Here is a 72089-nt window from a genome sequence, read left to right as displayed (position 1 = left end):
GTTCTCCAAAGGCCCCCAAAATAATTTCCAAGGTAAGGGAACAGGATTCACCCCTAGGGCTAACCCACCCAGAAACCCTAATCCTGGCCAGAGTCAGCAGCCAAGGGTTGTCCATTGCTTCGAGTGCGGTGGCGTTGGACACTATAAGGGAGATGCGAAGTGCCCGAAAAGACCACCCCCTCCCATTGGAGGAAAGGCCCCCGGAGTAGCTAGTGTAGTGCTCGGGGAGGAGATGCCTTTAATTAAGGGAAGGGAGTGGGCGGGTGTCACTTTAGTGTCCCTGGGAGAACGGGAGATGGTTCCTAAGATCCAGGTGCCCGCAAATACCGTAAAGTATGGGCAGTGGGTCACCATCAACGGCCAAAGGGGGGAGGCTCTGAGAGACACAGGAGCCAGTATGACTATGGTGCGTAGCCAACTGGTGTCTCCAGAGCAGGTAATTCCCGATGTACTCCACCCTGCCGCGATGGCTGACGGCAGAATGGGCCACTATCCGGTGGCCGAGGTTCCCTTTGAATGGGAAGGGGTTGCAGGTTCACTTCGAGATGCCGTAAGCCCTGCCGTGCCAGTCGATTGTCTGCTAGGGAATGACATGGAGCACAATGCTTGGAAAGAGGTGGAATACCGGACTCACACTGAGATGCTGGGTACACCTGACTGGGCCTGTGTGAGCACAGGGTCCGCGACTACCCGGAGAGGGAGTTCGTTTCGGCTGGAGCCTGGAACAAAGGCCCAGCCAGCTGCCAGTCAAGGGAAGAACCGAGGACAGGAGGAGCCTGCCTCGGCGTCCGCACCCCGTAGGACGGATAGGCCACCGGAGGTGGTGGACCAGGAGTCTGCAGTGGGGGATGTCACCGAACTGGAGGACCTACCCATCCCGGCCGAGTGGCACGTGGAGGGAGGCCCGTCCAGGGAGGAATTCTGCCAGGGCCAGAAGGAGTGCCCTACCCTTGAGGGACTGAGGCGACAGGCCGAAGCCCAGGCAGCAGGGAACGTTGAAGGGAACTACAGTGTTTACTGGGAGGATGGCCTCCTCTACAGTGAACCCAAGGCACCCCTACATGGATCGTCACGAGCCTTGGTAGTCCCTCAACGTTATCAAGCCTTCCTTCTGGAGTTGGCTCACGAGATCCCATTGGCAGGACACCTGGGGCAAGACAAGACCTTCGCCCGTCTTGTCCCACACTTTTATTGGCCTCAGATGAAAGTGTCGTCCGACACCTACTGCCGGACATGTGTGTCTTGCCAAGCCAGTGGGAAAACAGGGGTGAAGCTGAAAGCTCCCCTGGAACCACTTCCTGTCGTTAGCACCCCCTTTGAAAGGGTGGGCATCGACATTGTGGGTCCATTAGATCCGCCTACTACAGCTGGTCACAGGTTTATCCTGGTTTTGGTGGATCATGCCACACGGTACCCAGAGGCTATACCTCTGAGGACCATAACAGCACCTGTTGTGGCTAGGGCCCTGATGGGAATCTTTACCCGAGTGGGTTTTCCCAAGGAAGTTGTGTCCGACAGGGGGACCAACTTCATGTCAGCGTACATGCGGGCCATGTGGAAGGAGTGTGGAGTGACCTACCGGTTCACCACTCCTTACCACCCCCAGACCAATGGTCTGGTGGAGAGGTTTAACAAAACCTTGAAAGGCATGATCAGAAGTCTGCCTGAAAGCCTGCGGAGGAAATGGGACGTCCTCCTACCATGTCTACTCTTTTCTTACAGGGAAGTGCCACAGAAGGGAGTGGGCTTCAGCCCCTTCGAGCTTTTGTATGGGCACCCTGTACGTGGACCTCTCAACCTGGTGAGAGACGGATGGGAAAGAACTCCCAGGAAGCTTCCCCAGGACGTGGTGAGCTACATGCTGGCCTTCCGAAGCCAAATGTTGTGGAAGCAAGCTTCTGACAACTTGGAGGCCAGCCAAGAAGTAATGAAGGCGTGGTATGACTACAACGCTCACCCGGTGGAATTGGAGCCTGGCCAGAAGGTGTGGGTGATCGAACCGGGAGAGCTTAGCGCCCTCCAGGATCGCTGGTCAGGACCCTTTGAGGTGTTGGAGAAGAAGGGTAAGGCTACCTACTTGGTGGATCTTAAAACCCCTCGTCAGCCCCTACGGGTGCTGCACGCCAACCGCCTCAAACCCCACCACGAGAGGCCCGAAGTCATCTTGATGATGGTGACTGACGGAGGAGAGGACGTGGAAAGCGAGCCTCTCCCCGATTTATTTGCATCTCAAGAGAAGGATGGGTCGGTGGAGGGAGTGATTCTCTCCCCCTCCCTAACTCCTGAACAGCAAGAGGACTGCAGCCAGGTCCTGGGACAGTACTCTTCGTTGTTCTCCCTTGTTCCGGGTAGGACTCACCTGTGCGTCCATGATGTGGACACAGGAGACAGCCCACCTGTGAAGTCCAAGATCTACCGGATGTCAGACAAGGTGAAGGCCAGCATTACCAGTGAAGTCACTAAGATGCTGGAGCTAGGAGTGATCGAACCTTCCAGCAGCCCCTGGTCCAGTCCGGTGGTGTTAGTACCAAAAGCCGCACCACCGGGTGGCCAACCGGAACTGAGGTTCTGTGTGGACTTCCGGGGACTGAATTCAGTAACCAAAACTGATGCTCATCCGATCCCTAGGGCGGATGACTTGATTGACCGGCTGGGAGCTGCCCAATATCTAAGTACCTTTGACCTTACTTCTGGGTACTGGCAGATCTCTTTGACTGATGGAGCAAAGGAAAGGTCAGCCTTCTCCACGCCCAATGGCCACTACCAGTTCTGTGTGATGCCCTTTGGGCTCAAGAACGCACCTGCCACGTTTCAGCGTCTGGTGAACCAAATCCTCACTGGAATGGAGAGTTTCTCTGCTGCTTATCTGGATGACATAGCCGTCTTCAGTAACAGCTGGGAGGATCACTTGTGTCACCTGCAAGCTGTTCTCCAGGCCCTGAGACAAGCTGGATTGACGATCAAGGCCAGCAAGTGCCAGATCGGGCAGGGGTCGGTAGTGTACCTTGGACACTTGGTGGGTAGGGGAGCGGTGCAACCCCTCCAGGCGAAGATCGAGGCCATCATGGCCTGGGAACCCCCCAAGACTCAGACTGAGGTCCGAGCTTTTCTGGGCCTCACGGGATACTACCGCCGCTTCGTGAAGGGGTACGGAACCATTGTAGCCCCCCTCACGGAGCTCACGTCCAAGAAACAACCTCGACGGGTAGTCTGGACGGAGGCTTGTCAGCAGGCCTTCGTGAAGCTGAAGCAAGCCATGTGCGAGGCCCCGGTCTTAAGGGCCCCAGACTTTTCGAAGAAGTTCATTGTCCAGACAGATGCATCGGAACATGGCATTGGGGCAGTGTTATCGCAACTCAATGAAGAGGGTCTGGATCAGGGGTCTCCAACCTTTTCTGCAGTGAGAGCTACTTCTGATCCGTGAAAATGATTGTGAGCTACTAAAGGCCAAGCAACTTGTGAATCATTCCCAAAGTCCCTTCACGCGCAGCTTCATTGACAAGGGATAAACAGATACCCATTAAGTGTCTGCAATGCACAATATGTAACCAGAGAGCCAGGTATAAGTTCTGGCTTTCCTCTTCAACAAACTGCATACTCCTGACCTCTGCCATAACCAGCTAAGAAGACTACAACCATAAGAAACCATATGGACGTGCAGTGCTGTTCAAAACTGCAATCATACAAAAAACCATAACCTGCACATCTGTCTCTCACACCTTTTCATTCACCAAACTACTATGTTCCATAACTCGGTAATCGAACCTCGGTGGTCATCATGCACAACATGGAACACTTCCCACATAGGCTCACAAAATAAAGACAACACCTTTGCCACCACAAACCCTACACATGGATTGGCTTGCAGGGTAGTAAGCAGTATAAAGTAACACATGCTGCAATACAATTATTTTATTACATCATACCTACTTTTTATACTTTATCACAGGACTAGACCTTGAAATGCCTGAGTTCAGGGTTTGCACTGTACAAATTCTCCCCTAACAGACCATAAATGTGTCCATGTAATAATAACCTATTCCACATCTATGGTTCACATGACTTGCCACTTAGTTCATTATCATAGAATTGTCATCCAGGATGGTGGGAGTCCATGATTATTTCATGATTAAAAGCTATTGCTTCAAAAAATGCGTCTTAATCTTCAAATCCTGGTCACTGGATCACATGACACTCACCAGAGTCCTGAACATACAGCTGTATAAAAATATGCTTCCTATTCGAAACGAGGTGCATTTTTCTTGAACTCTCATAGCTCCACTTCCTGCCCATCAAATAATAAATGGACAGAAACAGTGTACATTGCTGCAAATAAGTATATTATTTTGCTTAAGGATTTCTGGTCCTGGGCGCAGAATCAAATTTTGTACTTTAAATCATATTTAAATTTCATTTGGTAAAATGTTTTCAACCCATTCACCAGCTTGATTATAAAAGTTGGTTCTTGAGCAATAAAATGGTCACTACAATATAACTGTGAACCTGGGATGCAGGAAATCCTTAATCCACTCCACATCATCTGATAATAAACTGCTCCATAACCATTCAGGAACAGAGTGTAATAATATACCAAAGACTAATTGTGATACTTATCAGTTAATAGAAAAAAAAAACCATAGGGACTGGGTGGACCAATAGTGCAGGACAGAGATACAAAGTTTGAATGATAAAAAAAGTCTACGTTTATTTATTCTCTTCTCTAAATGTTTGGAAAGCCTGTGTGAAATTAATTGGTATCTAGGGTTTCCAGTAACCAATAGGCAAGTGTTTGCCTCTGTAAATGAAAAAGCTACCTTAGCAGAAAGGCCAAAGACAGAATGGGCATGGCACCAAAATACGTTTATAACTACCATAGCAGGTTTGATGCAGGATTCGAAGAAATACACACTGCTTCAGGTGACTTTAAGTGCCAGATTCACATAAAATTTATATTCCAGGCATATGTTAAGACAAAAGCAATTTACACCTGGGAGCCTACGTAAACCATGCATGGGTGAGTGATGCAAAAACTAGATGTAAATGTACTTTATGTGAATTTGATAAGCTGGAGGCGAGGTGGAAGAATCGGTTTTGTGTTTTACGAAATAACGGTGCAAAACACACAACAGAACAGAAAGGTGGGGTCTGAGGGGTCCGGTCCAGACTGGATTACAGGAACAAAGATATGCTTAGGAAGGTTGGGTAGGAACATGCACACGAGAGATGATGATAGCAATTTGTAAGGTGCATAGTTACTCTAAGAATGTACAGGCACGAGGCAGCATAGATCGGAAAGTGATCTGAATGCTACGCAGCACACTGTACACATATTTTATCTGTATCAATGGGCGCCTTGCGCACGGTGCACAGTGTGGGTAGAAATGTTTCTGAATGGCACAACAAATCATCAGTTTCCATGTTTGGATTCTGAAAATGAATTATTTCTAGCACGCCGTGCCAGCTGCAGGAACCTAAAGTTGTGGAGGGAATCTTTGAGCCATGTGTTAATGCTGTAAAATTGACAAGCCCTGGTTCCCCTCATATGCTTCTGCCGCCTTTCTATGTCTGGTTCACAGCAGCAGGTGGTGGTGTGATCTCTCACTGGAGGTGACATCTCCTGCCCCAGCCCCTTTCTCCCTGCGCTCTCCTATGTGGCCGAGGAAGGAGGTGGGAGGGAGGAGTGAGCCCAGCCAGACCCAGAGGCTGCTGCATCCCAGCAGAGAGGCACTGCCTGCTCAATGAGAGCCAGGGGAGGCAGAACTGTCAAAGACTGGGGCTCTCTTCTCCACTCACAGACCCCGCACACTGCAGGACCGCCGTGAAGACAGCCGCGGACTCATTGCTCCTCAACTGCTGTTCAGGAATCACAACAGCTCGCCTTTCCCTCGTGCTCCGATTGGTATCATAAGAAAAGTGATTTAAGTTTGCTTTATCTTGTAGCAAAGAGCCACGAAGCAGCAAATCTGAGCTTGGGAAATTAATAAACGAGAACAAAGGGTATAATAAATAAAATATAGCGAGGGCACCCCACGCTCGGCAAAATGAAAGATGTTGACAAAAGACACTGTCAGGTAAGACCCGTCACGTCAGGAGTAGGACGGATTGCGAAAAGGCACCCCGCGATCTCGAGCCAGAGAGGAATCTGGATTTTCTATTTCTCCTTGCGGAAAGTCACGTGGGGAGATAGTATGCTCAGTCTTATTATCCGAAGAATAAGGCGGCAAAGCAGAGTTAAAAATGAACAATTTAGCTCAACAAGAGCTACATCACAGCCAAAGCCATTCGGAAGGAATTCGGTCCAAATGTACAAGCTTGAAGTACTGCTCATGTTTTATTTATTTTAGATGCCTCGAATAACGGCATGCACAGGCATCTATTGAAAAAAAATAAAGCTCCTCTTGCCCACATACCTGCTGTCTGTCTGGTTCTGCTTAAGGTGGCGGACACTGCATCTCCTGTATTTGAGCATGGAGATCCAATTATGCTTTCAAGGCTGCCGCTCCGGCCGCAAAAGTGCACAGGATCATAGAAGCATGCAGCAAAAGGCGCGCATCGTGGTTCTCCGAGGGCAGCAAACACTGCCCATGCGCTGGCGGACGTCACCACTTCACCCCGCCCCAGATAGGCTCAAATAGCAGCTGCTTCCTACGGCGGGAGAGAAGCAACTTCAAAAGACCTTAAAAACAAACAAAACGCCAATGATAGGCTACAAAAGTGGAAGTCAGATCGCGAGCTACTGACAGGGCACCTGCGAGCTACCGGTAGCTCGCGATCGACTGGTTGGAGACCCCTGGTCTGGATCAACCCGTGGTCTTCCTATCCCGGAGACTACTTCCCAGGGAACAGAAGTGGAGTGCAATAGAGCGAGAAGCCTTTGCAGTGGTATGGGCTCTGAAGAAGCTGCGGCCATACCTGTTTGGCTCGCACTTCCTAGTTCAGACCGACCACAGACCCCTTCGTAGGCTGATGCAGATGAAGGGGGAGAATCCCAAGTTGTTGAGGTGGTCTATCTCCCTACAGGGAATGGACTTTCAGGTGGAACATCGGCCTGGAGTGGACCACGCCAATGCAGACGGTCTCTCAAGGTATTTACGCCTTAGTGATGAGAACTCCCAAGGGGTTGGGTAGCTCTCCCCACTTTCAGCTGGGGGGGACGCGTGTTAGACCTGTCAGCCCTTTGGGTGGTCCCTCCTCATCATTATTTATTTTGTCCCACTTTTGCCTCAAACCCTGTTAGTATTTTTTCCTTTTTGGGAACGACCAGACTTTTTAGTATTGATGCAGATTCAGGGAGCCATTTTATCTACCCCTGGAACTTCTGTCTGAGGGCCTGAAACACAAAATGGTGGCCACCCATTGTCACCTGTGACATCACTGGAACCTACTAGAACCTTCTGCAACATTCTGGAACCCTGTGACAGTTGGAGGCGGTTTAGAATGTTGGGAAGCTAAGTCAGAGTTGACAGTTGGAGTTGGCAGTTGGCACCTGACTGGTGAAGAGAGAGGAGCAGAAACCTGAAGGAGGAAGGAGTGAGGCAGCAGGGGTGGAAACTTGTGCCTGGAGTGGGGTCCATAAACCCACCCTTGATACTAGTCCCTACTGACTGAGCCCAGCCTGGAGCCCTGTGTGGGAGAAAGCAAGAGAAACCATCTTAAGGACCTGGACAGCAGGAACAGGCCTTAAAAATAAAGAACAGCAAGTTCCTGACCTGGTTACTGGTAACTTCTTGAAGTCCGACGTCGAGAAGCCTGGAGACCTGGAGCCCGAGGTGGAGAAGCGGCGCTGACTGGAAAGCAGACGTCGTACCCGGAGCCGCCAGAGGTCGAGAGAGGGCGCCGACGGAGGTCGTGGAGAGTACCAGAGGTCGAGGAGGAAGTCACCCGAGGTCGAGTGTGCGGCGTCGACGGGGCAGTGAAGTCCGCCCTCCGGAGTCGCCGGAGACCGAGGTGAAGCGTGCCGGAGGTCGGGAGTGGAGATCGCACTCCGGAGTCGCTGGAACCTGAGGAGAATCGTGCCGGAGGTCGGGAGTGGAGGTCGCACTCCGAAGTCGCCGGAACCTGAGGAAAGGAGCACCGGAGGTCGGGAGTGGAGATCGCACTCCGGAGCCGCCGGAAGTCGACATCGAGCCGAGGCCGCCCGACGTCATCGAACCGGAGCCGCCCGGAGTCGACATCGAGCCAAGACTGCCCGACGTCATCAAACCGGAGGTCGACATCGAGCCGAGGCCGCCGACATCGAACCGGAACCGCCTCCCGGCGTCGACAAGAACTGTCATTGAGCCGAGGCCGCCGACATCGAACCGGAACCGCCTCACGGCATCGACACGACTCCAGCGGCGTCGGAACTTCATAAAAAGGGCAGTAAGTGGAATAGAGGGCGCCTAAGGCCCTGTGAAGCCCTAAGAGACCATTCTAGAGGCTAGAGAGGTGCTGGAACCAGCTTGATAGTGCCAGGGGTGAGCTGAGACTAATACAGAGGGGTTGTGTAGTGTGGGAGAGCCAGATCTCTAGATCCCCCCTTGATCTACCTCAGTTTAGGCCTCAGCCTTGTCCAAGCCAAGTAGTACACCCCTCAGGTCATCCAAAACTCTACAAGCTGGGATTGGGTCAAATCATCCCATAGTACCTCAGGAATGTGAACTGATTTTCAAGTGTCACTGTTGGCTTTTATTATTTATTGAGAGCACTGTATTTATTGTATTCATCCTATTTATTGCCTCACAGTATTTATTGCCTCACAGTATTTATTGTTTCACAGTATTTATTGTCGCACAGTATTTATTGTCTCGCAGTATTTATTGCCTCATAATATTTAATTGCCTGTTATGTAATGCACTTATATTTATGCCTTGATTATTTATGATCTACCTTATTTATTGAATCGTTGAAGTATTATTTATTTGACGTACCCTTCCACATGAAAAGCCTTGTGTACTGTGATTGTATTATTATTTATTTAATCAGCAACTAAGAGAAAAGAAGATAAAGAGATATATTTTCAGTATAATTTTTAAGTTGTAGTGTCGTTTTTGGAACGGATGCACGCATGGTTATTGTGTGGGTATGACGTATGCTTAGCACGGTGCCTGACCCCTGACCACTCGAGCCAAGCTACCACAGTGTATGTCTGGGAGAACACCACCACCCTTCCGGTGTGGGAGTGTTTTTCTAACAACCATATATAAAACACTCTCCATCTGTGTGTATTAAAGTATTTTGGCAGTTAATTGGGTGTCTCCCTCTGTCTTTCAGCAGTGGTTTCACTGCTCAACAGGAGTTCTTTTCAAAGCCAGCATTCACTCTACGGCGTGCCTTCTATATGCTGATGGGCACAGCTTTTGTAGCATTTTAAATAAAAAGTGTGAACTTTGGATTTGGTGTGTCCCAAGTTAACTGGATCTGTTCTTTGCCTGTCTTATCGCTGATAGGCACAGCTTACTGAAACGTTTTCTTTGGACCTTGTGTTTTACACACTTTGATAAAGGAATGCTACCAGTAATGCTTCTTCTATTCTTTTCTATCTCCTCTCTTTCAAGTTCGGATACTATTTTTACATATTCCTCTTGACATTCTTTATATTTGCATTCCATCATTTTGATATTTATTACAGTATTGCAGTGTCCTTCTTTTACACATTTTTAGGCTGTCTGGTTTTAGGTTTAAACCTACAATAACTGATAAAACGCCACTGAAAAAGAAATAGCCCTCACCAGTGAAAACATATAAACACTGAAAAAACACCTGCACAACCACAAACTAAATGCCATTCAAAGAAAGAAAAAAGAGAGTGAAAGAGTCACTTTTTTCTTCCTGAAGGGGCCGATACAATGTAACTTTGTTATACAAGCTAGTAGCAAGAAAGACTGCGCTAACATTATTCTGCTTGAGTTTTTTTGTTTTGGGATGCCACTGAAATATTGTTTCTATTTCCTTTTATTTTGTTCATTTTTGTGGTCTTTGGTCTAAATATGCAGGGTTTAGAAGCATGTTTTAGGTCTTGTTTAATTATTTTATAAATTGTAGAGAATCAGGAAATTTCAAAATCAATTTTAATATTTTGGCTGCGTTTGATTTTTTCACTGATAGGTAAAATGGCTGAGAATCTTTCCCAATATGTGCCATCACATTTACCTACAGAGAATGGGTAAAAATCCTTGATAAATCTGCCCCCAGTTTCTAGTGAGTTTGTATTGATAGTAGGTGAATTGCCAAGACCTCAGGCTTTAAACATTCAGTGCAAGGTATAGTGGCAAGTATATGTGAAAAGAGTGCTATCACCAAGCATCTGGGATAGTGGTGAAAACATGGCACCAAACTTTTGGAAAACATGGAACGCAGTGTCACTTGGAATGCTCTGCAAAAAGGTTCTTTCCTCGTTCAACAAAGACTGTAGTGATATTGTTTGTATTTGCAGTGATTCAGCTACGTATATGAAAAAGATTTTTGATGACCTGTCAAAATCGATACCTGAGCTGAAGCTCTTCCCTGTAAGAGATCCTTGCCACTTGTTAGATGGTATGTTTACAATCTTCAGAGTTAATGAAGAATGTTATTGACTTTTTAGTCCATTCTGGCGCACTGTTTTACTATGTACAAGAAATAAAACACAAATATTTCTCATTTTGTGCTTTGTGTGGCATCAAAGAAAGAGTCATCCTAACTGTGTCACTTAGGTGATGGTTCTCAGTCCAAGGGGCTATGAATGCTATATTATCCATGTGGCAACCGTTTGCAGAATTTTCGCTGAGTGATGATGCCAAAGTCAAGAAATGTGAGGATCTTTGGTCACATATTGATAGTGATGTGAAAAAAGTACACTCAACTGCATTTTTAGATTTTTACAGGAAAACATAACTGCCGTAGTGGACATAATAAAAAACTAGAGTCTGAAAACACCCTTGTCTACCAAGTGTTCAGCATAATTGGTGTAGATGTGTAACATCTCTTTGAGAGTAGGCCGGGTGGCACCTTTAGTGACTTTGGCACTACAACATGTTCCATGTTAGAGTGCTTACCACTTGGTAAGCAAAGCAATGTTGAAGAGCAATTCAGGAACTTTTATTTTATAATGCATGACAAATGACTTGCAACGATGAATAAAAATGTCCCTTCACCAACCATGACATTTGAAGTCAATGAAACCTCACTGTGGTACACTGTACAAGTTCTAGGTCCCTTCCGTAAAGGGGAATTTCCTCTGTAGTTTCAAAAGTGCTACTTCATTTTTGACCACTTCAATAACTATGAGGACATAAGCGCCAAGTTCAACACAAATGTTGCAGAACCTGCCTTGAGAATTGCAATCTTCAAGTGCACCAGTATTGGCATGGAAAGGTATGTCAATAGCCAGAGTTAATAAATTGTGTACTGGCTGTTTTGGCGTTGCCCATCTCAAGTGCCAATGTTGAGAGGGCCTTTTCACCGAAAAAAGTTTACATGGGAAAGAAAGAGTGACCGCACATGACCACAGACTCACTGAAGAAGTGTGTATGGTGTACTATAATAATTAATTTGCAAAAATTTATTTGGGCCTCATATATACTATACGTAAACTCTCTATATACCATGCGCTATCAGCGCAGAAAGCAAGGAATAATAAAAGCAAAACGTTCCATAAGCACCGGAAAAACACTGTTTATATTGTTTTTAATGGCACGAAAATGTGTAACCACTGATAACCACTGTTTTTTTAAGGTAGTGAAATCACTTGAAAACACTGAAAAAAACACCATAATTTACCAAAAATAGAAACTGAAAACAGGAAAGCCTACACATTTTCCTCTGTTTTTTACTCTCTCTTCTAGATCCTTTCTCTTTCTTCCTTACTTTTCTTCTCAGTCTTCACTCTTTTCCGACTCTTCTTTGCCATGGCTTCTTTTGCAATGTCTCAACCTCAATCTTTCCTTAATGAGGATGGTGAGCCACTCATTCCTTGGAAGAAATGGGTTAACCTTTTTGAATCATATTTAATAGCTATAGGAGGAGACAGATTCTCTAATGTATGAAAACAACATATTCTTTTACATAATTTAGGCAAACATGTGAGAGAAATTTATGATGATTTACCTGATCTTGCTGAGGAAATTCAGAGTACAAATGAAGATGCTATGGGTGATACTGAACAAGATGTTTATCACAATACCCTTAAGAAATTAGAAATGCAATTTGGGGAAAAATTAAATGTAGTTCTTGAACGACACAAGTTCTTTTCCAGAACACAAGGGAAAAATGAAAAAGTTCTTAATTACATAGCAGTTTTAAGAGGTTTAGCTGCTACATGTGATTTTGGTACTTTAACTGAATCTTTAATTAGAGATCAGTTAGTGCGATGCACCAGTGATAAAAAGATACAGGAGAAACTATTGGCCGATGCGCCTGATCTCAAACAAGCCATAGACATTGCAAAAAGTATAGAACATACTGCATTCTGTATGAGGGAAATGAGAGAGGCGGTTGATGTCAAACAAGTTGTGGATAAAAATGTGTATAGGGTATCAGGAAAAGAAGACAAAAACAAACCTGTTATCACTGAGAGTTTTAAGCAAAAGGTAGAACCTGCTAAATTCAAATGTTTCAGGTGTGGTAGTGCGAACCATTTAGCCAATAACATCAAGTGTCCTGCTAAAAGAGTGGTTTGAGGGAAATGGAATAACAGAGGGCATTTTTCTAAAGTTTGCAGAGATATAAAAAGCAATGTTACTCATTTATTCAATTGTGAGGAAAATCTTAATGAAGATATAATTTTTCACATTGCAGATAATTTAGGTGTCTACAACAACAATTATCCTACAAGCGATATACAGTTAGATGAGATTTCTTTTACAGTTTTGGCTGATTCATGTTCTCCGTTTACTTTGATTAATGAATTGTATTTTCAGGAGAAATATAAAGACAATAACTACACTTTTCTACTGCCTGATGTAAACCCTGACGGTTACAACAATGACCATATACCATTGGTTGGAATGCTGGTCATGCAGATAGGTTTCAAGAATAGATCCACCATTGGGAATGTGTATATAACAAAAAATGGTTCAAACTTGTTAGGGTGGAAACACCAAAAAGACTCAGGGATCAAATTGGATCCCAATACTCCAGAACCAGTTTATCTTGTTGATGAATCCATGACAGGTAATGACATATGTGAGACGTTTCCTGAACATTTAACCAACAATTTAGGCTTACTCAAAGGCTACCTCTATAAAATTAAATTGAATAATCAATACAAACCAGTTGTTCATAAAGCTAGATCTGTCCCATTGCTAGTACGTGATCCTTTAAAAGAAGAATTGAATAAATTGGAGACTAATGGAATTATTGAAAAAATCGAGAGTTCAGAGTGGCTTGGTCCCATTGTCATAGCATCAAAGGAAGTAGGAAAGAGCATCAGGTTGTTTGTCGACTTGAGAGATCTAATGCAAACATTTGGGTAGACAGACATCCCCTCCCTAATATCAATGAGATGGTTAGCGTAATTCAGGGTGCAAAGTACTTTAGCGTTTTGGATCTTTCGTCGGCATACCACCAGGTAGCTCTTCATCCCGACTCTAAGGCTTTCACGTCTTTCATAACTCCATTCGGTGCATACCAGTATTGCAGAGTTCCTTTTGGATTAGCATCTGCTGCAGCTGTATTCCAGCATATCGTGCAACACATATTGCAGGGCATCTATAAAGTTCTATGTTTCCAGGACGACATCCTTATGTATGGTGAATCTAAGGAAGAGCATAATGAAGTCCTTGAGGAGGTTCTTAGGAAACTAAGCAGAGCAGTATTTACCACACAGATAAATAAATGTAAAATTGGTGTGCAGTCTGTGGTTTACCTTGGCCAACCATTACCAATGAAATAAGTCCCAAGTCTAGTCTTGTTGATGCAGTTAAATTGGCTCCAGCACCATCTAACAAAGAGGAACTTAAGTCGTTATTAGGTTTAATTGAGTATATGTCCAAATCTGTGAGAAACTTCGCTGAGTGTGTACATTCTCTTAGATCTTTGTTAAAGAAGGGTACCCCATTTGAATGGAATGTTGATTGTCAAAGAGAATCACACATATCAAACAAGCCATTGCAGAAGCACCCCCTTAAGCATGTTCAATCCCCATGCCAAAACCTCATTAAATACTGATGCCAGCATGAAAGGTTTAGAGGTGTCTCTCACTCAAAATGGTAAACAGAAAGTTATAGCCTTTGCATCCAGAACTCTTAGTGTCTCTGACTCCACCATAGAAAAGGAGGCCCTTACCTGTTTTTGGGCAGTTAATCATTTTACATGTTTCCTGTGGGGTATCCCATTCACTATAAGAATTGATCACAAACCTCTCCTACCTTTATTCTCCACAAAATCTATAGACAAGGCCACTCCCCGCATCTCTAAATGAGTGTTGGGGTTACAAGGATTTAATTACAATATGATATTTGTACCAGGCGAAAAGAACCTGGTTGCTGATTGTCTTTCCAGACTTCCTATTGATGTTGAAGATGCTCACACAGAACCCTTGGATTGTGCTATGCTTGCTATTGACATTCTTGCCATCAGTAAAGATAATTGGGACAAATGTGCACAAGACGATGACACTCTTGCTCCCCTCAAAGAATTCATTAGTAAAGGGTGGCCCAAGAACCTCTAAGATGTTCCTGAGAACCTAAAGCCTTTTTGGATTGTAAAAGACGAATTATCCATTATTGGTAAAAACATACATAGGTGCAACAGAATCTTACCACCCAAGGGCATGTATGAATGTATTATTCAAATTGCTCATGAGGGTCACCCTGGCAGAAGTTTAACTAAAAACAAGATTAGGAATGATTACTGGTTCCCCAACATGGTCTCTCTGACAGAAAAGGTGGTAAAGGACTACTTAGCCTGCGGGTCCAGTGACAAGAGCAAAATCACTCGCAAAGCTCCCCTCCTTCCCATTCCAGTTCCTTCCAAACCGTGGGACAAGTTAGGACTTGACATTATTGGTCCTCTCAATCTACTTAATGCATATCAGAGATTCATGTTTGTACTGATTGACTATCATTCTCACTTGATTTGCATGAAATTTGTCACTTCTATCACCACTTCGGCACTTATTGAATTCCTTAAGGACACATTTTTTAGTGGAGGTATTCCCAACACCATTGTCACTGACAATGGAGTTCAATTTACTTCTGAAGATATGAAACTATTTATGAACACTTTGCCTTTCACTCACATAAAATCTCCCCTCTATTGTCCCAAGACCAATGGATTGGTGGTCAAAAGGGCCAATAGGATGATAAAGGATATCATCCAATTGGCTTGTATCCCCAAAGAGCCTGTCAATGAGCCCATAAGAAAGATGTTGTGGTCTTACCACACTACTCCCAATAGTGTTTCCGGAGTTTCTCCTTTCACTTCTCTCAAAGGGAGGAATCCAGGCTCTCAGTTGACTCCTAACTGGCTTAATGGAGGATGTCTCATTTGGGTTGATAGATCAGCCATTTCAGACAAAGTTGCTGATCACCAATCTGTGTACAAATCCAACTATGGTCAAAAATGGGGAACAAGCAACAGAGAATGGCACATAGGTCAGTGGGTGGTAATCAAAAGACCTCATGTGGGTCTTTCTAAGGTTTCTTCTTTTTCCAAACCTTTGAGAATTAAACATCTTAACAACAACTCTGTACTACTGGAAGATGGGAGCACTTGGAGCATGAACAATGTGGCGAATTGCTCCAAAGTATGCACTCCTGATAGCAACAAGCTTGAAGGATCTGAAGATATTCTTTCAAGAGCCAGACCAACCAAAGATTTTAGGAGTCTTCGTCCACCCTGTTGGCAAACTGACTATGAAATGTATTTCTTTTTTGGGGGGGAATACTTTCCCATTCCTGTATTGTGATTTAACATTGGATATTACCTTGTTCTCTCTGTTTTCTCTTGCAAGGGAGATGTGTTGTAACATACTTTCTATTTAGCCCTGTGCCTTTTACCCTTCCTTTCCCTCTCCCGCCTTTCCCCCCTGCTCTCTGCCCTTTCTCTAGAACCCTTTAGTGAAGCTTGCCTTAGAATGTTATGAACTCTGCCTGTCAGTTGGTGCCAGAGGATCAGAAGAATAAACGTCTCTTCTCACCTTTACTGTGTCTTCATTACTTAACAATTTGTTGATTTGTTTTACTTATTCCTGATATCAGTTTAATACTATGCTTTACGATCATTGTAGTAATTGTATATTGTGTTTAAATGATATGCTTTTTTTATTTTTCACCTGCACCCCTTGCCTCCCAGTGGGCTTATCATAGGCCCTAGTATCCCCTACTATACCAGCGATTAAATATTGTTGTTATTTTTCTCTCTTTTCATTTTTTAACTTTAATTGTAATTTTTATTTTAAATTTTCCCACCATATATCCACCACCTGCTTGCCATAGATGCACAGCCACACAGCAGCATTCATTTTTTAAAGCATTATTCCGTTTGCCCCTGGACCTGCTGGCTGCATAGGTGCAGGACACACCCCAGCATTCATTGTTTAAGGATTATTCAAATCAAATCAAATAAAAAAACAACTTTATTCGGTTTTACTTATAGAAAACCATAAAAGTTATACAGCGTTCAAATATCATTTAAAACATGAAATTTAAAAAGGTTACAATTCATAACAATAATAAAAGAGAAAATGGATCCTTTGTTAAAAAGACATATATACCACACGTTAAAACAGGAGGTGCCTTTTACCAGTAAAATAACTAAGTTTCCCGGAAAGCCCTAGTTCTCACCGTAGATGTCAAGTAGCCCACGATGAAAAAAATACAATCTGCTTTGCACAGTTGAAGGTACAAAAGCGCGGGGCGAACCAGATTAAAATTCAGTCTCTTTAAAAGGGGAAGAAAAAAATGTCTCCGGGGTACCTCATAAAATTTGCAGAGTAACATAAAGTGTAGCAAATCCTGTGGAGACACGCCGTCACAGCCACAGGGTGCTAACACCTGTCCTCTACTGCATCCTTTTGGAACAGAGATGAAAAATGTCCAAACGAAACCTGAACAATAAAAACCGTTCATATGTAGACAGTGACCCCAGGAGATAAGGCTCTGTCGATGAGTTGGTTTTTAGCACCATAAATTTACGGACGCTAGGTTTTCGCACTTCCAACTCATCTCTTTCTAGCTTCCTTTTGCAGCTAAAGGCTTTCTTTACAAACTCCACATCCTTTTAAACAATAGTATCAGGCTTGAAGAAAAGGTCAGGGCGCCCCATCTCTGCAAAACAACCTCTGATATATTTCAGCCATGGAATACGGGACATATAGTCAAGGCTCATACAATCGGTTATAATCTGCTGGCTGTGAGCTAAATCCCTATTCAGCCAGCACTTAAGCCAAAACACTAAAGGGCGCATAGCCAAGGTATCACATAAAAAGGTACCCCCAATTTCTCATGTACCACAAGATTTGATAGACCACTTGGCACACCAAGCAAGCGCTTTAAAAAATTGTTATCAACCACCTGCAATACATCTGTAGTGGTGTATCCCCAAATTGCACTGCCATAGCAGGCAGTTGCCACGCCTTTGGCCTGGTAGATTTTTAATATGGCTGCAATTGGCGCTTACCCATCTTTGCAGCAAAGTTAAAGATAGCGGCGGTTACCCTTGTGAACTCCCCCTTTTTCTTCTGAATAAGGGGCCCCCACTTCATACAGTCATCCAGTAAAACCCCCAGATACGAAAAAACAGTAGTCAGGGGGACCTTCTCAGGACCTACACTAAAAGGATACTTTTTCTTAGATCGCGTCCATACCTGCATTATGTAAGATTTGGCGTTGTTAATAGCCAAATCTCGGGACCCCATAAAATTTAAAAAGGTATCAAGCAAGGTTTGGAGTCCCCTAGCAGTTCTGGCTATGAGGACCGCATCATCCGCATATAGTAGGACGGGGAGACCCCGTCCCCCCATGTACGGAAAATCTGCCCTGTACCGACCAAGGCCCCATCTAGATCATTTATATAGAGGTCAAACAAAAAAGGGGCCATGATGCAACCCTGCCGTACCCCTCTCCCCACTTTAAAATCTCTGGAGACATGGAGATCCTGAGCATATCTGACATTCGCCTTGGTGTCCCTATGCAGATCCTCTAGGAAGTTGACAATATTGTCCTCCACCCCCATGACCCTCATGGACTGCCACAGTCTGTCCCGATTAACGCAGTAAAATGCCGAAGAAAGGTCCATGAAGGCCAGGTAGATCGTGCCAGGGCGAGCAATCGTATTCTTCCCGAGGATCAGATAAAAGTTAAGGCATTGGGCCACAGTTCACCGCCATGGGTGAAACCCATATTGGATGTCAGAAATAATCTTGTGTTCCTCTGCCCAGGAGGATAATCTCTCCAATAACACCCCTCCCACTACCTTTACTACTGAGTCAAGAAGGGAGATCGGCCTATAGCAAAAAGTGCTATTGCGGTCCCCCTTCTTGAACACAGGCACAATGGTAGAAGTGGCCCAAGAGTCCGGGCAACCATCCCTGGCTGCGGCATTGAGCACAGCCACAAGGATCAGTGCCCAAAAAGGTGGATCCGATTTATAGAGATCCGGTGGGATGCCGTCCGGGCCCGGTGCCTTGTTTACTGTCAGGCCAGCAATCCACACCTCTACCTCTTTTTGCTCAAAGACCACTGCCACGGTGTTAATGTCCCTGGCTGGCTGCTCGGGGTAAACCATAGGGCCCTGGAACATAGATTGAAAGTGGGACACCCATTCTCCTCCGTAATATGGGAGCCTAGGTCACCACCTGTATCTTTCTCAAATAGCGGTCTATTGACGATACCCCAAAGCCTTGAGCTGTTCCCTAGGGTGCTCGTCTCTAACAACTCCCTCCAGGCCTCCTCCTTCAAGGCACCCTTGCGTGTGGCCAGAGCCTTTTTGTATTCAATACGACGGCACGTATATACAATTGATTTCTAAGGATAGCATTCAAAGCTTCCTTCAACTTCCGTGCCGCCTGGGAGCAGGATGAGTCGAACCATCTTGGATTACAGATACCTGCCCTGCGTGCTGGTGCACTTAGACGTTCCCCTGCCCTGGTGGTGATAACATTGAAGGCACTGAGAACTTCTCTTGGTGAGGTACCTGACGAGGCACAGAGTGCAAGTTCAACAGCACAGGAATCTCTTACCTCACTATAAAAAGGTATCTGGGGAGATCTGAGACCATTTGAGATGGCGCCTACCATCCATAGGTCTTAGTGTGCCTGTGTCACCACCCTAGATTTTCTAAATAAAAGTGGGCCACTCAGATGAACACAGAGAGGATTATGATCACTATAGGGACTATCTCTAATGGTGAACCCCTGAAATAAAGGCTGAAGGGATGATGAGATTAGAATGTAATCAATAAAAGATCCACTGCCTCTCCCTTTAAAGGAAGGAACAAGTGCTTTACTATATGGAGCAGAGAGAGACATTAAAGACAGTAGATTAAATTTGTTGAGTATGTTGTTCAACTCTTCCCCCTGAATAGAGTGCTCAAAATGGAACCCCGGCAATCGATGGCATCCCAGATCAGCCAGGATTATAAGCTTTGGGTTTCCACAGGGATGGATATTAAAGTCACCCGTCACCATTAGAGTATGTGATATAGAGCAGCAAGACTGCCTTAAATAAAAGTCCAGCTGGGTGATATTGCATTCCCCCTGGGTGCTTGACGTGGCATTAAAGAAGTTAATCAGACTCATACTTGTGTTTACCCTCTTCAAGACGATTGCTTGAAGACCCAGACTTGGGGATGGAAGAATCTGAATCTGGCAATCCACTGCCAGAGATATATATATAACCAGACTGCCCTTGGCTCTACCGCAGGCCGACGGAACGGCTGGAACAAAAAAAGCTTTAAATCCTTCCATAAATAGGTCGCAGTTCACCAACCATGTCTCCTGGAAACAAATTACAGAAAATTGCCTGACGAACTGCTGCCATATGGGATCCTGGAACTTATCTGCCAGGCCTGCAATATTCCATGACAGAACATTATTGTCAAGAATGCGAGGGACCGCCTCACTCTGTGCTAGTGGAGGGAAGGCGTTCTGCTGGGTCTTTATCTCAGCTACGGGTTCTGGAGACATATGCAGTCAATCACACTCTTCCAATCTTGACAGAGTAGATAATATGTTAAACAACTCTAGGGGTGGGGCGGGGTATAGTTCAAAGGACTGATTTAGGCTGCGTAATACTTGTGGATACCATTTATCTTTTGCCACAGAAGGCGTTTGAATCCACCTATCTCGGGGAGAATTCATAACGCTAGACCCTGGAATGTACCTTTGTGTGACAGCTCTATAGAAAAAACCTAACGGTAGTACCTGTATTGAGGACCCATGATTTAATGGGCCAACACAAGAGGCTCTGGACAGAATACATTCTGCCAGCGATGACCTATCAAAATTCACAATAACACAGTTACCCCCTCCCGGTTTCCACGAGCTGTCTATCCAGCCAACTCAACGCACCATAATGATATTTTGTTCCGCCCTTAAACCCACAGTAGTGTTATTTGATAACCAATGAAGTACCTTGTTTTTAAGCTGGCTAAAATCCTCATTAGTACCCGGGGGAAGCGGTGGCACACTCCCCAGGATCACTACATAGGGCGTAGATTCCGGTGGGAGATGGATAACTGGAAGACACTGAGATTCTTTCACTAGCTGCCCCTGTGGGCGTGCTATCCGACCACCACAAAGTTGACGGTCCTGCTGTAGCTGGTGAACCGGCAGAACCCTACTGAATACCTGGCTTTCTCTAGGACCATCTACCTCCCCCCAGGCTGCGAGTGATGTTGGACACTGGGAGCGTAACTGTTCTCTATCAGTGATCTTTGGATGTGGACCTAAAGCAGTTCCAATACTAGGTCCCGGCTTATCATTAAGCACACTTGACTTCATAGGTTAATCTGACTGGTTACACCCTGCTAGACATTTCTCGATCATGGTTAGTCTCTCAAAGATCGGACCCAACTTCATGTCCAGTAAACTGGTCATTATAGCTTTGAAGACTTCCGCTACCGATGAGTCTATAATCGTGGCTACCGGCTCAAGTGCCGTGGGCTTAGTAGCTGGTTTGGGAACTGGGGTGAATTTAAGTTTCTTAGCTTTGTCCCCCGTGCATTGAAGTTTCCTTTTTGTGCCCCCTCCAGGCCTAAGGACCCCCTTAGCATGGAGTTGGAAGGACTCCCTACAGGTTTCTACATGTATGTCTGTCTGTTTATGTATATGGTTATCAGCTTTCCCATCTTTCCCTGTCAAAAAATGGGGAACACAACTCTCCCTGTTTTCTATTATAATAACGGGAGAAAGAGGCCTGTGCGGGGCCGGGGGCTTCTTGCACAGAGAATTAACCAACATTGGTACCAGAGCCGTTGCACGGCCCAGAACCGGTAGATGGACTCCGGCTCTCGATGATAGCCTCGGGCAAAGGTGATGTAAGGCCAACAATGGGGTCCACTAGAGCTGGATACAGACTGTTAGATGGCGACCTAGAGAGCCGTCTATTCACTAGTTCGATCTCCTTATCGATTTCAGCTGACGCCCTCAGCAGGAAGGAATCCATGGTCGAGACAGTGGCACTAGTACTAACCTTTGCCTTTACCCCTACCTTTACCCCTGCTGAGCCTCCTGCTGGGCCCATCTGTATCTTTCGCCTCCCTATGAACAAAGTTGGGGACAATACAATAGCACAAATGAATAAATAAATACAGATAAAATAACAATTATGTCCCAATGTGTAACACCATATATGGGGATGCTCGTGGTAATTATCCAGTGGCGGCCACGTAACTACCCTGGGTCCCGGCCAATGGGGCTGTATGAGTCAGTGCAGGTATTATAATGGCCAATAGGATATGTTACATGACAATGTAAACGGGCCTACCTCCTTCGGTAACCCCAGGTCCTACTTGTCTGTGTGGCAACAGATGATGTAAGCAATCAACCAGCAATCTGATGATACTGCCACGGGGGGTGGCCCAGCCCAGCCTCCACCGGTCAAGGACGGGTTCAGACGGGACCGCCCTTGGTCCGGGCTTAGCCCGGGCGCGCTAGCACGCTTCCCACGCCGCGGGAGGCGGCCTTTATGCGCCGGGTGGAGCGCGATTGTAGCGCGGCTCCTGCCGCGATGCCCCCTGGTCCCTGCAGTCCTTGTGGCGTGTGGCTGGAGCTGGAGACGGTCTGTCAAAGTGTCCTGTGCTGCGGGAGGTGGAATGCTGCCTTTATGCGCCAGGTGACGCGCGATTGTAGCTTGGCTCCTGCCGCAATGCCCCCTGGTCCCTGAAGTCCTTGTGGCATGTGGCTGGAGCTGGCGAGGGTTTGTCAAAGTGACCCGCGCTGCGGGAGGCAGTGGCGGCCTTTATGCACCGGGTGGCGCGCGATTGTAGCGCAGCTCCTGCCGCGATGCCCCCTGGTCCCTGCAGTCCTTGTGGCGTGTGGCTGGAGCTGGCGAGGGTCTGTCAAAGTGTCGCGTGCTGTGGAGGCGGTGGCGGCCTTTATGTGCCGGGTGGTGCGCGATTGTAGCTCGGCTCCTGCCGCAATGCCCCCTGATCCCTGCAGTCCTTGCGGCGTGTGACTAGAGCTGGCGAAGGTCTGTCAAAGTGTAAGGATTATTCAATTTAACCCTGAAGTCTCCCCTGAAGTCTCTGCCTGCTATAGGTGCTATGTGTCCCTTAGATGCACACATAGCAAACAGTTGCATCTGTATGTGGTTATCTTGATTGGAAATTACTATTCTGCTCTGGTGTGGTTTGACTTTGAAATGCACTGTTGTTCTTAATTATATAGGATAATAATGATAACTTAAGGAACCACACTAAATTAAATTGTCTGTACTAATTCAACTGCAACAATGACACGTTTCAATAAATGCTTTTCTGGCTTGTATGCTTTTTGACGCACAAGAGACATCATCCACAGTACTGTCAGTCATGTGTCTCCTCCAATCTCCTCCAATTGTTACAGCTAAGTGCCACTGCCAACTGCCAACTTCAATGTGGTGCTAAAGAAAGGGTCGGAGGAAGAAGCAGATTTCCACCACTGGCGTGCCAGCCAGAACTTTTTTGGGAAAACTTGTGCCAGCCACACCAGCGTCCAGCGAGCAAGCTGGGAGCAGCACTGCTACATCAACGACACTACTCCTGCCTAAGCCCCAGCCCACGTCTCTCAGCGAGGCAGCCACTGCAAACATGTTGACGAGCAGTAACATTGAATTGGATTTGTCTCTTTCACATAAAATAGTACCCAATTGTTGCAGGAAAGTGGACAACAGCCACAGGTGCAATGGATCTTACTGAAGTATGAGCAGAACAGGAGGTTGAGCTTCCTCTGAGCAAGAACCTCCTCTTTTACAGCCATTGGCTTCCAGATAATTAGCAAGAAAAAGGAAGGGTACTACACCATCTTCCCCAAGCCCCCTTCTGATGATCTGGACACTGATTGGTCTCCGGCTGAGTCCAAGACATACCAGGAGAGGCTGAGGAAAAGGAAAGTCACTGAAAGCCTTATAATTATGGAAGAAGGTGAGAATGATGAGTCGGTCATTGTGGAAGCTGGCACAGATGAGACCGTCATTACCCATCCTATTTACCCTGCTCCAAGGGATGTGGTACCACCACCAGCGCTTGCTCCCATATGTGTAAGCCCCACGCTGAGATCTGCATCCACCACTAACTTAGTAGAAGTATGAACTGCAGAGAGCCAATCGTCGACACGCCTGCCTTCTTCCAGTTCTTTGTCTGGCCATATAGGCCTGCTTGAGTTCATTGTTTTACAGGCCTCCTACTTGTTGTTGTGTGAGTGACCATGTGGCTGGTGGCAATTTTGTTGTGGTAATTAGTTAGTGTGCTGCTTTTGCCATAGGCCTGCATGTCTTTCCTTTGTTCCTCATGGTTTACTGCTTACATCCCCATTGCCAGCTGCAGCTTCCTGAATGATGCTGCATCTCATGTGATGCACAATCACATTCACAAATCACAATGCCACACGGGTTCCATTACATTTGTATTTTTGTTTTTGTTCTTCTTCTTTCCTATCCTTCCTGAGTGTACACAGTGCACCATGAAAGCCCTTGTTGTCAAAGTCTCACAAATGGCTACACTGTTGTTATGTTCTTTTAATAACTGAGTTAAAAGAATTTATTAATATTAATAATAACACTAACAAGTGTGACCACACACTAAGTTATATATTACATTTGTTTGTTTGTTTGTACAGCAGTAAATTGAACCACAACAATAAATGCCACATATCACTGATGTTCTTCTTGCTTCTCTGCATATAGGTGCACAAAAGAGGAGTAGGGGTCATCACCCATTGTACCTCCAGACAGAGGTCCTGCTGCGCACGACTTCACGTGACGTGTGACCACAGATATCTCTTCAACTTGTGCCACTTTGTGCTGCTGACATCTGAAGAAGATGGCCCCAAAGAAAGGTACCAGGTCCTCCAGTACCAAGAAAGTTGCCAGTGAGAAGAAGAAGTAAGTGCCACTTACCACCACTTCTGGTGTGCCGACCAAGATCTTTTTTGGGAAACCAAAAATTACACCTGCAGCATCGGTGTCTGGGGATCAAGCTGGGAGCAGCACCCCCGCATCAGTGGACCTACCTCACCAACCTATGCCCAAGCCCATGTCTGTCGCAGAGGCAGCCAGTCTCATCGCGACAACACCAACGAGCAGCGATGTTTAAATTGACTTATCATTATTGCAAAGTAGTACCCAATCAACGCAGGAAACTCAAATAAGTGGACAAAAACAGCCTCAACCACCGCCCACAATAGTAGTTGTTCCTCCTGTAGTAGAGGCAGTTCAGGATATTGAGCTTCCTGCATAAGAAGAAGAGCAAGCAACTCTTTCACAAGATCCATTGCATTCCAGATCCCCAGCAAGGAAAAGGGGGGTTAGTCCATCGAGTTCTTATGCTAGCCCCCCTTCTGATGATCTAGATGCCACATGGAAGCCACCACCTCAGTCTGAGAGTGAGAGACGCCACAAGACAAGGCTGGGGAAAAGGAAGGTTCCAGAAAGCCTCAGAATTATGGAGGTAGATGTAGAAGAGAAGTATGATGACGAGCCAGTCCTCATCATGGACATTGCTAAGAGGGATGTGGCACAGATACCACCAACACAGGTAACACCAACACCCCCTCCAGCATTCATATTTGCATTTGCAAAGGCCCAGCAGTGACCTACATCCAGCACAACCATCTCAGTAGAAGTAGGTAGTGGTAGTGCACAGAGTCAAATTCCACGCCCACCCTCCAGTTCATTTTGGATTGCAAGTGGCACCTCCAGCAGCTCCAGAAAGTTCACCGCCCCAGTTTGGGACTTCTTTTCAGTTAGCAGTAAGGAGGAGAACATTGCTATATGCTCCATTTGTAAACAAGGTGTTAGTCGGAGTAAGCTTGGTACAAACTATGGTACCGGAGGACAAACAACCCATCTGAAAACACACCGCTTGATCCAGTAGGAGGAACACCTTAAAGGCCAAAAAACTAAAGCTGCACACATTTCTGTTGGTGGTGATGAAGATGTAAAAATATGATTGCAGTGGAAGGTGCACAAGAGGGAGGCATTTTCTCTGGAACACAAAGTAGCCCTGTCTCCAGCAGTGCAGTGGTACCTCCCACATCCTCAGCAACATCTCAGTGGCACAAGAGTAAGAGTCAGGCTGAGAGTGAGACACCAAGGCAGCAACAGAGTACTTCAATGAAAAAAAGATCGGTGTTAAGCCAAACAACTTCTGGCATCAAGAAATCACCTGCATCAGTGGCAACAGAAAGGAAAAAAATCCAGCCTACCATTCTCAGTTTGTTTAGGTCGGAGTGGCAGTATGAACGCAACCACCCAATGGCACGTTTGTACAATGCGAAGCTGGCTAAAATTTTATGTTGGACCTTCTCCCTTTTTCTTTTGAGGAACGGGTGGGTTTTCTTGAATTTGTGACAACCATCTGACCAAAATGGAAGGTTCCCAGCTGGTCCTATTTTGCCAGAGTTGCTTTCCAGCACTACATCACGAGTTGGTGGAATTGCTTGGACTAGCTTTGCGGCAGAGTGCTGTTCACAGTATCCATATGACCACAGACATTTGGACCAGTTGCCAAGCCACTGATTACATGTGCATCTCTGCACACTGGATCTCTTTTGTGGGAGTTAGAGAAAAGATATCTGCAGGTGTTGACACTGCTGAGATTTTTAATGCCACCGGATACATGCAACTGTAGCCATGTTCGCCATGGAGAAATCTCATACTGCTGCAAACGTTTTGGAACAGTTTAACAGCAAGGTCTTTGAATGGCTGCACCCAAGAGGGGTTCACATTGGTTTTGTTGCCATGGACTATGGCAGTAATATAGTTAAGGCCATGGACAATAGTGGCTATTTCAGGGTCCTGTGTTTGGCTCACTGCATTAACATCATCATTGTTCAAGACTTTCTGAAAAAAGAATACAGAGTCAGCAACTTACTGACCACCTGCAGAAGAATATGCACACATTTCAGCCATTCTTTTAAAGCCCGGAATCAGCTGAGGTTCATTCAACGTGAGTATAGTGGGCCAGTTAAAGCACTCATCTAGGAGGTGCCAACATGTTGGAATTCAACTTATTACATGCTTGACCATCTGTTTGAACAGTACAGACCAATCAATGAATATGTCATGCGAAGACTAGGGGATGCTAGTGTGAAAGGCATGACCCTTGAGATGGACCAATGGGGCCTTGTTAAATGCCTGACAGAGATGCTACTTCCTTTTCGAGCTCGTCACACGTGAAATCAGCAAGGAGGACTGTACTATGGGCCAAGCTATCCCATTGTTGCACATGCTACAGGAACAGCTGAAGGGGGTGTCTGCAATGTAAGCAGGTGTGGAGGAAAAACACGAAGCATATAAGTTGGTGGAGAGCTTATCCCTTTGCTTAGCTGAAAATACAAGGGTGCAAAATTAGATTGTGTCATCCAAACATTAAATTTCTGCCACAATTCTGGATCCACGTTACAAATCAGTACTGAACACTAACACATTAATTCCTTTGTCGCAAGTGGATGTTGCCAAGTACAAAACTTGGATAGCTGAGGCAGCCAATGACTTTGAAAAAGACCGGCTGGAAATTGGAGGCTCAGTACTCCAGCCCACAACAAGTACTGCAGGGCAGCCTGCATCAAGTTCATCTTCAGAGCCTGAGGGCAGTGTGGTTGGCTCACAGCAGTCAAAACCACCAACATCAACAACAGATAAAACAGGATCATCACCAGCCCCAGAAAATCGGCACAAAAATGGTATCTACAGCAATGGCCTTTTAGGTCCAGTGCTGATGCAAATGCAATGGCAAAAGAGGCTGGGCATAGCGGAGCACCCCTGAGCATTGAGCGGATGGTCCAGGCCTATCTGGATGACCCAACAGAGGTCTACATTGATCCAAACCCATTGCTGTATTGGTATGGGAAAAGTCGCCATTGGCCAGTGCTCAGCAGGCTGGCGATAAACTATCTGGCTTGCCCTGCCGCAAGTGTCTCTTCTGAGCATGTTTTCAGTGCTGCTGGTGCCACTGTAACAGTGATAAGGACCAGTCTACCGCCCCAAAATGTGGAGAGGTTAACCATGATAAAAATGAATCAGCACTTTATACCACCGGATTACACCATACCTGAAGCACAGCAGGAACAGGAGGACAGTGACTTAGGTGACAAAAGTAGTGTGAAAGATGACCTACCTCTGGGTAAACCACCAGAGTTTGAGGACGAGCTCTACTTCCCTGACAACTAGGCTTTCAACTTGTTACTTTCTTTCTTCATTATTTACTTTTATTATTTGAGCGTGTCTCTTTCTGATTTGAATCACAACAAATCCATCACCACCGTCTTGTCCTTCTATTGCCGTATTGGAGTTGCAACTGTGTGCATTTATTAAAGAAGTCCACTCCTCTGAGTCCTGCTCCATCCATCCTGACTTTCCCTAAATCCATTTCCCTCAAGCCAGACATTGGATTGAGAATAGTACAAGAATATTGTGCCTGCCTCGTCGCGACCCTCCAAAAGAACATGACTATAGCTATCCTCCTTTCTGAGCCAAGAGGGACTGCCTCTTAAGATGAGAACAGGTAATGATGGCAGGCATTGGATGCTGACTGAGTGATTGGTGTTTGTGTTGTTGTTGTTGATGAGCATGAACTAATTGTACTAGTATTTAATCTAAAGCAAAGTGACTCAAGTCAATGTTTCCTTTCTTGTTGATTAATAACAAATTGTACGTCTACTGCAGGGTGATCCATTGCATTTTTGAATATGGAATCTGGACTCACTAGGTACAACACTACAGACTGAGTTGGACACCATGATGATGATGATAACCATATACTCTATACTCTTCTCAGTCAGTCAGTAAGATAGGAGATGATTGATGGAATAACTCGGGGCATTTCAGGAAGTGGCATAAAGGTAAACAAGTCAATCAACAACAACCACAGCAGACCTACATGTCTGTGTAGTGGTGGAGTAGAGTCAGTGTAGTGGAGTGGTATGACTGACAGCGGTGCATTGATTTAGTTACTTAATTAATTTGGAGAATGCTATGTTGCTGTATATGTGTGCTCTGTCTGGCTCAGTAAAAAATCAAAGCTAACTGGAGTTTGGGTGGGTGCCGTGGGCCTGCTCTGTCCTTTTGTTGTAGTAGTGTGGTTATTGCTGGAAACAGAGTAGACATGATTTAGCCATGCCCCCACTGAAACTGTTCTTGTTGCACTCATCCGTGATTTGTGCATTTCTTTTGTCCTTGATTTTTCAATATCCACTTTTTCTACACTTACAGGCCGGCCTTTACCCTGTGCTATACTGGAAAAAACAACTCACACTTACCTTACCAATCCGCATCCACCAGGCAGGCAGTGGGGCACCCAAGATTGACGGACGGATCGTCCATGGAAGGGAGGACCAAGAGGAATAACGAGATGAAACTTCCCAATTTGACCAGGATAATATAGTACTGTGTACCATTCATCATCTTTTAATTTGATTCATTTTTTTCTTCAATCATTACAGCTGTGTGTTGTTGTTTATTAGGTTTGCTCTTAGTCTTTGCCTATATTCCTACAGCTATTTTTTATTTTTATTTGCTAGCTTTAAAAGGAAGCCCGGTACAACATAACATAAATAAAATGTATGTAATTTGGGTCTCTCTGAGGGCAGACACGCAATGCAATTGCATAATAATAATAATTCATAATATACTGTTGCCCTGTACTGTCTACTAGTCTACTTAGTAGTAGTACTACTTATCATGATTCATTAACCACATCATGCATGCATTTCGTTTTTCTCCCTTAACAGATTTATGAATATGATGGTCGTCTGCCAAGATTGTGTGTTGTCCATGTGTAGTGTTTGTCTTTGTCAAACCTTTCCCTCAAATACCCCTTTCAAACCATACATCAAACCCTAACCCTCTTCCCCCAGGCTGTGTGATTTATTGAGGTGTGACTAAATTAAATTTATACCAATAATTGATCACAGATGTGCTGCGGCAGATGTGGTTAAAGCAAGTAAGCAGCACTAATTCAAGCCAGGCAGGGCGAGGATCTTCAAATTCTGCTTCAAGTATAGATATCGTTGGCCACACTGGCAACAGATTAGATTGCCCAGAGCCCACCCATGCTCAGTAGTAATCGCTATTCTCTTTTTTTTTTCAGAGGAACATAATTATATTAACCCATTTTTATTAATTGCCGTCATGGATTTCATCCTTCCAGCACTAAAGGTAACTCATGTCCACTTCATAGGTCAAGTACACTACTTCAGTTTGTTGTAACTTGTACTAGGCTATCTCTGCCACCATTATGTTTTATTTTACTTTAGCATTAATAATATCAATATCATTCATCATCACTATCTTCTTGTTTGGCAGTCTTCTTCTTGTGTACTTACTTACTACTTACTGTACTTCTACTACTCGTTCCCTAGTCTCCCTCAGGTAACTGACTTGTCTCATTTTCTTTTTCTGCAAATTCAACTGTCTACTACTGCTACCACCACGCACCATGGATGGCACCTTAGGAAACCAAACCATCACCATGTTGCCATTGCTTCGGCTAAACATCAATCACAGGTAAGAGAAGAAGTGCGGGGGAGTCAATAATGTTTATCCTATGTATTGGAAATGAATTAATTCACACACCCACATCCTTCCAAGTACATACTACAAAGGGGTTTAGTACGTAGTTGCAGAATGCATAGACTGGGAGGAGAGACTGACAGTAGTATGACAAGTGAGGTACTGCATCTATCTGTCGGTGTGTTACACTATTGGCAGATTTCAAAAAGTGACTGCGGCCCTGCAGAAAAAGGAGGAAACAAAAACAAACAAGGTGACATAAAAGAGTAATCCCCCCCCAGAAAAAAATTGCATCATATATATTGGAAAACTATAAATTATTTATTACCCTAACAAATATAAACTAGAAGAAAAAACCCACACCTGACCCACCCCTCTACCAAACCCCAACCAATGTCCAATAAATTAAATAAATGTCCATGTCCAGGAGTTAGCTGTTAACGAAAAAGAAAAACCCCAAGGTTCCCCAACTAGCCCCAACATCCCACCCACCAAAAAAAAGATTAAAAAAGGGGCAAGACTTGCGGTGGGGTGCCGGATACTTTTCTTTAAGGCCTCCATCTCAGCCTCCAGGTGCGCCACCCTGAGGAGCATGCGGCGTCGAAAGTTCCTGCAGGAACAACAGGGGCAGCAATAGATGTTATTGGTGATGGGCGACGGGCGGCTGCCAGAACATGGCGCCGTACCACCGGAGGCACGGGTGGGGGCTGACTGGGCTCCGGGGCACTGAAAGAAGAAGCTGCAGCTGCCGCCTCCTCCTCCTCCACCAGGACAACCAGCCGGCGATATTCGTCCCGGGTGGCCTCTAGCTTCCTTTGCCGGGCCCTGGCCGCCAACTCCTGTCTACTGATTTTACTTTTTGTAGGAGTAGCTATAGCAAGAAAGTAAAAAAAAGAATTGTTGTAACCAATACTCTAAGCAAAACAGTAACACAAAATTAAATTACAGTCCACACATAAAAATTATAGTGGCACAGTAGTAGCAGTAGCACTAGCACTAGCAGCTGTCGTATCCTCTCCTCCCCACTTCCCTTCCTCTGCCACTAAGATTTGGATGGTGTGATGATGATTATTCTTTCAGGTACGAAGCATGGAGTAGAGTAGAAGTATTCTTTTTCTCTCTCTTGTTTAGCACAATTTATCTTGTAGGCATGCCAGCTCAGTCAGCGTGTGCCCTAGACAGACATACTCATGTCGCAGTCTCGCAGACTCATGTACTTTACTGCTGTCTGCATGTGCGGCAGCTGTACTATTCAATTATATATTTCCAATACGGCCATACTCTGTTAAATCAATGGGAAATGCTCAGAAAATTTCACTTTCACCCTGACTGCACTACTGCAATAAGGCACATGATAATGGTTAATGATCACATGCTTATGGATGATGAGAAACAGCGGCATGACATCATGATGTCGCTCACGTGATGATGATGTTGATGACATACTGAGTGATTTGTAAGTACTAGTTACCAAGCAACCGATAGACCACCCATGGCTGACACAGGGAGGGGACTGGAGTGGAAGTAGGCCTCGGGGTCGGAGGGAGGTGATTATGGGTAGGGTAAATATCTTGTCATGCACAATATATATGTTGTGCTTCCAAATTACTGTGAGTCAAGGGAGTATTCCATTCTGAAATGCAAGTCCAACCTCAGATCTGTGAATCAAAAACCCTGCAAAAAAAACAGTCCTTTTTCTTCCCAGGGCTTGTTTTTTCATTTACATTCAGTGCATTGCTCTTCTAGCATTATTATATTATTTTATTCATAATATTCTTCACCCTTGGCTTTGGTACTCTGGCACGGTTGAATTTTCTTTTACATTCTCTTCATCCAGTCTGACTCCGTTTTCACCTACTATATGATACCATCCACTAAGCAGCCATCCATCCAAATCTGGCTATCATAAACCAGCTTTCCCCGACAACAACATACATTTAGATATATAACCAACTACCACCCATGCCATGCGTCCTTGCTTGCCTTAGAGTTTGACATTCAAACCCCCCCGTAGGATTCTTTTCAGCCATACCGTTTCACCCACCCAGACAGGCATCCGATTCCTTTCTGCTTTCTCTTTCACCTTTTCCCCCATCCTTCTACTACCCATGCATCCTATTCCTATCATCTTCATATGCCACCTAGGCCTCCCAGGGCCCCTTCCTTCACCCATGCATCCTTCTCTGCCAGTCATACATGTCGTACGACTGTTTGTCTTTGTCATAAAACTGTATTTGCTGAGTTGAAAATAGAATATGCCATTAGTTACTCAACCTCCGCCGCTAATGCGAATGTTTAAGTAAAGGCCAGGGTGTCTTCTCTTCAACTGTTCAGTGTTCACAAGCAACAACTTAGCCGCAGCAGAAGTACAGTGTACTACTAGTACTGAGTGTACAGTGTACACCCTTGCAGCAAGTGTATTCATCATTCTCAATAAGTAACAAATATAACTTACCACCGCCTGCCACTGCTGCTGGCTCACCCCCTGTGGCTGCTGCTTCTGCTCCCTCTGGAGTGGCATGGTGGGCCTCACCACTGGCCCTGGTGATCGGAACGCCTGGGGAATAAAATCTATTTTTTGTAGATGCCATATACTCCTCCCCTATTTATTGTTTTCATTAGCAAGATTGAAAATACATAATAATATACACCACTCACATCACTATCTACAAATCGAATACCAGTACGGTGGACAGGATGCCATATCAAAAATAACTAAATAATATCCGGTTGGGCATTTTGTTGGTGGCAAATTTTGAAAAGCCTCTCAAGAAGAGGGCAACCCATAGGACTGGACTCAGTGACTAGAGCTATGGTGCATCTCATGTTTTGAAAAGAAGAAAGAGTGACCAACTGGGTGGACATGACTCAGAGGTCTCTCTTAGTTGGAAAATGGTGCCGTCCTCCTACTCCTCTCATGTACCTCCTTCCAGCCATGGTGCATGGGGCCTGTTGTTCAGTGTTCACCATCAATTGCTGCTACTAAAAAAATACTAGGCCTGGATTGGAAAAAGTAAAATATACACCACTTTGGGGGGTCCTGCTCTTGTCCAACGTGAGTGACCACCATTACTGATTGAGCATGATGAGACAGTAAAAGAAACTAAAGCCTTCTCATCTCACAATTCACAAACCTGCGGATATACATTACTAGTCTTGGGCATGCAATCTTCAGTCTGCACAGCACATTGATGCTACTAGTAGTAGTAAGGAGTCCTTACTAGTACTAATAGCAGCCTAGGCTAGGACCAATGGGTTCTCTGAGTCTTACAGTACCACTAATAAGCAATCCACATAAGGGGAGGGAAAAAGCTCAGTGAAACCCAGAAGAAAACAAGCTACAGAAAGAATGTCTAATACAGAGTCAGAGCAGGCACAGGTTAGTCAGATGTAAAAAATAAAAACAGACACTGGAAGAAACAATGTTAGTAGTAGTACTTGGTATTTGGTAATGGTGGAGCAAAATCAAGAAATTCGAAACAGATAGATTGAAGAGTATTTTGGAAAAATTACAATTAGGAAATTGAAATAATAGAGTGGTAAAAGTTAGCGAAATATTAATATATATACAACACCAGGAGGACTTAGTGGGGCCAGCACCAGAGCCATCTGCAGCTGTGCCTGAGGCTGCTTCCTGCTGTTCCTGGGCGGCCCCTCCAGCTCCCGCACCTGCCGCACTGCCAGCTGCCCCAGTCTTCTTCTTGCCCTTCCCCCTGAATGCCGATCATGTAAAGAGACAAAAATGATTTGTGTTAAATATATAAATATAATTGCTGTAAAAATATTTTTAGACAGGAAACAGCAATTGCAATAACATTGACCTATGCTAGATCAATCAGATCAACTTATTGGACTAGTAGTAGTTAACTAGTATGTATGTATCGCAGTCGAGTACCATCCGATCATTATTATTCCGCAGTTCAATTTCGATTCCTGAATCCTAACATACGTAGCCCACCTATTCCTCCTGACTTTGGAATGAATTGCAAAAAAATTATATCTACTTCTAAGTTCAGATCTCATTCCCAATTATCTCTCAGACAGTCTCAGTCTCAACTCCAACAACCTTGACGGGCCTATTACTAAGTCTGCATTTATTATTCTTAATGCATAGATGGACGCATGCATAATTGCAGCATACACCAAATTGGTTGGTTGCTTTTATTCGCTCACCATAAGAACCCCAAAAAGTTCTACTAGGACTGAAGTCATGTGAAAGCCTGAGGACGCGTCGCTCACGAGTCACGACACAGGCCGGTAAATTACCAAATAATACTAACTAACTACTACCACTATCTCAGTGAGAGGAGACAGGACAGCCTGACAGGACAAAGGAAAGGACTGGAGTCTTTCCTATGTGGATTAAATACCTACCTAACTTAAATTCTCTAACCTCTCTTAGATAACTAGCCCAAGTGAGCGCAAAGTTGCAAACAAGTACGACGATTAGTTAGTAGGGCTGAGCACCTGTCTGGAAGTAACAGTTATATAATATAACATTTTTAAACATACGTTACCTTACCTGCATGTGAGCAGCAGCAGCATGTTGACTATTTGCCAAAAAATAATATTCGCAATTGCAATAAATAACAGTCAGAACAGAAGAACACAAAATAGTAACATAAATATAGCTACTCACCAAGTCCCGGTACCTCAACACCTTGCAGGTCCAGCAGGTCCTGCTCCCGGTCCAGGATATCAGACCACCGGTGCGTCAATTGGTTAGGGGTGTGCCGGAACCCAGAGCAGCGAAACACTGCCTGGCGTACCCTTGCCCACCGCTGGTGATGCTCCCGGAGCCCGTACCCGGACCCATGTCTGCCGCCTGCTGCCAGGGTTAAGGGAAGGGGCGCTGGATAAAAAAAAAGTGCGGCCACCTCCAGCTCAGTAAATAAGGACCATGCCTGCACCCCATGTGGGTGCCGCTTTCCACAAGGAAGGCGGTTGCGGCTCTTACTCTGACTCAGAGACCTGCCCCTAGCCTTCGTTCCCTGACCCTTTGCCATGATTCTGGGTAGGTAGGGGGTGGAAAAGAAAAGGTAGGAAGTAAGAAAGTAAGTAAAGGAAATGAAAAAAGCAAGTAATAGAAAAAGAGTAAAAAACACTGTGAAAAACACAAAAAGTAGGAAAAAACGCAAAATATATAATCAGTAATACAGAGGGGTAGATAATAAATAAAAAAGATTTAAAAAAAGTTTATAGAAACAAAGAATTGAAAAGATATAGGAAGGAAAGAAAAACAGGCCCAGATCCATAGCAAAAAGTGAAAAACAAGATGGTCGCGCCCATTGGTGACCTCGTAGTGAAGTTTGCGCGATATTTCCCCCCGAGCACTCAAAGAGCATCCCCAAACACGTAATACGTGTTCCCGAACACGAAAAACGCATCGCGTACGGGTGGACAAGCAACTCCACGCGCTCACGGAACTTCGTGTAGCTCGCTGTGTTTTTCTGCGGCCTTGCGGAATTCCGAATAGCGCGACTACGCGAAATTTCCACAGGGTTAGTATAGATGTGAGTGCCTTCCTTAAATTACGATTAGCCATTTAACATTCATCAAACCACCTTTATTTAGAATGTTTAGAGTGCATGGGGTGTAGCAATTTGCTTTTAATATTTAGGCATAGTTGAGTGAAGGCCAGAACCACCCCTTGGGCTTGGTCAATATCTCTCCATTTCAATCTTAAGCAACTAGTATTTATTTGTAAGATGGATACCCCACACTCCACACTTAAAGTATCCTTTCTAGACAGAGCAAATGTTACCTCGATAGGGTTGTGGTCCACATAAGTAGAGGTCATCACCCTCCCACGTAACACAGAGTCGAGTAAATTAAATTTAATAAAAAAAGAATGTATTATAGAAGGGCGTCCACTGCCCATAAGTGTCGGTATCACTTGCTCACTAGGGCCTACACCATCCATTACATTAAGTAAATTATGAGAATCTAGAAGAGTCTTTAATTCTGCTTCTCGGGTTTCAGTGCCAAGAATACATCTGTTATAACTATTTTCTTTGACTGTACTACATATTGCTGCAGGCATAGTATTGCAACCCAATCTGGCATTAAAATCACCCACCAAACAAATCCCTTGTGATAGGTCATTGACTGCCACAGCATTTTAAAATTCTAACATATAATTGGAAACTTGGATACATTTAGTAATAGGGGTGTTAAGAAAATCATTATTATAAAAATGAATGGCAAAACTGGACTGGTCACCTTTCCGTTGCTTTATGCTATATTTGGGTGTTAAACTGGTGCTAATGAGGTGCAACCAATGTCCAGGCAGTATTACCAATGACTAAATAATGAAGCAATACTATTACAAAATGTGCCATATTATTCCACATCATTTGCCTTTTCTCGCTGCATAATTTATTCAAACCTGTTGCATAATGTGGCCCTCTCCTGCCACATAACACTAGTCACCCTGCTAATACAGTAGCAGTTAAAAGCTCTCATAAAGGAGGTGTCAACACGTTGGAACTCAACCTACTACATGTTGCAGGGTCTTCTTGAGCAGTAAAAACCGATCACTGAGTATGTCAAGAGGAGGGGATGTAACTAAAAGCATGACCATTGAGATGGGCAAATGGAAACTAGTCACATTCCTGACAGAGATGCTACTTCCTTTGGAGGTTTTCATGCAGGAAGGCTGCAAGGAGGACAGAAAGATGGGCAAGGCTATCCCATTGTTGTATTTGATAAATGAACAGATAAAAAGCATGTCTGACAGGTTCGGAGTTGTGGGCAATGAAAACGAAGAAGCATGTAACTTGGTTCAGAGCTTAATCATTCGCTTGGCATAGAATACAAGGCTGCAAAGAGACATAGTGTCATTCAAAAAGTACATTTGTGCCACAATACTGGATCCACATTACAAAACAATACCTGGCCACCTTCAATCCCTTTTCAGAAAGGGATATTTCAGAATGCAAGAAGTGGTTTGTTGAGCAAGCCAGAGCCCTTGAAGAAGAACAGCTGGAACATAGAGTCCCACTCATGGAAAGAAGTTCTGGGGTGCCACCTTCAAATTCCAGAGAGAGCAGTCCTGTTATCTCACAGCAGCCAACACCAGCAACAAAAGCACCGGTGCCCACAACAGAAATGCAGGAATTATCCATAACCTCTGCATTGACTTGGTATCAAAGGGTAGGGATTAAATACAGTGCAGAGGCAAAGGCAAAAGAGGTCGAGCAAGTGGCAGCACCACTGACCATGGAAAGGGTGTTCCATGAGTATTTGGATGACCCAAGAGAGGTCTATGTGCACCAAAAAACATTGGTGTGTTGATATGAAAAAATGCACCAATGGCCACAGCTAGTAGGCTGGCAATTAAGTATATGGCCTGTCCCTGTCCGGTAGCCAATGTGTCTGCTGAGTGTGTATTTAGTACAGCTGATGCTGTTGTAACAGTGAGGAGGGCCAGTCTCTAGCTTCAAACGTGGAGAGGTTGACCATTATCAAAATAAATCAACACTTTATACCACTGAATCACACTATTCTTGAAATACCACAGGAGGAGGATGAGGGTGATTGGCCAGACTCAGATCAGAGTGTGTTAGCTGAGCAACTTCTGGTTGAATCACCTGAGAATGAGGAATAACTCTACTTCCCTGACTGAGTAGGTCACCATAGAACTTTTTATCACCAAACTGCTTTGCCCCCCAAAGAAATGGATATATCTAGGGAAACATTATATATTTTGTTTGTTTGTGCCTGGCTGACTTATGCAACTCCACCATTGAAGGCACATGTATGGCCAGATTGGAGCTGGACCATACATGGAAGAAGCCTCCCTAATTCCCTTGCAAGATATAGGAGAGACAATGCCTGCCTTCGTCCTGTACTTATTCTATTCATCCCCTTGCAGGACTGTCCCGGAACATTTGATTGACAAGACTGCACCAATGTGTGTCGTATGCATCAAAGAGAATCGACAATTGTGTACCACTCTGCTTGAATTGGAACAGGTACATATATTATTGGGTGATTGATTGTGAGTGATGATCCATTTGATGACAGACAGTGAGGGTGGGTGTTCAACTATAATGTGTAAGCTTGATTGTGATGATTTGCAATGTTTGTACCCTGATGGGTGAAGATTTGTCCCGAAGGTGATTGGCCCTTCCCCTTTGACACTTCACTAGTTTTGCCGGGTTCACTCCTTTTTTTCTGGTTCACAATTTTAAGATACCCGACCAGTCTGTTTAGTTAATAAACACAAATCTACACAAAAAAATACTCAAAGTTTCTCTTTTTGTTCATAAACAGCAGTGCACTGCCTACAGGTCAATCCCTCTTGTTTGAGTCGGGATTCAGGATGGAGTTGGACAAATTCATTACTCAGAATCATGAGAATGATGTAAGTACTCGGGGCAGGATTATCTCAACAGCAGCCAGAAGAATTAAGTTATCAACTTCACGGAAACCAACAAGATGATGACTCTTAGAGGCCTACTCAGCTCAGTTGAATGGTGAGAGGTTGTTTGGGAAATGCAATGCTGCTTAGCGTGTTTGGTGGCTCAAATTTGAATCTCCTCCAATATGTGGTTGTGTTGTGCGGTTGGGGTGGGGCCTGTTGTTATAAGTAAATGGAGATAGATACGTGATGTCACGTCATCACGTATGCATGCGGTTTGCTAAATGTTATGATGACAAATTAATCAAGCAGTATTTATATAGTGCAAATAATCACTGTGGTGGTATCCAGGCGCTGTGTTGCAGACGTTAGTTGAAAAGCCAGGCCTTGAGTCCCTTCTTGAAGTCGTTCGATGAGGGTGACATACGGAGGTGGAGGGGGAGGGAGTTCCAGGCTTTGACAGCAAGGTGGGAGAGGATCATCCTCCAGAGCAGCTATGGCAGATGTGTGGTGTCTGAGCGAGGGCAAGGTGTGCAGAGTGGATGTTTCTGGTGGGTTGGTGGAAGGTCATGGGGTGGTTTATGTTGTCTGGTCCTTGGTTGTAGAGGGCATTGTAGGTGTGGGTCAGAAGCTTGAACCGGCATCTCTTTTGGATGGGGGGCCTCTGGAGATCTCTCAGGTGTTTAGTGATGTGTGTCCTCTTAGGCAGGATGAGCATCAGTCATGCTGCTGTATTCTGGATTGACTGGAGTCTACATGAGTTCCGAGGATATGCTGGCATAGAGTTTGTTGCCATAGTTGAACCGGCTGGTGACAAGGGCCTGCATCACAGTCTTTTTCTTATGCTGGTTGGGAGCCAGTTGTAGATTTTGCAAAGTGTGCGGATGATGTGGTTGCAGGGTGAGGCAACGGAGTTGTCCTGACTTTTCTTGAAGAGTTTGCTGTCCAGTATGATGCTGAGGTTGCGGATTTGATCTTTCGGTGTGGGGCTAGGTCCACACTCCTCTGGCCACTAGAAGTCATTCCAAAGGGTGGTTTGTCTGCCGAAAGTCAGATCTTCTGTTTTGTCGGTGTTGTGTTTCAGGCAGTTGTGAGTTTTATCAGCTTGGTATGCAGCCACTTGTCTGTGATTGGTTGTAATTAGCTCTCAATTCTCAGTTAGTGGATCACACATGAGTAATTAAATGAATGATTGCAGCAGATTATGCTCTTGCTCTGCCTCTGAGTCTTCTTGACATACTGCTCTTGAAGCTTACCTTCTGTCCTTCTCCTGGAACTGTCATACTCATTCCTTCATTTCCTTAAACAATAGATTTATTATGATGTGCTGTTCATCTCCCAGATGAATATTGCCATTGTGTTTGTCTTTGCCACTTCTTTGTCCAGATCCCCTTTCCCATCCATTAATCAAATCCCTAACCCTCTTCCCCGGTGTGACTTAATTTACACCATAAAACGATCACAGAATTGGTGGGGTGGATGTGGTGAAAGCAACATCACAGTCTTTTTCTTATGCTGGTTGGGAGCCAGTTGTAGATTTTGCAAAGTGTGCGGATGGTGTGGGAGCAGGGTGAGGCAACGGAGTTGTCCTGACTTTTCTTGGAGGGTTTGCTGTCCAGTATGATACTGAGGTGGGGTGGATGTGGTGAAAGCAACATCACAGTCTTTTTCTTATGCTGGTTGGGAGCCAGTTGTAGATTCTGCAAAGTGTGCGGATGGTGTGGGAGCAGGGTGAGGCAACTGCAGGATCTTCTGGCCCCATTTTACCCACTCACGCATAAAGTGATCCATACTTTCTATATAGAAGAACTTCATTCATTAACATCATCATTCAGGCCTTGTGTTGTGTTGAGTTAATGCTTAACCTTGTCCACCACTCCTGATCTGACTCCACTCCTCCTGAATTGAACTTTTCGTAAGTTTAGTTTTAAATACTAGGCTCCTCATTGCTCAGAAGAAGTTACCATTGCTAGTTTTTGTTATCATATCAGGTCTTCTTTGTTGTTTCATGGTGGTAATCTTGTCTCAGTCTTTCTAAAGTTATGATATAACCTACTAACTGTGTTTTCTTTCAATCTAGTTGCCTGTGATGGATAGTACTTTGATTAATCCTACAGTTGGAGGTCTCCTAGATGGGAGTGGGAGCTTGTTTGTTATGCCTTCCCTGTTAGCATGCTAGCCTGCTACTACTACCACTACAGTGGTACCTTGGGAAACACTGAAGTAAGAAGATTGAGAGAAGTAGCAGTCCTCACTTCATCTATTCAGGTCAGAGAACTATGGAGCATTATGATAGGCAAAGGCAATACCCTTTAAGTGATCGATATAGTTACAGAGGGTAGTAGGACAAGGGTACCGTATAAGTAACTGGTATACACTTTTTAAAACAGATTTTAAAAACAGGCTGCATTAAAAGGCAGCAGTGCCAAGTAAAGCACAAACACCCCAAAAAAAGATTTGAGGCACACAGAAAGTAAAATAAGTATTTATTACTTTTATGGTAAACCCAACCCCTTCCACCCACAACAGGCCCACCCCTCTCCCCAAACAAATCTTCTCATCCCCAACCAATGTCCAAAATGTCCAACGGAAAAGTCCCAGAAACAGTCCTGGTTCCAACTCCCATCATTACCACAGCAAGTCTCTCCCACCAAAACAAATATTTAAAAAGGAGCATAGAAAGAGGACACTACATGCAGGTCAGAAGCTTCTTGAGGGGCCCCTAGTTGTGTGCCTTTCAGCTTTCAAGATGCGCCAGCATCAGCAGGACACAGCCCTGGAAAATGTGGTCTGAGCATATGGGGGCAGCAGTGGTGGTGGTGTGACGGGCAGCTGCTGACGGTGGTGGCTTTGTTCTTGCCGGTAGGCTGGAGGCACTGGCTGCTTGCTGGGGCCCTGGGCAGCAGCAGCTGCCTCATCCTCCACCTCCTCTTCAAGGACCACCAGACACTGAAATTCAACCATTATGGCCACTAGCCTCTGTTACTGCATCCAAGCTGCTATCTCCTGCTTAGTTGGTGGTCGACCAGCAGGAGTAGATATATCAAGAAAGAAAAAAGACAAATTGAAAAACAATGCTCTGTGCAAAGCACTTGGTTAAATTATACAGAAGCAGTACATTGCAGGTCTCCTAGGGCCATTTGAATTTGATGTGACTAGAGTCACTTTTACCCACGCATGCCTCACAAAAAAGCAAATGCTCGAACTGGCTGAAAGGAATTAAGGAAGAATAACAGCACACCTGATTATAAAAACGTTTTTTTCTTTTAAAGGATTTGCTATCAAAAAAATAAACAGACACGTAGTGTAGAAAAGTAAATTACCTTTTATTAATATGGAAGGCATTATACACTATGGAGTACAAGTATTCTTATTGTGCTAAATTAATTGAGGCATGCTAGTTAGCGCATTGGTAGTTGGTACTTTGCTACTCTCTGCTGTCTGCGTGTGGGGCAGCTGTAATGGACAATTATCTTATTCCAATAGCCCTGCTCTTCTCTAAAAGGCCTTTAAATTGTACCTTGACACCAAGGCAGAGAAATAATAATGATACAACATCACACACATCATGTACAAAATGCAGATTTCCTGTCTGCCGTAAGTAGATGGTGGGAAAAAATTATGCACTGTAGTATAGGGAAAGTATTAAGGAACAGGATTTATAGATTGTATTTGGCATGTTCATCACAGACTATCCCATCCGCAAAACTCAAGGCACTCAGTCCCACTTTACTCCCTGGTCTCGCTATTCAACACAATTTATAAATATTTCCAACAAATACATTCACTTGGCAGTAAGGAAAGGAAACTTAACTTACTCTGCTGCAGGGTGGGTTAGAGGGATTAGGCCGGGTAAGTAAACGTTTTATTACAGAATAGTGCTGTGTCACAGATCGTCAACATGCGCCTAAGCTTTGAACTAATTTGACTTAATTGTCACTGCGTTTGACAACTGTTGAAAGGCAAAAATTTGAAAAGGGGTAAATTCGTAATGGAAGCCATCAAATATATAAATAACTTGGCCAGGAAAATGTGGTGCATGCCAAGAATGGGTATTTCAGGGTTTTTGGCACGCTGTTTCAGAACTTAGGAAATAATTAACGAGTGAAGTACTAGAAAGTGATTGAGTGGACACTGGGAGGGAAGGGAAACAAAGTTTGTTTTCACTTTGCCATGCATTGAAAACGTTGTAAGTACCACATTAACTGATGCAGGCACAAATTGCTCAGCCAACACTGCAGTACTGACTGCCAAATTGAACAACGCAAAAATTAGGTAAGGGGTGGCACTGGCGAAATGCCATGGGAAGAGACATGGTGGGTGGGATACATTTCTGCTTCTCTTAACAAATACAGTGAGTCAAGGGTGTAGACAGAAATACCCCCCCACTTTAAAAAAAAGCTTTGATAAAACCATTCTAAACAAGCAAAGTAGGTGAGTAGAACACCCTCCTCCAGAAGACCTCCCTTGTTTCTTCATCCAAGCAATTATCCATTCATCACTTCATTGTTCTAGTATTCTTCACCCTTTGATAACCACCTCTCCACAGCTCTCAACCATCATCCACTAACACATCCATTTACCCACACATGCATTATTTTCACCCATTCACCCTTGCACCCATACTGCTTTAACCTGCCCGAGAATTCCTTTCACCCATCGGTAGCAGGGCATCACCTTTCCTTTTCTCACTCATACATGTACACAAATAAATGAAAAAGAGACATGAAGAAAGCTTGCAATATTATTTAAAACTATTGTGCTCTTTTATAGAGCAACTGTGCTGCTCCAGAAAGCATATGCAGGTCATCAATGTGATTAGTATAGTTAGTGAAACAGACACAATAAAAAGCCCTGTCATATTAGCTGACAGATTTGCCTAAGCCTACCTTCACTATGGGAAACCATGATATATTATAGATCTCTGGGATTAGTGGTGAACCCCAATTCTGGCATACTTAGTTAGCTGTTCTACATTGCAGCTGGCACAGCTCTCTCTTCTCGAGACCTTTGCTTTGTGAGTATGTCTTTGCTCAGTGTGTTTTCCAAATGGCAAGTCCCTGGTTATATGATAAACCTATGTGTTCAAAAACAGCAGCTGGATTTTCTTATCATGTCTGGGCATGAGTGTCCGACTACAGAAAATAATAAAGAGTGTGTTATTTGACTTTGCATGAGATATTTCAACTGAATCCCAGCAGAAGAACAAAATATGAAAACATATGCAGCCTATTTGCAAAATAACAATGTAGCACAAAAACAAGTGTGTTATTTTGTAATGTGTGCAAAGCAAAAGTGGCCTACTACATTACAGTTAGGCTAACATAGGGGAAAACAACCATGGGTACAATAGGGAACATACAACACTACTAATGCATTGCAAGAAATTATATTTGCGTCTCATCCCATTCTCAATCTAGACCCCCCCTTTGACTCGCCCTTTTTTTCAATGCACAGATGCATACTACACATCACTGGGAGATTGCTTAGGACTGTATGAGCTACATACAAAAAGGCAGAGAGAACGCTAAGACACTGATATTACTACCACTACCACTATCTTAGTGACAGCAGGACAGAGGAGTCTGCATGAACTCTTAAATAATCAGCCCAAGCAAGCACCAACAAGTACGAGTAGCTAGTGGACAGCACCTGGCTGGATCACATAATATTTTTAATGCAAAATTAACTTGCCTCTGAGTGGGAGCAGCATGCTATTTGGAAAGAAAATATTAGGAAGAACACAAGAAATAAATAATTACTCACCGAGTCCTGCAATCTTGACACCCAGCATGTCAAGCAGGTCCTGCTCCCTGTCCAGGGTATTGGCCCTGAGGTGCGTCAACTGCTGTTGTGTGCACTGGACCCCAGAGCTCTGGCAAACACACAGATACACCCTCTCCAAAAGCAGCCGACACTCCCGCAGGCCATACCCACTGTCAGGCCTGCTGCCAGCATGGAAATAAAAAACTACTGCAGCCAACTCCACCTCTGAGAAAATGGCTGCACCCCTTGGTGGCTAAGAAGACCGCAAGGTGTGCGACTAGCAGCCACACTGGCACTGCCACTCCCTCTCCTGCCCTGCTATGCCCTGGCACTGGTTGGTCAAAAAAAAGGAAGAAATACGGAAGAAAGGAAAAACTAAAGACAAAGCAAAAACAAAAAAAGTACAAAAAGTCATAAAAAACACAAAAAATGACAAAGACATAAAATACATGAGCACAAAAACATACACTGATACAATAATGGAAAATGGGGAGTGGATGAATCAGATGAGGGAGGACTGAAAAGATTAATGGTGGATTGAAAAACAGGCCCCAACACCATGCACAGAACCGAAAATAGCTGCAACCATGCAAACGACGTGGTGCCGTTCGCAAGCAGTTTACAGTGAGAGAAGACACGTTGAGCTACTGAACATCAAAAACAAAGCGCAAACAGGTGCGTGCAGCAGCTCCACCCGTCCATGGATTTCCCTAGGAATCTCATGTAGTTATTGGACTGCTCTGCGGAATTCTATGTAGCAGAACTCCATAAGCTCCGCCCAAGCCTAATATTTACACTTTTGAGTAAGGTAACAATTTTTTGGCTGTTCACAAAATATTAGTGTGAAGTTATTCAGAATTATAACTTCTATGTCTCCAACCCCTGAAAAAGAGAGCAGAGCCAAATTTACAAATATAAATTACTACTGCCAAAGTATTAGTAAGTCCAGCATAACACAGGGGCAACCAATGGTACTGCAACACCATCCAATAAAAAGAAAATGGAGGTAGAGACTAAAAACCCATAGGAAATAATATTAAACTAAATTAAATGATTTAAATTAGTTAGAGATATAAATAAATGGGATATCATGCTGAAAATGTAAACAGTTTATATTTATTATTAAATTATGATTATTGTCATTTAATTTAATGTACATAAATTAATTAAAAGATTAATTAAAAACAAAGGTAGTAGTGCTGTAGTGTTTTAGTTTGTTCTACATTTAAAATAAAAATATATAACAGTTTGTTGTGCAAACATTAACATTTAAACCTGCGTGGACTTCTTAAGCTGCACAACCACAATTGGCTACCCCACTCATCAGCCCACAAACACTAAATGCAATCCTGGGTAAAGTCTACATCAGACGGGAGGAAATTACATTCTGGGTTGCCCAAAAATCAAGCCAACTTGAAGTATTTCTGTTTAGTGTGTAGTTAGGACTGACATTTGTGTGACACATAACTGACAGGGCGATGCTAATCCTGATTTGGCTCCTGCTACCCAAAGGATGTGAGATGCTGATGGGGGAACACACACACATTCAGGAGCTTAATGGAAATGAATGCCAGCATGTGCATGCATTGCTGTTGTGAGGACATATGTTTTGACAACAAGATGTACTAATGAGGTGGTTAATTTAATATGTTTTGGGGACAGTTGTGTGTCTCTGGCAGGCCATGCAGCTGGTGATGAGAGGATATAAGTGGCAGAGATGATATCCTGGTCCATGTGGGAGAGGCATTATCCAACCACCAGGCACAGCAGCTGTCATCCCTAGCTTAGCAAACATATTCTCTTCACATGTCTCCTCTCACCAGGTCATTCTTTTAGTTGTCCCCCTTGGTGTGCAGCTCCATTCCTAATGCATTCACACTACCAGTGAATTTCGACCTCTTCACTGCTTTCTCCATTCTATTGAGGGTGTGTGGAGACAGACCACAATGTTCACCAAAGTTGACCATAATGTATTCGTCTCACTTTAGTCATTCTTCCTCTGGTGTGGGATAGTCTGTATAATCAGGGATTCTCTCTGGGTTCAAAATGATGCACAGGGCAAGAGGAAGAAAGCACAGACCTAAACACAATCTACTGCTAAGCGCAAATAGCACTCTTTTCTTCATCACTTGCTTTAACTCAGAAAACATGCACTGAGTAGGAGACGGACAGCAATGTGTGGGCAAATTTGTTCTTGGATATTTACCTTTGTGAATTGGGCCTTAGGACTGCACCAGTCACCTCAGCAACCTTCCATTGAGAAGTGATGTGGTCCTCCGAGAGGAAGTCTGCAATCAGGTTCTGCACCCATCTTTGAGGATTCACCCTTTATAAAACAGTCAGGAAGGACGAGAATATAGATTACATGGTCTTACATTTACTTTACTAGACACGTGTCACAAAAGTACATTCCTACATAATGCACCTTCAAAACATTGAATGCGAAGGAGAGGATGTGGTGCAATGGCCTGAGCTAATCACTTAATCTCCCTCTGCTTGCAATACAGGCATTGAGACCCTCACGGATGAATTGCCGCGCTTTACAAATCCTGGATTGATTGAAACGTTATATAGCTCCTTACTTTTTCCAAGGACCATCATTTACTAATTAGAACTCATGTTTTGATTGCTTATCGTGTATTGTTGTATTTAATTGTTGGCATTTTGTCTTTGATTGCCCATCAATGCCTCTCAACTGTTCATATCTAGCTTGCAAGGTTTATGCTTTCTTGATTTATTTGTGCTTCTTTCAAGGATCCTGAATGAGTAGAGTACCAAGATGTAAAGCATGGCTTGCAGGAAACCTCAAGATTGGCCTAAAAACAACATGTCCAGTATGGAGGAGGGCCTCCATCCTTCTGATCCTGGTCCATGTTCTACTCTGAGCAGCCGTCCAGGGGTAGGTTTCTGAACTATGAAGATACTTGAACCTCATCCTGCAAATGAATAAGCGCCCAGTCTTAAAACAGCTGGTATGTACTTCTCAGAAGCACTGTTTCCCTCCCTGCAGGCAGTCTTTTTTCTGATTCCACTAACATGTGTTTTCCATGTGCTCAGTGTGTGCTTGGAGCCTTGCCACCGTGATCCCTAAGTAGTCACACAGCGCAGTCCTTTAATTTATCGCATTGGAGATAATATATGTCTGTTCATGCGTGTGTATTCCAAAACGCAATATCTTTGTTTCTAGAGGCTCGACCTCCGGGCCATTAGCCTGGCAGTGTGATTGCAAAGCACTGAGGGGTCCAGGCCGGCCCTTCTGTATGTGCCAATAGGACCTCGTCATCGGGGGCAGTGATGGATAGCACTTGGAACTGCCCTTCAAGTAATGCTGCTTTCAAGCCTTGCTAAGCAACACATTAAACAGCAAGCTGGGATTGCCTTCTCTCCGTCTAGCATCATTGAAAAAGTATTTGCAGCACACTACTCTAATTATGCGTTGGGGCAATAGCTGATACTAAGGCAATATCAGGTTGGCAGAACGGAAGCATGGCTACAAAACGCACTGTTTTTCAAGGGACTGTATAAGTATGCAGATTTTAAGTACTGAAAAAAGGTCTTTACACGGCCTTCTTTCTTCTGGACAGCTGCCCTGTCTTCAGTGTGTTCATGGTCCTCTGTGCTTTAGAACATTTTTACGAGATCCTAGTTTCCTGAATGCAAACAAAGGAGACAGTGTTTTCTCAGTTGCAAGGTCCTCTTTCAGTGGAAATCATATTCCTTGTAGCCCTTCTCCTATGCTACGTATGCTGCATCCCTGTAGGTTTGGTGCTGGGCCGGTAGTCTGCCTTTAATGCAAAACACAAGACCTGGTAATATCAAAGCACTTTTTTGATTACATGGGATTAGTAGAAGGGTAATGTGAACATCTATTACACCATCAGCAGTAGTCCTTATCATGAACTATCAACAAAATCCCTTGTGCCAAAGAACCTAATATTTACAAATTGCAAGAATTGAGAAAGGCAACCAACCATGTGAAAAATATTCCACCAAAAACATAAATAGAAAAAGGTGTGAAGAATGAGAAAGCATCTCACGTGCGCAACACCAGAGGAGCTGCTGGCAGGTTCTCGCCAGTTTGCTCACGAGTTTCTCATCATCGATGTCTTTCTCATGTAAATAATGATGTGAGAAAAATAGTGTGTGAAAAAAACCCGGGGAGGTTTGTTTAGGCAGCCCAAACCCAAAACAAGGAAGAAAAAAGGGAAGACCCGTGTAGTCTTACAGGTAAAATTAGGTCTGACCCACGTGTATAGTTCCAAATATTTTATTCCACTCTGTGAGTCATCCCAAGGTTAAAACCACGGTCATGTTATGTAACCACCTTTAAGAATGGCCAACATGTTTCATTGCCTACTCATCTTTGCGGCAAATTCATCAGGGCGTCAAGGAACTGCAATCGCTTCCCTGGATTTTATCTATTTGAAAACAAAAAATAACTGCACACCTGCAGAGAACATAAAACACATGTAAGGTTGGCGAATGCATGAAGAAACCAATTACACCCCACGTAAAACACCTAGAGACATATATCCTTACAAAAAGGACAACATAAATGGTATAAGTATGGATTACCTAGTGAGAGCCACGGGCCCACATACCAGCTCTCAAGTGGTTTAGAGGAGCAGTGCAAGTTGCTCTCCTTGTCTTATTAAAAAGCACATCCGTTGCTTATGTGTTGCTTATACCTTCATCTGTTGAAACAAATATGAGGAACAAACAATTCTAGTAAACATTAAGAGGTCCCCAAACCTTGACCTTTATACAAGCGAACTCATAACACTCATAATCAACAAACAGGGGGTAATGTCTATCCAATGCCACCCTATCGCGACCCCACCATCACATTTGAATTAGGTAGAGGCAGTGTCCACGAGTGCTAATGTGGTTCACAGGGTCCTTAGGCACCAAGCATACATCAGTATTTTGATAGCGACCCAATTCTCCCTGGTTTTTGATGACTAACTGCTAGCCCTTCACAGTATTCCTGTATCACTCGTTCAGATATTAAATAAAATAAATTAAAACCCATATTTTTCGGCGTTTTTAGCAGGGTCCTAGTACAAATGGCCAAATAGATACTGTTCCTGATTTAACCAGCCTCATCGTAAGGTTCCTTGGATAACGCCTTTACTCATTCCAGGATCAACAGGGAAGAGTATGCGGCCGGGATTTAAGCCGGCAGCGCGTATCAGGCTCTTCCGGATCAGGGCAACACATCCGGGTCGCTACAGCCTTGCTGTTCTAAAAGACCAACAGGGCGGCCATCTTGTAATGGCGAAGCTTGACTGGATCATTGTTAGAATAGCTCAATGTATGATATCTGAACTGCACTGGCATATATTTAACATTTGTCAATAATAACGCTGGGTGAACGAAGTCACAATTTATTCAAGGCAGACTGTTAAAATTGTTGAAATAATCTACGAAAAGAGTGAAAAGATAGTAAAAAGCAAGCGCAAAGCACATAGCTCAATTATTTCATACGGGGCTCAAGGCAATCCCTCAGAATTTGTCATGCCAATATAATCGCGTTAGTCAGAATGTCACAGAGAAAGAGACGCAAACCTCTTTTAATATATATGCCAAAAATGTCAGGACATAAAGTACTGCTTTATCAGACACTCTCATTGTCTGGAGATCTTATTCCATTCGATCTGATCATTTAGGCCAATCTGATCAACCTTTTCTGAATAAATCCAACGGGCCTCTTTCAATGCCAGTGTATTCTCAATCTGACTCGCATTACCCATTACTTTTTCCAACACCACCCATTTCACAGCTTTGTAGTTGTGCTGATTATCTTTATAGTGCTGAACCAACCTCGTAGTCAATTTGCAATTCTTAATGGTGCTAAGATGCTCTTGTATCCTCACTTTAATTTTTCTTGTGGTGAGGCCAATATAGTGAAGCCCACATGGGCAAGTTAATCTATAGATGATGTTGGATGAGTTGCAATTACTAAACTTGTTCAAATACCAAGTTCGTCCATTCTGCAACTGTACACTAGTGGTCTTCTCAGTCAGTTCACAAACAGAACAACCACCACATGGGTAGTGCCCAGAGGGAATGGATGTATTTGTTACTTGTGATGGAGGCCTTGTATGAACAAGTCTGTCTTTGAGGTTCTGAGCTCTCTTAAAAGCAAAACGGGGTGCAGGCATTTTGTACTCGCTAGTAGATAGCAAAGACCAATGCTTCCTAATGGCCTGGCGTATCTTCGTCGCAAGGGGGTCAAAGGTAAGCACTATAGGTAGACACTCAGCTGCTTCTTTAGAACTCCTTTCCAAAAGGGCTTCCCGAGGGGTGTTCTGAGCCCTCTTACGAGCTCTGTTGACAATTTGTCTCGGATAACCCCGTTGCACCAATTTCTCAGTGAGACCCTCAGACTGTTGCAAAAAATCGGCAGCCGAAGAACAGTTTCTGCGATAGCGCAGGAACTGTCCTACCGGGAGATTATCCCTCAATGCTCTGGGGTGAAATGATTGATAATGCAAGAGAGAATTTTTATTTGTTGGTTTCTGATGAACACTCGAGGTTAACTTATTACCAGTCACAGTGATATCAAGGTCCAAGTACGTCACCTTCTCGGTGCTCATACTCCATGTGAACTTCAGGCACTCATCACAGTTATTAAGCCAGTCCAAGAAATCACACGGTAGTCTGCCTGCCTGCTACGAGGGTGGAGATGCTCGCCTCAGTCCGCAGGCAGAGGACCTTCTGTCCGATCTATCGATGCCAGCCTGAGTGCCGGGCATCACTGTAATGATTGTGAATACACGACGTTTCATATGCCCTTATCCCGGCTGTCATGATGATGGGGCATGCTCAGCATGCATTGTTACTTTATAGAAACAAACCCCCAAAGTAGGGGTTTATTTATCAAAAGGAAGGGTCAATGTTTTTTTCCACTTTCCCATGCCTCAGAAGGTGGACACCAAGGACAGGGGAAACATGCACGAGGAGGACTGCCCTGGATAGGGTGAAACTCCTGAACCATGAAAGACAGTGGCCCTTTTGTGTATGGGTCTTGGTCCAGTGCCTGCTTTAGCGCTGGTGGCGCCTGGTGCGACAATAATTTTTGGCACCCCCATGGCCTCCTCTCCGGAGCAAAGTGTTCCTTATCTCTCTATAGCCCCTGTCTCATATTCATGTTGTCATTTTAAAGCACTGGTAAAGGCTTCCTTTACTTATAAGAATGTACATCTACCCAAACAAACCCTTTATAACAACATTAGCAATAGATAATGAAAGACTTGAGAAAAAATATATATGTCCTAAACTATTTGGTGCAGTTTGTATGCAGCTCTTTGAAGACAGTTCAGTAACAATCACTGTTTTATATTAGCGTTCTATTTTATGAACTGCAGTAACAAAAGGATCACTGTGACAAAAGCAGTAATCTGCTCTTTTATCCACATGAAATACAGGTCTGTGATGTGCACAACATGCATTCTTTGCAGCAGGCATATAAACCCTATGCACTACAATATAGTGAGCCAAATCTGCCACAAGACAAAAATCTGAGCTCTCTCTCTGGCAGGAACATTAATCAAAAAAGTTATCTTGACATCTGTATTGCTGCCTGAAAGCTGAACACACAAGGAACTCAGCAGCAGCTGTTTTTAGATCGTAAGTTATTACTAATTACAGACCCTCCCCCCCCCAGGTCAGCTCCTTCCTCTCCAGGTCGGCCCCCAGTGCAGCCGCACCAATAGCACTGCCCTAAAGCCGTCCCTGTTTTAGGGGCATATCAGCAACACCCAGCGATAATTATCGCTCAGCGCTCTTAGCGTGGTGATAATTATCGCCGGGTAACGAGGATTTTTATCGCTGAGATAGCGTGCTATTAGCAACACTTATCTCCTCAGCGATAAAAATCCTCACGCTAACTGCCTAACGTGAGATTATCGCTGGAAACCCAGCGATAATCTCACGCAATGTGGCATTAGCTTGCTGATAGGGACTCACAAACTTAGCCATGATATCCACCCTCCATAGGATATCATGGCTAAGTCAGTCCTGAAGCAGGTGTAAGGAAAGTAGCGATAACAGTGGTTATCGCTTTTTTTCCTGACGCTATGCTTCATAGCGTGGGGCTTGATGATAGGAGAAATGTCGCTTAGCGACATTTCTCCTTTCATGTTAGGTCAGGAACGCCCACTTTGCATCTCATTAGAGATGCAAAGCTGGGCGTAAAGAATCCCCACGCTAAAGCAAGGTTTCACGCGTTAGCGTGCCCTTGCTAATTAGGCGATAAAATTATCGCCCCTTTTCGGCCGAAAACGGCAGCAAAAGCGGCAATTATTTTTTATCGCCTGCTTGTAAATATGCCCCTTGGTCTTTAATTTAATACCAGATCCACCAATGGTGGCTCCTTCAGAGGTCCCTCTGTGCTTCGCTTGCTGTAAATAGGGTGGTCGACCCGAGATTTTGCCAAGCATTTTTCCCTTCCCACCAAACTTTAAATCACCCCCTTAGCCACTTATGAGTTCTCAATGTTCTCTGTTACCTAACATCTTGTTGCAACTTGTGGACTTGTATGCTTAAAGGGGGTCCACACAAGCCAGATTTTATCCTTACTAACTTTCTAGCTTAGTCCATGTCCATGAACCGTTCACCCTCTACTCCCCCACTACTTATTTAGCTCTGCTTAGTATGAGAATGAAACCAGCTCTCCCTTTAAAATCTGCTGAGCTTATATCTCCCTTTTCACATTATGCTATTGTTTCTTTTTAATACATCGGGGCCTATTCACACGGGTATTTTTGACTGCAAATCAGCTGGAAATACCTCATTTATGTCTTTCAGAAATGAATAAAGGGATTCCTGACAGACATCAGTCCATTTACTACTGTGGATTATTCCTCCACAGGTGCGAAGAAACCAGCTGTTGTGAGTCCCACTCAATGGGCGGTAAGGGAGCGTTCCAAGGCATGGTTTCCTTGCAAGTTTGTTAATGCCTATAAAGATGGATGCTTTTAGGTGTTTCAAACCCAGATCCGCCATTTTTCAGCCTTGGAAATGCTTGGAGCTGTACTTCAGCCAATGAATCGAGTATCTCCTATTTCAGGTTTTGAAAGGAAATGGTTCACTCCCAGCTTTCCTGGGGTAAAGGTGAAGAGGTTTGTGCACATAAGCAAAAAAGGGAAAACGTGTAATATATATATATATATATATATATATATATATATATATATATATATATATACATATATATATATACATATATATATATATATATATATATATATATATATATATATATATATATATATATATATATATATAAATTATCTACTGGCGGTCGCCAGTAGATAGTTATAGTTAGGACCGAGTTCCCATAGGAAATCTGAAAATTCTATTTTGAATAACTTGGCGCAGGTTGACTTATCTTCGTAAAATTTTCAAAACGAATGGGGTGCTCCGCTCAGCTCCTACCCTGAAAGTCTTGGGGTGATTCGTCAAGCGGGGGCCGAGAAAAAAGGGGGTCCCAAAACGCGTTTTCCCCATGCATTTTCCCATAGGACCTTTAGTCGAAGGTACAGCCCGAACGGCTGAACAGAAATACTTGAAATTTGGCAAAGAGGTAGTCCTCAGGTCAGGCATGTGCCTTTTGCATATATGGTGTAAATCCGTTCAGTAGTTCCTGAGAAAATTAAAAGTAAAATCACATATATATCTGGGCGGAGCCTAACCACACATCTCATCGTGAGATCTGATTGGCTGTCAGCACTTCATCCAAGAAGTGTTGGCAGCCATCTTGGGACCAATATACATGATAGCACCTCATTAAAAAGCATTGCAGTTAATAGAAGGTTTTAAGACTTTAGTTACATTATAAATCATTTGTTGATGGTACCATACTCATTTTCGGAATTGTGGTGTGTTCTAAGGTGATTTTACCATGTGAAAAAGCCTTCTGCTGTGATTTCATGAATCATGTTTGAGAGAAAACTATTTTCTCATGCTTTTCCCACAGAGGTTTGGAAGGTCATCTATAAGCTAAACTGAGAGCATATTTTCTGTAAATTCACATTATCTTTCTCAGTCATGTGAGAATGAAGTCTGACATTCTCAGTAAAACATGTACATCCAACAAGGGCAGAGACTGTCAGTTGATTCCTTTGTGTTCTACTGCAGCTTCCCAGAGTGTTCTAAAGAACAACTAGAGCGCTAACAGTCCTACTTATGACAAACCTATAGCACACCTGAAGCCATCTTGGTTGGCATAAAGTGGTAACTCTTAAAACATTTAATTTAAAAAGGAAAAAAATGAGGGGGTTCATTTTGCCATAGAAAGTATGATTAGTGCTGCAGAAAGAAAAATTAGGGCACATTTTGAGTGACTTCCCAAATCCTCTTCTATTTCATTAAAAAAATTCTAACATGCAGACTGAAACATGCACTTTCAATACCAGCAGCAGACTTCCCTGGTGAGCAGTAGATTTACTACAGTGATCTAATAAGCAACTAGAGTGCTAACATTCTGAATTTATGGCAAATGTATGACACATCTGAATGCCTTCTTGATGGAATCAAAGTAAAAAACTGAAAGTATTTCTTACTGAGGAGACTGTAGTAAATGAGGAAATTAGGAAACATCATAACAAATAAGTCTCCCAAAATGGCCATCAGAGACAAAAGAGCCCAAAGGTAGCCCAAATATCACCCAGATGTAGCCCAAGTATAGCCCAATGACAGAATGTCCCAGAGTGTTCTAACGAACAACTAGAGCGCTAACAGTCTTACTTATGACAAAAGTATGGCACACCTGAAGCCATCTTGATTGGAATAAAGTGGTAACACTTAAAACATTTAATTTACAAAGGAACAAAATGAGGGCGTTCATTTTGCCATAGAAATTATGATTAGTGCTGTAGAAAGAAAAATTAGGGCACATTTTGACTTCTCAAATCCTCTTCTATTTCATAAAAAAAATCTGACATGTAGACTGAAACTTGCACTTTGAATACCAGCAGCAGACTTCCCTGGTGAGCAGTAGCTTTACTACAGTGATCTAATGAGCAACTAGAGTGCTAACATTCAGAATCTATAGCAAATGTGTGACACATCTGAATGCCTTCTTGATGGAACCAAAGTAAAAAACTGAAAGTATTTCCTACTGAGGAGACTGCAGGAAATTAGGAAACTTCATAACAAATAAATCTCCCAAGATGGCCACCAGAGACAAAAGAGCTCAAATGTAGCCCAAATATCACCCAGATGTAGCCCAAGTATAGCCCAATGACAGAATGTCCCAGAGTGTTCTAATGAACAACTAGAGCGCTAACAGTCTTACTTATGACAAAAGTATGGCACACCTGAAGCCATCTTGATTGGAATAAAGTGGTAACACTTAAAACATTTAATTTACAAAGGAACAAAATGAGGGGGTTCATTTTGCCATAGAAATTATGATTAGTTCTGCAGAAAGAAAAATTAGGGCACATTTTGACTTCTCAAATCCTCTTCTATTTCATAAAAATATTCTGACATGCAGACTGAAACATGCACTTTGAATACCAGCAGCAGACTTCCCTGGTGAGCAGTAGTTTTACTACAGTGAACTAATAAGCAACTAGAGTGCTAACATTCAGAATTTATGGCAAATGTGTGAGACATCTGAATGCCTTCTTGATTGAACGAAAATAAAAAACTGAAAGTATTCCCACTGAGGAGACTGCAGTAAATGAGGACATTAGGAAACTTCATAACAAATAAATCTCCCAAGAGGGCCACCAGAGACAAAAGAGCCCAAATGTAGCCCAAATATCACCCAGATGTAGCCCAAGTATAGCCCAATGACAGAATGTCCCAGAGTGTTCTTAAGAACAACTAGGGCGCTTAGTGTCTTACTTATGACAAAAGTATGGCACACCTGAAGCCATCTTGATTGGAAAAAAATGGTAACACTTAAAACATTTAATTTAAAAAGGAACACAATGAGGGGGTTCATTTTGCCATAGAAATTATGATTAGTGCTGAAGAAAGAAAAATTAGGGCACATTTTGAGTGACTTCTCAAATCCTCTTCTATTTCATTAAAAACTTCTGAGATGCAGACTGAAACTTGCACTTTTAATACCAGCAGCAGACTTCCGTGGTGAGCAGTAGCTTTACTACAGTGATCTAATGAGCAACTAGAGTGCTAACATTCAGAATTTATGGCAAATGTGTGACATATCTGAATACCTTCTTGATGGAATCAAAGTAGAAAACTGAAAGCATTTCCTACTGAGGAGACTGCAGTAAATGAGGAAATTAGGAAACTTCATAACAAATAAATCTCCCAAGATGGCCACCAGAGACAAAAGAGCCCAAATGCAGCACAAATATCACCTAGATGTAGCCCACATGTAGCCCAATGACAGAAGTGTGCAAAACACTTATTTTTTGAGTATTTGCAGTTTTATATCGTGCAGACTTGTCAGGTATTGGAGTGCTTTACATGAGCATTGGTTACATCACACAAGACCAAATTCATTTTGGTTGTAGACATGGGGAGATTAAGTGATTTGACCAGAATCACAGAATGTTGAGCTGAAGCAGAAACTCCAATCTGGTTCCCCAGTTGCAAAGTCTGCAGCTCTGGACGTAACACCACATCCTCTCCCCTAGGTGCAACATTTAATCAAGTGGTCAACTGGATAAAAAAACATAAAGAATACAAATAATGTAAAAGTTCTTTGTCGCTATTTGAAAACTCAGAAAATATATCCTCATTTTAGTTTTTTAGAGCACTAACCATAATTTTGATGCAAATAAGACCCTCTCATATATGTAATTTCTAAAGTAAATACTCTAGGTATTACAGTTTTGATTACATCAAGATGACGTCAGGCGTTCCACACTTTTGTAATAAATATAGAATGTTAGCAATCTAGTTGTTCATTGGGATACTGTTGAGAGGCAGAGGCCAGGGGCACGGACTCTGAAAATTGAAGGCAGGTAGGAGAGTGCAGATGCAACAATTTGACCACACTGGGCAGGCAGGAAGGGCAGTGGCAGCACAACAGACTATGGAGGGAAGTGGAAAGGCGGGCAGGGGCAACAAACCAACAATACAGGACTGGCAAGAGAGGCTGTGGCAATATAATACACCATTGTGGGCATAAGGAAGAGGCAGTGGTAGCACAACCATACTTGCCAACAGACCCGTTTCAGCCAGGAAACGTCCAATATTTTTAAGCTCAAATGGGCTTTATTTGATCTCTCTCCTGTCTACAATCTCCTCTTTTTCAATGTAACTCAAAGGGGAAATTCAATACCCCAGTTTTTTTTCAAAATCTCCCTCTTACCAAGTTCAAAATGTTTGCAAGTATGGTACATTGGATCATGGTAGGCAGGAGGAATTGGGGTAGGGACATGGACTCGGATAACAGAGGACAGGAGGGACATGGAGAGGTGCACCAAACTGACCCTACAGGGCAGGCATCAGGGTTTGCAGCAGCACAATACACCACACAGCGCATGCAGGACAGGAGTGCAGCACAACAATCCATAGAAAGCAATAGGGAGGGGACAGGACCATGCACATGGACAACAGAGAACAGAGGGGAAAGAGGCAATGGTAGCTAGCTGACCATAATTGGCAGACAGAAGAGAAAGCTGCAGCATAACAGACCATGAAGGGCAGGAGGGACGGATCAGGGGCATTACAATGGAACAGACAAGCCAGGAGGGAGGGAATAGGGGTCTGCACATGGAAACAGAGGGCTGGGGGCAAGGGGGCAAGGCAGGAACAGCAAGAAGACCATGGAGGTCAGGCAGGTTGGGCACTAGAAACAAAACACACCATGGAGAGCAACAATTAGACTATGATGGCATACACACAGACCATGGAGGGAAGGTGGGAGGGGGTCAGGGGCAGCTAGCTGACCACACAGGGAAGGTGGGAGGGCCCATGGCAGCACAGAAGACCATGCATGGCAAGCGGGAGGGTTAGTGGCAGCACAATGGCTATGATGGGCAAGAAGGAGGGTGCAGGGGCATGCACAAAGGACCATGGAGGATAGAAGGGAGGGTCAGGACCTGGGCACAGACAAGAGAGTTCAGGGGAAGGGGCCTCACAACAGCCCGCGCGGTCAGGCAGGAGGAGCAGTTGCAGCACAACAGACCAGGGAGGGCAGAAGGGTGTGGCAGTAAAATGGACCATGGAGGACAGGAGGAAGGGGAAAGGGGCATGGCATGTGGACAGGCAGGGTGGAGGTGACAGGGACAGGTTACAGTCATCTGACAATGCTAGGCAGGTCTGAGGGGAGTGGCAGCTCAACAGAACACTCAGAGTAGATAGGAGTGGCAGGTCCATGGAACATGGTGGGCAAAAAGGATGGAGCAGGGGCATGCACAAAGACATCGGAGGGCAGGGGGAAGGAGAATAGAGGCAGCAAGCTAAGCACAGAGGCTAATCAGGAGGTCAATGATGGGCCATAGAATTGGGCAATGGAGGGCAGGAGGAGTGGACTGGTACATCATGCTAAATGGAGGGCAGTGGCAGTGCTCCAGCGCGGAGTGCAAAGTCCCTCCCTACCGTTGCGGACCAAAAGATCTCACACACGCACACTATCCATACATTCGCTGGTGGGGACCATAACACCAACACACACTCACCATCAGTCCGTACGAGAGGCGATTATCCTTCCAAGTGCTGGATAATGAGGGAGGAAGATACCACTTTACCCTAATGAGCAACAAACCTACAAACCCTTCTTATACTCATTAGGCCCTAGATTCTACATTTGGTATTCCCCTCATGACCGGGATGGATCTGTTAGTTGTAGATTTAAGTGAATTTCGAATACTCTAATTAACCTTTTCATTAACACATTTCAATGAATAAACAACCCAACTCATTTTTGTAGATGTTCAAATCCAAATTTATATTAATATTGCAGATTAAATCATTCATTTGATCAAGTTGCCATTTATATTTACCTATTCTGGCTAAAGTCGTCCTCTATATCAAATCTGGCAATCTCGCAAATCTATGCCCATCAATTTAGCAGGTTACGTTCATCAGGATTTTGGGCATTAATTCAGTCCGTCAAAGATTCAGGCTAACAGCTGTCCTGCAGTGTCACCGTCCTCTTCGCCAGCATATCATCAGGAAATCGAAGGAGCGACCCTCCAACCTCTCTATTCTATGGGTTTTATAATAATTTCAATAGCAAAATGTAACAATATTGGGTTTTAAACTGTTCTGATTGGCTGATCAGGGGTCAACCTCTCCGTTCCCATAAGGTTTAGTCCATGTTGTCAGCATACTTGCTGGTTCCGGTTCTTTAATAAAGCCTTTTGTCTGTAGCGCTGGCACCTTTCCCAGTGGCCTTGGTAAGTACAGCTTGCCTGGGGTCAAGACAGGGCCATTGTTGCTCATCTTTTAGCCAGGCGCACTTCACCCAAGCCTGGTTCAGCGTCGGCAGTTGGGTTAGGCACAAAAAGCAGCCATCATTTGATAGGCCAGAATAGTCAACTTAAGCAAAGAAACACAAAAACATAATTAATACATAGAAATGACTAATTAAATGTTATTCCCTTGCTAATACCCATATGTGTGTGTATTTATCTAGCCAAAAGCAACACTCAATGCGGTTTATACTTACTAAATAAAGCACGAATCACAATTTCATCACCAAAGCGACATATATCATGCAATGTTCTAATTATCAATCATTCATATGCGTACGAAATTTAGTTCACATTATTAATTAGGCCATGCAGATGCAAATCCCACGTGTATTTCGGTCATTAATAAGGTTAATTAGTTATTTCCACATCACTCCAAACCATTAGTACGATTATGATTAATTAATTAATCTAATTAATAAAACAACATGCAAAATGGGATGGGTATACAAAAATGTTGCATAACCTGCTCCAGCAGCAGCACATCAGACTATGCATGGCAGGAGGGAGGAGGCTAGTCCATGGATTCAGACAACAGAGGATAGGGAGGAGGTGGATGGGGCAGCAAGCTAACTGTTCAGAGAAGGTGGGTATTAGGAAGTTTATTGTTTTTAAAATGTGTGTCTGTGCAAACTACTTCAAATATGAACAAGTATGCAGCATAATCTCACTTTTATTCAGGAAGAAGAGGACGTTTGTGACTGTGACTTCGGGCTCACTTGGCAGAAACACCCCCTGACCCTCCCCCATCGCAAAATGGACGCAGTGTTATATAGAACATAGTCCTGAGAGCACGATTGAAAATGAAAACTAGATATAGTATATGGTATAAACTATGCACCAAAAAGTGTGATATAAGATGAACCGGGGCGTGAAATATAATATGCAATACATTGTGCGCAATGACAGATTCATTGGAGAGCGCGAGATAGCACAGGCACTAGCGCGTGCTATGCGATATGCGCCTTGGAGTGTAATATGCACAGGGCAGCGTTGTGTAACCTAACTAGTCTCTAAAGTTGTAATATAAAATATGTGCTGGGGAGTGTAACGTTGCATATGCACTGTGACAAAGATATGGATCCCAGATTGTATTATGTATGGCATAGCGCTGTGCGTTATAACATAGGCATCGAGGAAGGCACGTTAGATGGGGCAATATAACCCGTGCGAAGGCAAGTGTGGCATGACATATTCACTGGGTGGTGTTACAGTGCACATGGGCTAGAGAGTGTCATAGCATACGCACTAGCTGGTGGAATACAACACAGAGGTGTGAGGCACTCGGCGGGCACTGGTGGGTGTAACATAGCATTGGGCTCAGCCAGGAGCACGCTGTGACTCTCATGTGAGGTTCGTCTCCTTTCCAGAGAGTAAAATAAAAAGTATTACACATCCGGCGGTGGATGTGTGTTTTATTAACCGTGAGGGGGATTTCTTGCATAGTTTGGTCGAATTTTTGTCGAATCCCCTTTGAATGGCTTGGTGTGCGTGTATATTAAATGTGCCTGTCAATAGCTACCCATGTTTGTATAAATAAACGACAAGGGTGTCTACTTGGAGAGTACCCACCGGCGGGAGTGCCGAGATTAGGCACGGTAGGGCGTCAGACACGTCAGAGCTTCACTAGCGGTGTAAATACATTCCATGTGGATTCCTTCTATGCATAGTCACCATTTAATGAATATCACGCAAATCGTCATGGTGATAGGTACATACGGTTTGTCCAGCATGTCCTAGGTGTTTCTATAAATATATTTTTTTTTAAATAATAAAAAACAAAGGCCGGCCCCGGGGGATGGGGTCCCCGGGGCCATAAGTGGCTTGAGGAGGGGGGCAACGAAGCCCCCTCCTAAAGATTATTTTTTAAAAAGGTCATGACCTGGGGGTTGGGGTCCCCGGGGCAGATTAAGGCCTTAAGAGGGCCAAATTTATTTTTTTCAACAAAACAAATTAGGGTGCAGGCCCTGGGGGATGGGGTCCCCAGGGCCAGTAAATTAGAAAAAGAAGGGGGGCCACACAGCCCTCCTTCTTAAAAAAATAAAATAAATAAAAGACCGGCATCGCGCCGGAGGCCACGCCCCCTCCTTGCAGCACTCTGCAAACGCACCCCCTGGCCAGTTGTAAGCTGGGGAATTAATTCCCCTTCAATACTGAGGGTCCCTGAGGGCCAACTAGCCCAACAGGTATCTCCAGTATGCGCCAGGGAGCTGCATTGCAGACAGGTGTTCTGAGGCCACGCCCCTTTTTACACCTCTATGCAACGCACCTCTGAGGCGCTTACTGGAGGTACCTAGTGGGCTAGTTTGACCCTAGGGACCCTTAGGATTCAAGGGGACTTAATCTCTCAACTTAGAACGGCCATTGGGCACATTTACACAGTGGTAAAGGGAGGGGATGGGGCCTGAGGTGACGTGTGCAAACACGCCCTGTGGTGCGTTTTAAGTTGGGGAAATAATTCCCTTTCAATCCTGAGGGACCCTGGGGGCCAACTAGCCCACCAGGTGCTTCCAGTAAGCGCCACTGCTCTGCGTTGCAGAGAGGTGGTGCAGGCCGTGCCCCGTTTTACACCTCTCTGCAATGGCGCTTACTGGACGTACCTAGTGGGCTATTTTGCCCCTAGGGATCCTCAGGATTCAAGGGGACTTAATCTCCCATCTTAAAAAACGGCCACAGGGCGTGTTTACACAGTGGGGAAGGGAGGGGACGGGGCCTGAGGTGACGTGTGCAAACACGCCCTATGGCGCGTTTTAAGTTGGGGAAATAATTCCCCTTCAATCCTGATGGCCCCTGGGGGCTAACTAGCCCACCAGGTGCTTCCAGTAAGCGCACTGAGCTGCGTTGCAGAGAGGTGGTCCAGGCCATGCCACTTTTTACACCTCTCTGCAACGCAGCTCTGTGGCGCTTACTGGAGGTACCTAGTGGGCTAGTAGGACCCTAGGGACCCTCAGGATTCAAATGAACTTAATCTCCCAACTAAAAACGGCCACAGGGCGTGTTTACACAGTGATGAAGGGAGGGGACGGGGCCTGAGTTAACATGTGCAAACAAGCCCTGTGGCGCGTTTTAAATTGGGGAAATAATTCCCCTTCATTCCTGAGGGACCCTGGGGGCCAACTAGCCCACCAGGTGCTTCCAGTAAGCGCCACTGTGCTGCGTTGCAGAGAGGTGGTCTAGGCCGTGCCCCTTTTTACATCTCTCTGCAACGCAGCTCTGTGGCGCTTACTGGAGGTACCTAGTGGTCTAGTTGGACCCTAGGGACCCTCAGGATTCAAGGGGACTTAATCTCCCAACTTAAAACGGCTACAGGGCGTGTTTACACAGTGGGGAAGTAAGGGGACGGGGCCTGAGGTGACGTGTGCAAACACGCCCTGTGGCGCGTTTTAAGAGGTAGTTTAAATCCACTGCCCTATTATATACTAGGGGCTTACAGAGGTGGTCATGCTGATCACAGGGGGACCTTAACGCATAGTGTTCCCTAGTGTATGTCGGTGTTTTCACTGTATTCTGAGTGTCTTTTAACATAGCACTGGCTCTAGGACTGGTTAGTCAGACTCAGTTACCACCAGTATCTGTCTGAAAAAGTTGAGGGTACAGGATGATTTTGCAACAAGGCTTCTTTCTGCTCTTCTGCTTGTTCTTTCTGCACGTTATCCTTCTTCCTGCACTTTTCTTCGTCTTTGAGGACTTCTGTTGCTTCTTTCTGCATTTCTTTTTTTTCTTTCTGTGCGTTTTTTCTTCTTTCTTCATATGTCCTATCTCTGTAGGCATAGCTAGAAATTAGCATTTAAAAAACTTTGAAATTCACTGAAAAAACCATAGGTTTCAGGCACGTTATAGTTAGGAATTAGCATTTAAAAAAACTTAGAAATTCACTGAAAAAACCATAGGTTTCAGGGGCGTTATAGTTAGCTGGACTTTTCACTCGTACAAAACCATTGAAATTCCCCTGTTATAGTTAGTTCAGCTTACTATAACTCGCGCGCCCGCAATGCACTGCTGATGACGTCACATATTACATCACTCATGACATGATCAGTGACATCACTGATGACATCACTGATGACATCTCAAATGACATCACTGATGACATCATCCTTGTGATAGAGAGGCAGACCTCCTCTCCCCCTAATATAACCTTTGATACATGCATTCAAAAAATAGAAACTAAAATTTTCAAAACAATGGACATACCAATATCAGTTACAACAACCTATTCAGTAATTCTAAGATCCACATACACATCCACTTATTCACCAACAGCCGTATACAGTCACTCATACATTTACTCACTCATCATATGTACTCATACACCTATACATCCTGTTACACAACACCACTCATCCATAGAGTTACTCACACACATAGTCACTCATGCTAATAAAGAATCAAACATCCATTTACTTGCATATACAGTTATACACACACCACCACACTTACTTCTACAGAAACTTACACATACTTAGTCTTTTAAACAATCACTTATAGAAACACATACTTATTCATACAGGAACTCTTTCAATCTCTCACTCTCACATATACTCACTTATATACACCAATAGCCACATATACTAGTTTAAAACATATGTAGTCACTCATAAACACACTATTGAGACAGTCATTCACTCACTAACACACCCATGCACACACTCATCCACCCATACAGATCTGCACACATGCTGTCTTCAACACATACAAACAGTGAGTCACTCATTCATGCACCTATGCACTACGTAATACCCTCACCGAACCATACAGACACTCAGACACTCATACTGATACTCAAAAAACCAACTAATAACCTATATAGACACTCATGTAGCTACTCACCAACCCATGCAGCCACTTATACACAAAGTGAGAGACTGATACAGATATTTACATATTTAAACATTACTCACTAAGCCATGTATTCACTAAGAAACACTTAATCAGTCAGTTATACAATCAATTTTAAAAAGCACAAATCATCCATTTAGACACTTATATACCGATTTATTCTTCCATCGACCTTGAGATATACATATATAAAACATATGTAATTTTCAGAAAAACACACATTCACTGGATGATGTCATCAGCAGTGCATTGCGGGCGCGCAAGTTATAGTTAGCTGAACTAACTATAACGGGGGAATTTCAATGGTTTTGTATGGTTTTGTAGCTAACTATAACGCCCCTGAAACCTATGGTTTTTTCAGTGAATATATATATAGATATATATATATATATATATATATATATAATTTTTTCCTCTGGAGTTTAATATAGCGCAAACTTGACCCGAAGGTATCAGAGCGCTTTACATGTGCACCAGTTGGGTTACAGAGAGATTAATTAATTATTTTTGCTAGGCTTGGGGAGATTAAATGATTTGCCTAGAATCAAAGGATGTTGAGCATCCCTGCCGAGACCCAAACCTGGTTCCCCAGCGTCGAGGTAGACTGCTCTAGCCGTAAGCACACATCCTCTCACCTAGATATTTATTTATTTTAGAGTTATATATAGTGCAGACTCTACCCAATGGATGTAAGAGTGGTTCTCATAAGAACAGTTATAATACATAAGCAATTTAGTTTAGTTACACAACATGTGGCTGAGAAGAGGTTTGTCAGCATGGTGTATTGACCATTAATGGTTCACATGTTGTAATTTCTACCTCTTCGGCCTCTTTGTGGCAGACCTGATGGAGAGGACAACACGGTCTGGGTGGTGTGGGTACTGATGTCCAGGAACTGTAATGATGGAGGTGTCCTGGTATATAGTCTGGCCCAGGGCATAGCTTTAGGGGGGGTGGTGTTTGGGTGTCACCCCCCTAATAAATGTATTCTGTAGTAAATAGTGAAACAGATGCTTTCAGTCGAGTTTGGTGAGGTGTCTGGTGGATTTCACCTAGGATTTTTACATGCACACACAGACAAACACACAGACACACTCTCTCTCCTCTCTGTTTTGAAGTTCCCCAAAAATGTTTTCTATTTTACAAAACATCTTGTACCACTAACAATCTGCACTTCTCTCCCTTCCCACTGCCCCCTCATGTCCTGCTTCTCAGGTAACGTATGCAAACAAAATATGCCAGGGTGATTGTTGGGAAATCCAAAGCTACCTCCCCAAGACTTACTTACTTTTAAAAGGGAGGTTGTTAGCCGTCAAAAAGGGTTATTTTAACAAGCAAAAAATGGGGGTGAAACGGAAAAAGAGGCACTTGGAGATAATAAGTTGTAGATGTTGCAGCAGACTGCTTGGCAAGTCGTGCTCACTATCTCCGGATAATAGAGACCGCCATTAGGGTGTGATCCCATGCAAATGAGGGAACATCATTTCCAGTGTGCCTCTACTATATAACTTATGTGGTCACATTAGCAAATAAGCTTAAGGTTGGCACCCCTTCTGAAATTGTAAATGTAATTTTATTTATATATTGCTTACTACCCCTGACAAGGCATTGAAGTGCTTTCCAGCGAGTAGCCCACCAATCCGGAACCCAAAGGTGGATTAGCGGGTGGATGAATGGGGGAAATATAAATTGTTATTGGGAGTAGTGGGAGTGGTAGACATGTGGGTTGGGTGAATAGGATAGAGGAGGGAAGAGGTTAGAAATAATTATTTGGGCGTTCATAGTAGTAGAAGTGATTTAGGATGAGTCATAAAGCCTGTCAGTTTGATGAACAGGATAAAGGATGGATAGAGGAGGGAAGAGTTTAGTAAGAGTTGAATGAGAGTTCATAGTACCAAAAGAGGTTTGGCATGAGTTAGAAAGTGGAGGTATGATATGTTTGGGAAGAGGAATAGAATAAGTCATACAGTAGTTATCTGATGAGGTTTGGGGAGATTATTTTTTTCTTCTTTGCAGCTGCAGTGGGAAGAAAATATATAGCTGTAGATACATGACCACACAAAGGGAATATACATACATAGAGATTTTAACATGATACGCATATGGAAACAAATCGGGAAATATACTATTGTACTGGATAAAGTCTCATAGTGACATGCATGGAATGTTAATTACCAACTCTGGCTTTCCATTTGTGCTTTAAGTTGAGTTTTTGAACGTATTTATTTATTAATTGTTATTATATTTGTCCCCCAATTTTTCAGCAGTGAAGCACTTATAGATAGAAATGATATAATGAAATTTACACATTGTGACATATGGGTGATAATAAAGGAAAATAAATCATCCATAAACACATACTCATCATCTTATATGTAATCGATGTATTGATCTACTTATAGAAGGATATAATGATAAAGGTATTGCTATATTCATGTTTACACATTGTGACAAATGTGTAATTATAGGAAAGTAAACCCATAAGCATGAACTCATCATCTGGTAGGTTATTGTTATATTGATGTACTTATATATGGAATATGATAAAGTTCTACATATATGAATGTATATCTAATATTTTGTATTTTTTTAATTTATTTATTTATGCATTTATTTTCGGTCCTCTAGTAAGAGATATATACCTATATTTCTTGTTTGGGGTTTTCCCATTCATTGATTAGTATTAATTATTTTATCATTTGTATATGTGTATTAATTATTTTTAAAGTAATAAGTATATTGAATAGTTAACAGTTATACATACTTTCTGTATAATCATATTTATTTGTTGTGATGTGAGAGATCATAATAAATAGGGATCCATAAGCATGTAGTCAAATACTTATATGCTATTTATGCAAGGACCTATATGCATTTTAGGCATAAATATATGGAGTGTATATGTTTTAACCATATGTAATATATACATTTGTGTATTTAAGCATAAATATAATAAAGTACATTTATTTTTATTAATAAGTAATATGTGCATTTGTACAAAGAGATGCATAAATATGAGAGTAAATATATTTGTATTAGCGCGTAATATGGGCATTCGTGCAAAGAGATGCACATATCTGAATACATGCATATAATCAAAGAATACATATTTACAAACACACATATATGCACCATTAGTGCCATGTGCATGCTATTGCTGTACATTTGTATCTTGAATATGGTCTTCATGTAGGCCAGAGAAAGTTCTTGAGTAAACATCTGAAGATAAGATGGTTATCTGTGGATCTATGTTTGGGACATCACTCAGAGCCTTTCTTACATACATTGCTTAGTGCCCCAGATTCTGTAATTCCCTGATCAACGACATCTACTACATACTTCATTCACAGCACCCAGTAATGTCATGAGGCACAAGTGCTCGTATGAGAACATCACATAGTTCTCCCATGCCATGCCTATCACCAATTTCTTCACTAGTGCACATCATCCTTTTCTCTGTGCCCTTTCACACACATTTACTTGTGCTCAATGCTGCATAATACTTTGCTCCATTAGCACATACCACTATCATTCTTCTGCTGCACAAAGGTATGTAAAACCTGTGATTTTGTGTGCTGATGGTTGTGTGTTTGTTGGTTGGTGTGTATAGGTATCCTGTGGATGAAAACATGTCTGCCTGTATGTTCTATGTGGGAGTGAATGTTGTGTGCCTCCATATGCAGGCATACACAAAATTCAAGCCTACAGGTTTTATAAGTGCCTTTTTACCATCTGTTACTGATCTGTGGAAGGTTTTTGCTTGCAGTTTTGGATTTGGCTCTGTATGGGTTTGAAAGAGCCAAATGCATTTTGAGCATAAAGTTGCAGCTACTTTCTAGTTAAATGGTCCGTGTACATACTCTATCCATGTCCTCCCTAGGGAGAGTTCAAAAGGGATGGATGTCTTAGTCCTTGCTAAAAAGGAACCACAAATCCGGGTCCAGGAGTTGAACCCTATTTTCGCCTTTCCTCAGTTCATCTTGACCAGGGTTGGAACACAGGAGTCAAGCTTTTGAGGCAATGGAGGAGGGTGACTTTATGGGAGTAATAGTGGAAGTGGCATGCAGTTATCACTGTTTATCCAGGGCTCTCTTGGAGAATCCATCCACTCCAAATAGATAGAGTAAGGTATCTAATGTATATTTCTTATTTCAGTGTTTCATTGGACATACAGGGTGTCTCCAGAAGAACCATGAGCAGCTACCAAGGTTAGATGGAATGAGCTACAGCTCATAGGCAGCGATATTGCAGATTTACAATGGCAATGCCTTGGGAAGAACAGAGCTAGCTTGAATTATCCTGATGAAACCCACGTTTCTGTGTCACTCAATAGGAATAACAATCTACATTGACACTAAGGAAAATGTTGTGGAAGTAAGCTCTTTTAACCCAGTTGACTTATTCTGGAAAGGATTAGTTAATCTGGTAGTAAGTGTGAAAGGGTTTCATAAATTAGTGGTCACCTGAATGTTCAGAACAAGCACAAGTAAGATTTCCTATATTTTTGAATGTTCACCAAGATACAATTGAATAATACTAAATAGAAGGGAATGATCAACTAAATGTATTTTCAGTAGTAAAACACCCCCCAAAGCTTTGAAATGCAGCTTGTCTGTTTAGTGTATGCATAGTCTTTACAATAACTAATAGTGTAATAAACTTGCAACATCCATATTTCGAAAACTGGTTGTACTCCGAGTTACTGGGGATTCATAATAGAGCACAAGCACTGGCAAAGCCAATAGGTCATGCCAATGAGAGATCTTTGCTTTGGCAATGTTTATACCCCTAAGAAGTGGAGCAGAGTTTGTGCATTTCCTAGTTTTCCATTGACATACATTATAGAGAGTCCCAGGGATGTTCCAGTCCACTTCCATAGAGGCCAGCAGTCACAGATTGAAAAGGTCAAAGTGCCAACAAGGGATTTTATTTGAAACAAACTAATTAGTTGTATATTTCGAAAAAAAATAATTGGTAGGTGTATTTCAAAATTAACACCAAAGAATTTATCTATCCAATGATCTAATCGTCAAATATAAAGAGAACACACACAGGAATTGTTTTTTGTGAAATGAACACAAATCTTTTTATGTATAAATCGAGGTAAAAAGGAGTACAAGTAAACCATTGGTTTGAGCAATAAATCATGAAAAAGAGGGTTACATTAAATCCACATTTCATCAAAAAACATCTATTTCAGTACAATTAGACAGAGATATATCTCATTCATGAGAAAATAATCAGCTGTATATAGCAAATATTGTAAAAATAGATGATGGAGTCGACGTTTCGGTCTTGGATGGCATCAGTCCGTTAGACCATCTTCAGGACAGTTATTATTGCATATGAAAGACCCTTCATAAATCATAGATGTCACATGATACTCGTTTTGTATCGTGGAATAAGCGTTTCTAGCTGATACAGATATTCTTCCAGATCTCTGACAGCAAAAATATATACAGGAGAAAGTCCTTCCTCGTATGATTTCAAGAATTTTTTGTAGAGTACTGGACGCGCAAAGGTCTGTCCAGGTCAGGAAAGCCTAGGCGACTAGTCGACTCCATCATCTATTTTTACAATATTTGCTATATACAGCTGATTATTTTGTCATGAATGAGATATATCTCTGTCTAATTGTACTGAAATAGATGTTTTTTGATGAAATGTGGATTTAATGTAACCCTCTTTTTTCATGATTTATTGCTCAAACCAATGGTTTACTTGTACTCCTTTTTACCTCGATTTATACATAAAAAGATTTGTGTTCATTTCACAAAAAACAATTCCCGTGTGTGTTCTCTTTATATTTGACGATTAGATCAGTGGATTGATAAATTCTTTGGTGTTAATTTTGAAATACACCTACCAATTAATTTTTTTCGAAATATACTACTAATTAGTTTGTTTCAAATAAAATCCCTTGTTGGCACTTTGACCTTTTCAATTTATCTGCCCAAGCCCTCAAGGGTATATTGGGTTTTTCCCTTCATTTGTATCAGCAGTCACAGATGACACCACGCCCCCCCAATCAGAAGGCAAGGCCCTACCTCCCAAATGTAGACTTAGTCCGCCTACTCCATTTTTAACCGCTATGCTCTTTATTTGTTACCATTTCATATAAAAATTTACCATAGCACACTAATATATGTACACAATGATCTACTAGGTTAGCTTAGCTTAATATTCATTATTGTTGCTCTGAAAAACATTGTGAAGAGCAAGTTTGAGAGGTCCTCTCTAAATATTTTCATAACGAAGGTGGTTGTAACTACCCTAGGCCACATTGTGACCTTTGTGACAATGTATATTCCATGTTATGGATAACAGTAAAATTAGGAGGACAAATGTGTGCATCTGAGGTCAAAACACTTTTCTTTTTTCCATTGTGCACTGCCTTACTATTATACAATGGAGTCCTCATATCATCTGTTAGGTAACACATCTTTATAGACTCAGCTACATCATGTGGACTATGAAGGGCAGTATAAGTACACTAATCATTTTAGAGGCTTAATTAGCCTTTTTCCATAACTATCCAGGACATTTTGGCCAATCATCTGGTGCAGGGAGGTGACAATTAAATTGTTGTAGAGTAGTTTACTTCCAATACCACTATTTGTCATCAATGTACTGACAGTCCCCATTTTATCTTTCACAATCATCATTAAGTAGATTTGTTAACTGTTTTTCCTTTTTCCTTCATCCCAAACTATTTCTCATATGAATATTGTGGGAAATGACTGTGTTTTATGTGGTCTTCCCCCAGATTTTTATCCTATCTATTTTGTTGGCTGTAGAACTCTATAACATGGTTTGATTGGCATAACCCTAATTGGCATTCTTAACTTACCCATATATTTTAACTATGTGGTATAAAGTGTATCCAGGGCATGTAAATTAAATGCCCCTGGTGGACTGCAGCACTTATTGTGGCGTCCATTACAGTGGGAGTGTAAACATGGCTTCAGGCCTACCATGGTAGCCTGACTAAAGCAGTTTTTATACTACTGCTCGATCTGACAATAAAACCTTTTTGACAGGTCTAAACTTTTATTTTGAATATTAATAAGTCACACCTAAGTATTCCTTATAGCCCATAACTCATGTGCCTGACATTTAAAAGTAGGACATGTAACATTTTACACCTATCCTTACAGTGATTTCTTACCACCTAAATGGCTGTTGTAATGAGAAACAATAAGATGCAATATTCAAATGTAATAATGCTGTCTATGGTTTGGAACACTATAGATGTCATTCTTGGACTCTGAATTATTTATTAAAAATCAAATTTACTGGTGAACTCAGATTTGTGATAGAGATAAGGAAAATTACTTTTAGAAAAGTTATATTTTCCCTATCTGGCGGCTAATGTGCATGAGTTTCCAGCTGCAGGCTTCTGAGCGCTCAAGCCCTAATTTAGATGTGAAAAAACTGCTCCCAAGCCAGATGTTCTTTTGATCTTTCCACTGCAAAATACACTCTTCCTGATTCTAGACACGCTGACACCACCAAGCTACAGCAGTGCAACAGCAAGAATAATCTCCTATAGGACTAGTCACTCATGTTCAAAACACTGCTGCTCACATTTGGATTTGTAGT

This window comes from Triturus cristatus, chromosome 5_1 (genome assembly GCF_964204655.1).
Source record: "Triturus cristatus chromosome 5_1, aTriCri1.1, whole genome shotgun sequence".
Lineage (NCBI taxonomy): Eukaryota > Metazoa > Chordata > Amphibia > Caudata > Salamandridae > Triturus > Triturus cristatus.
Note: the sequence above shows the minus strand (reverse complement) of the source record.